The sequence below is a fragment of the Cornus florida genome, unplaced genomic scaffold (genome assembly GCF_030987335.1).
Source record: "Cornus florida cultivar Cherokee Brave unplaced genomic scaffold, ASM3098733v1 CherokeeBrave_3.0.0_Hap2_Chr03, whole genome shotgun sequence".
Classification (NCBI taxonomy): domain Eukaryota; kingdom Viridiplantae; phylum Streptophyta; class Magnoliopsida; order Cornales; family Cornaceae; genus Cornus; species Cornus florida.
This window is the reverse complement of record NW_026775573.1, coordinates 67,147,797-67,219,885: the sequence shown is the minus strand read 5'-3', so window position 1 is coordinate 67,219,885 and position 72,089 is coordinate 67,147,797. Positions and strand designations below refer to the sequence as shown.

Sequence of the window (72,089 nt, the reverse complement as noted above, 5' to 3'; positions counted from 1 at the left end):
TGAACAAGAATACTTTAAAAGAAATTTCAAATCTCCAAACCACCCATGGCAAATGCAAATCTCCAAATCTTGAATCCTGTACCTGAACATTACCTCCAGTAACCTTGGGGTGAGTAACATAAAGTTACTCGTAGGAAATGAGCATGCATCGACCTAGCACTTTACAAAATTATCACATTAAGGTGAAACAAGTTAAAGGAGCTCATGCCACCTAACGTCTATGTCAAGATGAGAGTCGGGAAGCATCCTAAGTTACCTTAGATCATTTCTATCATAAATCACATCATTCATGCAATTTAACAACATGGAAGTATGTTATACAAAGCAACAAGATATAGATTCTCAAAGTCCTCAACTTAAAATCCAAAACACGAAAATAACTAAAGTGGATCATGCCACCTAACGTCTATGTTCTAAATGAATCTATAGGATCATTCCTAAGCTACATTTGAATATTAAAACACAAATCACAATATCGATGTAATTCAACCAACATTGGAACTTCCAATACAACGCATAAAGCATGATTTCTCTAAGTTAACATCTTGAAACTCAAAATGGGAAATCAATTAAAGAACAACAAGTTAAGATATCGTTTAGTTATCAACTTGAAATGAAATGTGAAATTAAACAGAGTGGATACTTGGATATCACGCCGGATCAGACCGACACTATAGTTACTTTAGGGTTACTAGCCCATGGGTAACCTCCCTATGTGCACACTAGACTATAGAGGGACAATCCCCCGTACTAGAACCATGTCCTAGCCATAGTCAAACAACGGCATCCCCAAGTTTCCAAAATCAACAAGTTGTGCAACAACGTATATATCAACAAGAATATAGAAAATAATCAACTATCTACCAAGCACAACCAAATTTGTAAACACATACAATACATGCACTAAGTCCACAACTACTATGGCATGACAAATATCGAATCTTCAGTGTTCGATTCGTTACACGCTATAACAATATATTTCAACATTCAAAACACAAACTCATGAATCTAATACAAGTCCAAAATCATGATTTAAACATATAACCAACGTCTAACACATGATTAAATCATTAACGCTATAGAAACGTAAATTAATTAAATAAACTAATTAATTTCTCTAAGTTTCAAATCACAATCAAATGACCCCTAATTGACACATGTTAAACAACATTGCATAGTTATTACATACATCCGTTCAAAATCTTAATTAGGCCAAAGGAACAACAAGGTAGAATTTAATTAAATCATGATAATTAAATCTCTAACTTCTAAAGCAACTTCAAATGGTCCCAAATTAATATATGGTAGTAAACAAGTCCTAGTCATTTCAAATATCAAGTTAAGAACTTAATTAAGTCAATGGAACTATTAAATATATTTTAATTAATTCTTTTAATTAAAATCTCTAGATTTTTAAACTTATCCAAATGCTCTCAAATTAACATATGTTAGGGAATATGCCAAGGCCTATTGTAATATCACATCACAAGTTTATTTCATGCAAGTTACAACCATGTGAATTAATCTTTCACAAAAGAAAAATATTAAATAAAAGTTGCAATCTTTATTCAAATAATCCCAATTTAATATATGTTAACAAACATACCAAAGCCTAATTTACTAGCATGCCATAATTTAATTCTAAGTTAAATATCATAATAAGAATTAAATCTTAAACATAGAAAATAATTAAATTAAATTCTAGATTGTGAACAAAAGCATGCATACAAGTTGTATAAGTATCAATAGCATGCAAGACAGCAAAAATAATAACCAATAACATCCCCTACCTCAACTTGAGATGAAAATCTCAATTCCCTACCGAAAGAAAAGTGTTTCGAATCCGATGATACTTCGGGGTTTTGTCGGAGACAACACGATGATCATTAACCCCAAGGAAGCCCCATGAAAATCCAAACTTGAACTTAAAACCCGAACTCAAATATGGTCAGAAATGGATTCTAATAAGGGGGAAAGGTGCACGTTGTCAAGACCTATGATAAATGTTAAGGCGGAAGACAAATTACAAAGGCATACAAGTGGAAGAGAAGAAGAAAGGGTGGCAGCCTAAGGGGGCTGCCATGGCTACCTGCCAAAAAGGGAGGAAGATGATGGAAAAAAGTGACTTTTTACTTTAAGACATTCTATTTATAGCAAAACCCTAAAAGTGCCCCGAAAGGGCCCCGCCGGGTCTGGAAAAGTTGAATTTGAGCAAACGCACTCAAACAGCAAAACTCTATGAACAAAAGAGAACTAAAATGAGAAAATATGAACAATGGAAGAAACGGCGTTGAAAACCAAGTCCCGAGCAGAGAGATATGCCCCGAACAAGTTCGGCGACAATCGGGGCCAGAAACCCTGAAACTAGAGAAAACTGACCAGAAGGAAATTCTAAGAGTTCACGACTCGACGAAAAGTGAAACCCCATGCGAGGATCCAGGCTCAAAACGAGGCATTTTTGTAATAACTTTCATTAATTGCACAATGGCCCTTCCTAAAAGTGAAAACTGTACTAATGACCCAGAATGAAAATATTTTCTTAAAAACTCTTAAAATAAAATATCTTCAAAAGATATTTATGAAAAACACCCCAAGAAAAGAAAAAGATTCTGAAAAACTATGCATCCATACCCCTATGGACACCGGGAGCAACCAGAGTATTTTACTCCAAAAGTAAAGATACGTATTTCGTGGAAACCACTTAGAATGCTGATACGTGAAGTGAAAAACCAACTCCGAACACAGAAAGAGAGGTTATGCAACAAAGTGACAAATGGGAAAAGACAAAATAGGGAAAAGGACGAAAAATGAATAGTATTGAAAAATGAAAAATGCGGAAATGACGCGGTCCTCAAAGGAAGAGTCTCAGAAATCATTCCAAAGCACTTAAGACGACACTAAGTGACGAGAAACAGAACTCAAAAAAAGAAAGATCAACGGAAAAAAAAAAATCCGTGAAAATTTGAGAAATAAGAAAGGAAGAAAAATAACCGGGTCATTACAACTGCAGTTCGGATGGAATCAATATTGGTTTTGTTTTGATAGGCGTAGTCCTTTTGATCGATGATGATGATGGTTGCTTTGGGGATCAGTCGTAGTGATTGATTTAGTTGTTATTGGTATGGCTATAGTTGTCATTTCTTTTGAGTTCTCTTGCGTGATGACGCTTTTGGGATCAAGTCGATTGATTGATGTTTTGGGTAGAGAGAACGTTGCACTGTTAGTGTCACTTGTAGTGTCACCTCTAGATTCGGAGATGGATTGTTAGAGTCTTACCATTGTGGTAAGGGGTCACATTTGTTTTGAGACAGGTTATTGTTTGCATTGGTTTTTGGAGTCAGTTTATGACTAGGACTGGTTTTTCCTTTTACCTAGACACTCTAGGACACGATGTCCATAAGGTTCATTGTTGTATCATTTTTATCTTCTGCAGTTTCGTTTACTGCCATGTTAGTAGTATGATTTATGATATTACAATGCATGAGTAGGTGGAGGTGTGTTCACATTTGCCCTTTTGTTGTGTGGCATTAGCATGCCTTTCTTGTATGCTTAGAGATGCAATGTTGTTACTGTGCTTTAGTAACATGATTCTGTGCTTATGTGGGGACGTGCTACATGTACCCTTGATTTTACCGATATAAGTAGATTTACTTACTTGGTAGTTGCATTTCCTTGTTATTTGCATGACTTCCATGTTTAGTTTTCCCTTTTTGATCCTTTTTCGTATTTGTTGTGTTGACATTTGTGGGAGAATAGGGTTTCCCCTTTTCTTGGTTCGAGTAAGGGACTTCACAAGGAGTGAGTCTCTTCTCTTCGTTGCGTTGTGCACAGTTTTAGGGTTGATTGGTCCATGAGGATCACCATTGTTGTCTTGAGTCCTTGGTGAGGATTTGATGGATTTAGATCGACTTACTCCCATGCAGGGGGCAAATTCTTTGACCTTGTTTTCTTTCATTTCAGAGGTGGAGTCGTGCTGTTGTCCTTTTTAGGACTGGTGGTTCCTTTCCTTCGTGTCTTCCCTTGGTGAGTTTTTGCTGTAACGCCCCGAGTTTTTTCTAAATAAAATCCTCGATTTACTCAAATCGAAATACATCATAAAAGACACCCAGGATCTCAAATGAAATAAAATACCCTTTATTGATACAAAATCAATCAAATTTTCTCAAATAAATAAGACAACATCTCAAATTAATTAAATTGATACTAAATCAATATCCTCAAAAATGAATATACAACAACTCTCTAAAATAAATTAAATAAATAATTTCTCAACACCAACTCTTCCACCTAAGCCCGTCATTAGCTATCTATGGTACCTGAAACTGGAAGGGGGTGAGACGGAGGAAGCCCAGTAGGAAAAACCATAGTAAGGATTTCCAAGAGTTTCATGCAAAATTAACTTCACAAAAAAATATACACATATATTTAAACAAAATATATATGTGCAATTTTAACAAAACAACAGTTAATAAAATATTTAAAACAAAATTATCCAGGCCATTCAAGATATGAAGAACCCTACACTGAAAAATAATTATCCGCATTGAATCATTTAATCACCAAGTCTCGGCCCTCTCTGCCTTCTCTCGGTATCAGCTCCTCAAACTCTCTATCTGTGTGTTTGTTTCTTTTATTTTTCTCTCTTTCAAAATACTCACCAAGGTCACAATTATATAAAGGAAAATCCACCGCCAACCAAACAACTATTCACCAACAAATTACCAAATCAAAGATCAAAATATCAATGCAATCGATACTTTTCCTTATCATCTGATCACCTTCATTCATCTGACACCTATCAAGCAACTGCCCACGCACAAAAATCAAGACCAACATAATATTTGGCCAAGTAAAATCCTAAGTGGGACCCGCCATTTACAATTTCCCTTTTTCTTTTCCCCAACAAAAATTGTGTAGCCGTCCCTTTTTGCTTCCTTCAACATATGCCATATAAATATATATATACAAGGGAACAAAATAAAAATGCAAACCCATCAACCACCACAGGCCACGTGAGATTTAAAGAAAAATTGCCAACAAAAATCAAAATCAACCACCAAATATCTCAAGTGGGCCCCACGAATCATCACATTACAAATTCATTTTTCGTTCTTCTTCATTTCCCATTGGTTTCGTCCACTGCTCACCTTCAGACATGGAAAACAAATATATATGTTTGAATCAAAACCAAACAATTCCTTAAATAACACAAGTGGGACCCATGAAAAACTATCACAAAATCACTTTCTAATCTCATTTCGGTTGGCAACTTTTTCCCACCTGAAGCTATATGTGTATATATATCATATACACAATGAAAATAATTTACAAGCCTTTTAAATCATTACCAGTAGGACCCATGCAAAAACCATTTCTACTTTTTCTTACTTCTTTGTTCTCCAATTCGGCTGCCATCTCCCATCAAGATTACTAAAATCATGAACTCAAATTAAATATAAACTATAGTCTCCAATTCAATAATCAATGACCCAAATCTCTAATTGATAAATCTTCAATTTAAATAAAATAATCAATCTTTGACAATTAAATTAAAAGTCATGAAATAAATAAATTTAAACTCTTAAAAATCCGGGTTGTCACATTCTCCACCACTTAAAAAGAATTTCTTCCCGAAATTCAGATCCAACGGTTTTCGCATACCTGAAAACATCAAAAGTGGCAAAACAAAATCCAAAATTTCCTTACCCCGGGTGATGTGAATTCAGTGACATGAAAAATGTTGTGGTAGCTGACAGTGCTATTTACCCGCCCACACACTCCGTAACCGTTGTGGTAACTAGACGATGCCGTCACCCAACCACAAAATAAAACCGATAGTCATCTAGGTACACCTACCCCTAATCACCGATAGTAATCATCCCAATAGCTGCCAGTGAATGACATCCGGACACACACACCCGGCTACAAGTGGTAGCTAGTCAATACTAAACACTCGCCCACACACACCCGATAACATCATCACTAAACTCACACTTCTGGCTGGGTACAGGCTCTGATACCATTCTGTAACGCCCCGAATTTTCTCTAAATAAAATCCTCGATTTACTCAAATCAAAATACATCATAAAAGACACCCAGGATCTCAAAAGAAATAAAATACCCTTTATTGATACAAAATCAATCAAATTTCCTCAAATAAATAAGACAACATCTCAAATTAATTAAATTGATACTAAATCAATTTCCTTAAAAATGAATATACAACAACTCTCTAAAATAAATTAAATAAATAATTCCTCAACACCAACTCTTCCACCTAAGCCTGCCACTAGCCATCCACGATACCTAAAACTGGAAGGGGGTGAGATGGGAGAAGTCCAGTAGGAAAAACCATAACAAGGATTTCCAAGAGTTTCATGCAAAATTAACTTCACAAAAAAAATATACACATATATTTAAACAAAATATATATATGCAATTTTAACAAAATGACAGTTAATAAAATATTTGAAACAAAATTATCCAGGCCATTCAAGATATGAAGAACCCTACACTGAAAAATAATTATCCTCATTGAATTATCTAATCACCAAGTCTCGGCCCTCTCTGCCTTCTCTCGGTATCAGCTCCTCAAACTCTCCATCTGTGTGTTTGTTTCCTTTTTTTTTCTCCCTTTCAAAATACTCACCAAGGTCACAATTATATAAAGGAAAATCCACCGCCGACCAAACAACTATTCACCAACAAATTACCAAATCAAAGATCAAAATATCAATGCAATCATTACTTTTCCTTATCATCTGATCACCTTCATTCATCTGACACCTATCAAGCAACAGCCCACGCGCAAAAAGCAAGACCAAAACAATATTTGGCCAAGTAAAATCCTAAGTGGGACCCGCCATTTACAATTTCCCTTTTTCTTTTCCCCCACAAAAATTGTGTAGCCGTCCTTTTTTGCTTCCTTCAATATATGCCATATAAATATATATATACAAGGGAACAAAATCAAAATGCAAACCCATCAACCACCACAGGCCACGTGAGATTTAAAGAAAAATTGCCAACAAAAATCAAAATCAACCACCAAATATCTCAAGTGGGCCCCACGAATCATCATATTACAAATTCATTTTTCATTCTTCTTCATTTCCCATTGGTTTCGTCCACCTTCAGATATGGAAAACAAATATATATGTTTGAATCAAAACCAAACAATTCCTTAAATAACACAAGTGGGACCCATGAAAAACTATCACAAAATCACTTTCTAATCTCATTTCGGTTGGCAACTTTTTCCCACCTGAAGCTATATGTGTATATATATCATATACACAATGAAACTAATTTACAAGCCTATTAAATCATTACCAGTAGGACCTGTGCAAAAACCATTTCAACTTTTTCTTACTTCTTTGTTCTCCAATTCGGCTGCCATCTCCCATCAAGATTACTAAAATCATGAACTCAAATTAAATATAAACTATAGTCTCCAATTCAATAATCAATGACCCAAATCTCTAATTGATAAACTTCAATTTAAATAAAATAATCAATCTTTGACATTTAAATTAAAAATCATGAAATAAATAAATTTAAACTCTTAAAAATTCGGGTTGTCACATCTGCCGTGGTTGTTGACGGAATTGTGGTGATCAGAGTAAGTTAATTGGTATGAGATCATCTTATGGGGACTTGTGTCCATTTGATTGAGGATTTGGTTGACTCGTTGTGTGAGTTTAACGCTGTTTTGGGATGTCTTTTGGAGACTTGCTTTGGGTTTGAAGACCTAGATGTGGTTGACTCTGAGGAAAAATTTTGGAGGATCGCTGTTGGACATGGCTTGTTTGTGAAGTTTTCTCGTCCTAGTTTTGACTAGGCACAGTTTTGAGGAATCGGAGTTCTAGTGGTTGTTTATGGATTGAGATTGAGGAATTTTGATTTAACTTGGTGTTGCCAAGTACGGTTTTGAGAGACTCGTTTGGTGATTTTGATTATCGAGATTTTGATATGTGTGCCACGTGGTGGACTTGTATTTCGAGGATTTAGTTATCCATGATAGGGATGTAGATCCGATGTTTAATTACGGTGTAGTCTTGTAGTTGATCTGTTTTAGGGAGATATGAAGGACTTTCGATGAAATGTCTTGTTGTGAAGCTTGTTTTGATTTTTGGAGGTGTTAATCCGCTTGTCAGGCTTTGGATTCTTAATTGATGTTGTTAATAGGAGTATTTTGAGACGTTAGTGTTGTTGGTTTTGTTGTATTGAGGATTTGGGGCCTTAAGCATAATGGTGCCTATGACGTTGTTGTCAGAGTTTGGGATTGGCCGGGATGGTCTGGAACGTCTTTGAACCATATCCCAACTCTCACAGAGGCCTGGTTCCCATATTGCTTTTGGCCATGATCGTTTTGTGACATTGATGTCATTTGTATCGAGAGGTTCATGGGTAGACCTAGTGGGGGGCAGGTTATGCTGTCATGCTACTGTACAAAGTTGTGTGGTGGGCGAGTGCTAGTTGCCGTCGATGCTACTTTACTGACGAGTAAGTGTGGGCAGGCACTAGGCACTGTCTTTGCTACCACACATTTGAGTACGTCGTGGGTGGGTTTTGATCGCTATTCGTATTGCCACGTCATTTTTGTTCAGTACCCTGATTGATACGTGGTTATTTTGGAGATCTTTTAGTGGTTATTTTTGGTTCCTTATGATGGTTCATCAGGAGGGACGTTTACGGTTGTTATCTTTCGTTCCCTTGTCTGACCTTGAGTTCTGTATGTGAGGTTTGACTTGTAGTATAGCTGTGTGGTCACTCTCCTTTTGAGAGGTTGTCCTGTCGCGCGTATGTGGGTGCGAATGACATTGGTTTATACGTTGTCTTTCTGTTTTGAGATTGCTTTTATTGTATGTTGAGTGGGATACTCGGAGATGTACTTCGTAGTTACCCAGGTTTCGCCTTTTTGTTTTGTTGGGGCTGGATTTCGGAAACAAAATCCCTTTAAGGTGGGAAGGTTGTAATGACCCGGTCATTTTTTTTCCTTTCCCTTTTCTCAGATTTTTACTAATATTTTTTTCCCAATGATCTTTTCCTTTCTGAGTTCAGATTCTCATCACATAGTGTCATCTTGAGTGCCCGAGGTATTAGAGACTATTTTCTTTGGATTAACAACTTTCTTTAAGGACCGAGTCATTTCCATATTTTTACTTTTTAGAAACTATTCACTTTTCGTCCTTTTGCCTATTTTGTCTTTTCCCTGTTTGTTACTTTGTTGACATAGCCTCACTTTTTGTGTTCGGAGTTGGTTTTTAACTTCACGTATCTTCATTCTAAATGGTTTCCAGGAAATACGTATCTTTACTATTGTAGAAAAGTACTCTGGTTGCTCCCGGTGTCCATAGGGCATGGATGCATAGTTCTTCAGAAACATTTTCTTTTCTTGGGGTGTTTTTCATAAATATCTTTTGAAGATATTTTATTTCAGGGGTTTCTAAGGAAATATTTGTGGAAGATATTTTCATTCTGGGTCATTAGTGCAGTTATCACTTTTTGGAGGGGCCATTGTGCAATTAATGAAAGTTATTGCAAAATGCCTTATTTTGAGCCTGGATCCTCGTACAAGATTCATTTTCACTTTTCGTTGAGCATACTTTTAGAATTTCCTTTTGGTCATTTTTCCCCAGTTTCAGGGTTTCTGGCCTAAGTTGCTGCCGAACTTGTTCGGGGCATATCTTTTTGCTCGGAACTCAGTTTTTAACGTCGTTTCTTCCGTTGTTCATATTTTCTCATTTTGGTTCTTTTTCATTCATGGAGTTTTGCCGTTTGAGCATATTTGCGTGAATTCCACTTTTTCGGACCTGATGGGGCCCGTTCGGAGCACTTTTTGAGTTTTTCTATAAATAGGGGGTCTTAAATTGAAAAATCAGATTTCTTTCTCTCTCTCCCCTCTCTTGGCCAGATTCCATGGCAGCCATGGGCTGCCACCTTCTCTCTCCTCTTTTGAGCCTCTTCCCTTCAGTTAAACGTCGTAGTGCCTTAGTATTTTATGTTCGACTTAGCGAGGCCTTCGATTCCACCGATTGGAATCTCATTTTGGCCATTTTTTGAGTTCGGGTTTGAAGTCAAGTTGTGATTTTGATGGGGCTTCCTTGGGGTTCTTGTTCACCGTGTTTTCCCCAACAAAACCTCGAAGTTTCGTCGGATTCGGAGCGGTTTCACTTTAGTGGCTTTTGAGATTTTCATCTCAAATTGAGGTAGGGGATGTTATAGTTTACATTTTTGTTATCTTGCATGCTATTGATGCTTATACAACTTGTATGCGTACTTTTGTTTATAATCTAGAATTTAATTTAATTATTGTCTATGGTTAAGATTTAATTCTTATGATGATATTCAACTTAGAATTAAATTGTAGCATGCTAGAAAATTTGGCTTTGGTATATGATGAGCGCTGAAAAGTACACATTTAAACCCCTTAAGCTTGAGTATTCTAGGACCTTTATCTATCTTATTTACCCGTTTTAGTACTTATTTGTGTTTTTGTCTATTTCAGGTCAATAATGTTAAAATGGGCTAAAAATGAGTTCTTAAGGCCTTTTTGGAGTCAAACTAAGTCTTAGCAATGATCCGGAGCAAAAAGATGCTGATTTGGAGCAAAAAGAAGCTGATACTAAAAAGCTGAAAAGTTGGATAGATCGCAGAAAAAGTTGGATCGATCGAACTTTTAGTTAGATCGATAAAAAAAGTTGGATCGATTAGAAAAGTTGGATCGATCGAAAAATAAGTTGGATCGATCAAAAAAGTTGGATTGATCGAAAATAAGTTGGATCGATCGAACTGGACATACTGGCAGCAAGTTGTCACTTTTTCCGTGTGCGCCCAAAAGTTCACCTACCAAAAAGTTGCGGGATTATATATTTTTGAGCATATATTCTAGACTTAGTGACTAAGAAAAGGACCTTCTATATAAAGGGAAGCAACCCATTTGTAAAAGGGGATTCTTTAGGCTTTTTATCATTTTTATTTTCTACATTGTAATTTTTTCTCTCTCTAGAAAAGTTAGAGATTAGGGTTAGAAGAAAAGAGAGAAGTGAAGGCACATCTCAAGAACACATCTCTAAATCCACTATCTCTCCATCTCTAGAGCTTCAAAGAAGAAGAAGAAGAAGAAGAGGAAGAAGAAGATGGAGCCATGTTTGGAGCTTGATTCCATGACTACATCCACCTCCTCCATGATTGACTAGATCTACACTTAGGGCTTGGATGAGCCCTAAGTCTTGTGTAATCTAAACCCTTGTATTTCTATTTTTGGGGATTTTTCTATATATTGTTCTGATTAGTGTTCTAGCCTTGTGAATGTCATGAATCTTGGTATATTTCTATGATTTCCATGGTCTAATTCTTCCTATTAATTCTCTAGTTTATTTACATGTCTATGTGTGATTAAATTAGGAATTATGTCTCACATGATTCATATGGGTTAATTCTTCCATTGATTCTCTATTTTAATTACATGTTGTCTTATGTGTGATTATTTGGGGAATTGATCTCTACACTAGTTTTTCTATATTAATTGCATGTCTATGTTTGGTTAATTGAGAATCTAGTGATGGCTAGACATTAGTGCTTAATGGATGTTCCAATATTGTGGTGTAATGGAATTTTGAGCTTAATGAAGGATTAATGACTTGTTATGATATATTGTATCTTTCACATGTGTTTAGACAATATATTCCTCTCCCAATAGATATATTGTGGCCTCTCACATGATGTTTAGACAATACATATTTAACTAAGTCATCCTTGTGAATTATTTGGACTATGAGCTTAATGAAAGGTTTAATGACTTGATTTGATATTTTGTTCTCTTCACATGTTGTCTAGACAATATATTCCTCTTCCAATAGATATATTGTAGCCTTTCACATGTTGTTTAGACATTATACACTTGTTGAGTCACCTTTGCTAGTCGAACCAATTTTGTTCACAACAATGTATTCTCCATTAATGGAAAGCAAGTGGTTAATTACATGAACTTAGTGGTGATTCCAACACCCTAAGTCCTCTCTTCTCATCTCTTAAATCCCTATCTCTACTTAGTTTTATTTTTATTGCATTTTAATTAATTATTTTCTAGAAGTAATCAACCAACCCAACTCTCTTTTGCAATCATTTGGTACGCTAGAGTCGAAGTTGAAATTCCAACACGTATAATCCCTTGGGACGATCCCTACTCACTCTTGCTACGTTAGTAGTGGTGTTGGTAGTGGTTTTTATAAATTTAAATTTGACATAAAAGGATTTTCTTGAACCACACATTCACTACATTTAGTTTGGCGTATTGGAACGGCCGTCGTCAGATTTTGGCGCCGTTGCCGGGGATTAACGGTTTTGTTGGAATTAAACTAGACAATAGTGTTCATTAGATTGCTTCTATTTTTATTTTATTTTCCATTGTATATTCTTTTCTTTTGATTCTCATTATTATTTGTTCAATTAGGTACTTGACTACAAGGAAGGCGAACTTTGGAACTTAAAGCAATCATTGGAGCTTAAAAGCTAAATTTGGAGTTGAAGTGCTAAAGGACCATTGTGAGCAATTCTTGGCACTCTTGTATTTTAATTGTTTCACTTCTTTGTATGCTTGTGATAGCCCTTGTTGAGGCTCATTTTATTGCTAAATTTTTGTCCAAGTATAGGCCCTTGTTGAGGCCAATTTTTTCTTGCATTTAGGTTTTAATTGTGAATAGAGGAATTGTTTGATCCAAGTTTGGGGGGGAATTACATCCCTTCACCTTATGCTCCTCCATCACATTTTAATCCTTATGAGATTGAGTCCAATTCATTTCATGCATCATCTTATTATGAACTTGATCACTCATTTAATCCTTCTTATGACTATTGCCCTCCACCACCATTTTATGATGAATCAATTCCACCACCTTCTAAGTACTCACCCGGATTTGAAGAAAAAGTGTTAGCTTTACTTGATGTGCATATTTCACACACTTCACTTATTAATTCTCATTCTCAAACTTTAGCCAACTTAGAAGCTCAAGTTGAGCAAATTGCAAGTACTCTTTCTCATCAAGAGGAGGATGAAGAGGTAAATGAAAAAATGGCAAGAACTTCAATGTATATAGATGAGGATGATGAGAGTGAGGAGAATGAAACAAGTGAGCTAATGCCTAGCACTCTATCTTGTATAAAGGAGGAAGTGGCAAATGAGTTAGTGGCTAATCCAATAGAACATAACATGATTAATGAGGACTTTCCTTGTTTTGATTATGATTTTATCTATGATATGGCTACTCTAGAGAGTGAGGAGATGTTGACCATACTTGAGGTAGGAGAGAAGGAGGAGGAACTTGTTGAAGAGGGCCTTCCTTCTATTATCTATAATGACCCTCTTGAGGAATGTCTTTTGGAAATGTATAAAAATTGTGGTTTTGACTTTAAAAGCTCTAAAAATGAAATAAACTCTCTAATGGACTCCTTAGCTTACTTAGAAGGTAAGGAAATGGTAATTTATGAGGAGGAGAAGAGGGACGAAGAGATGGTGTTTCTTATTAATCCAAATGAGTCTTTGAAAGACAATGCCTCACCAATTATCAATATGGATGATCATTTGAATATATTTCAAGAACACAACAAAGAGGCAAGCCTAACCATGATTGATTTTGTTTTCAAGACTGTGGATGAAAGGAACAATATCATCTCTTTTATTTCTTTTCAAGTCATTCTTTTGGAGGATAATTTTATTGTCATAAGTGGGACATTAAATGAGAAAAGTGAAAAGAGGGTCAATAAGGATGTTTCATATCCAGTTTTTGATTCATTTGATTAGTGAGTTGACCTAACGTCTTGCTAGAGACGTTAAACACTAGTATTCGTAGAGTTTCACAACTCTATTCCTCCCTCATTTCTTTTTATTTTTCATTCTTGTGTACATTCTTCCATCTATTTTTCAAATTTTCTTTCTTGTTACCATCATTGGGGCTTAGCATAGGATTTTCTGCACTTTCAGTTCAAAATTAGGCATTTGGTGCCAATTCGATCGATCACAAGAGCACCTTCGATCGATCGAATTGTTCTTCGATCGATCCAACTATGGATTCGATCGATCGAACTCCACTTGAGTCCCAACACTTAGAAAAATTTTGGACCTGCATCCAAATTCCAAAATGCATGCTCTCAGGATCTCCAAATTTTTGAAAGTTCGATCGATCGTAAACCATTTCGATCAATCGAACTATCTTTCGATTGATCCAACATGTGGTTCGATCGATCATGAGTCCCAACACTTAGAAAAATTTTCAGGCCTCATCCATTTTTCAAAAGTGCATGCTCTCGGGATCTCCAAAATTTTACATGTTCGATCGATCGAACTTCATCTCGGATCGATCACAGCTATGTTCGATCGATCGAACTTCATCTTCGATCGATCACAACTTTGCCCCTTTGACCCTTTCACTTTTTGACTTTTTCCTATTTCTATTTTTATTTTATTTTTTTTATTTTATTATATTTCATTTAGTTACCTCTCTCTTGACTAAAAAAAAAAAAAAAAAAGAGAAGTTTTTGGAAATTTGTTAAAAACACAAAAATATTTTTGTTAATTTTATTTTATTTTCAAAAATTCCAAAAAGATTTTTATTTTATTTTCATTTTTACTTTTATTTCCAAACTTTATTTTTATTTTTATTTCAAATATTTAAAATTAAAAAAAAAAATAAAATCCCAAAAACATTTTTCTTTTATTTTATTTTATTTCCTTTTATCTTATTTCCAAAAATCCAAAAATATTTTGTTTAACTTTAATTTTTAATTCTTCTAACTTATCAAAAAAAAAAAAAAAAAAAAATCTTTGCATTCCTTATTTTCTTACATTTTTATTTACTTGCCTTTTTATTTTTATTTTTATTTGTGTACATATTTGTTTTGTCTAAAAAAATAAAAAATAAAAAAGTGAGACGATTTTTCAAAGAAGCATTCCGTCTTGCTAGAAACGTTAAACTTAGCACCCATTTTGCATATTTCTTACATTTTTCATTTTTCTTTGCATGTTTTCACATATATATTAAAAAAAAAAAAAACAAAAATGAAAAACAAAAAGTAAGAAAATTTTGTATATACTTGCATTGTACATATTCTTTCCATTTTTTTTTTGCATTGTACATGTTCCTTTTCATTTCTTGCATTGCACATTTTGTTTTTCATTTCTTACATTGAACATATTCTTTCATTACATTTTGCCTTATTTAATTTTCTTTTTATATTTTGTTCATGAATTTTATTCTTTGTTTTTCTTGCATTTTGTATATACTTACTTTCATTAAATGAAAAATATAAAAAGATTCATCATTGTGCCCTTATGTGTAGTCATGCATACTTTATACTTTAGTTAGTACTTGATCTTATATCTCTCTTGCATCATGTGTTACATTGCCTTAGAATGCTTGATTTGATTATTCTTATCCCATTTGATAGTTGATGTGAGTTTTGCTAGCGTGGTTATTCAAGTAGGTTGTTGATTCCAAGTTTGGGGGAGACGTCCTTCGAATTGGATCATGACCGGGCTTCATGTCTACACCACCACGGTATACTATTTCCACTTTTTTTTTCCATTGTTCTCATTGCACATTGAGGACAATGTGCGGTTTAAGTTTGGGGGTAAGGTGTCTTGTTGCATTCTACTTAAGATTTGAGCTTTAAATGCATGATTGAGATTTGAGATTGATGTTAGCTATGATTTTGATCTTTTGAGGACTATATTGCTTAAAATTTAAAAATTGCTTGACTTGAGAGTCCAATACTCCTTGTATGCCTTGAGGATGCCATTTAGAAGTAAATTTTTCAAAAGATTGATATCTTGCTTGCATTTGTGGTCCACATCATCCTGAATTTGTGATTGTTTTGAGATTCATTCTAGGATTCTACACTAGCACCGGTGCACACTAGCATTCATTTGTGGGGTACATGCTTTGTTGATTATTGAATTGGTTATATCCCAATTGGGATAGTAGTGCATTGAAAGCTTTCATTCTTGATAAAGGTAGATAACAACCCCTTTTCATTGAGTAGCCGGGATTCTTGCCTCATTAAGCAGTGAACTTATCGCGCCGAAAGATGGAGGGCCCAAACTCTAGGTTAATAATTGAAAAAAAAAAAGAAGAAGTTGCAAAAGAAATAAAAGTGAGGGCTTCTCCCAAAAGGCAAGAAGTGGGAAATGATTAGATGGTTGTTGTCTTGATTTGTAACCTAGTTGATTTGAGTTTGTAAGTCCGTTAGGGTGTCTTAACACCTAATGCCCTAAAGCCATCTGGTTTGGGAGTCATTGACCTAAAGCTCGCTACATAAATCTTCTAGAAAGCTTAAGAGATCAACACATTGCACAATATTTCCATCTTTGATCCTCAATAAAAAAATAAAAAAAAAAGAAGAAAAAAATAAAGTGAAAAGAATAAGCGCACCTAGAAGAATAAAGCTTTAATAAAAGGTTCACTCTCTTATCTTGATGATCGGTACTAGATTTGTGTGCTAGTTTGAGGGTAAGGATGTGATTACTTCTCTAGTTGGCTAAGATAGCAACACACTTGATGCCGGACCTCTCACATGGATTCTAGACTTGTTTCGATTTTCATGATCATTTTCTTGATGTGTGGAGGACCATGCTTGCTTGTTTGATGTTGAGATTTTGGGAGATTGCTTGGAAATGGTTGAAAAATTGCATACTTGAGGTAGTTTTCTCCCAATGCTTGTTTGTAATATTGGTGCCTCTTTTGAAAGAATGAGCTTAATGTTTGTGGGTATCATTTCTGGAAACCCTCACGAGACTTCACTCGTCCACTAGGGGTAACCTAGGGGTTTAAAAGGCTTGTTGCATATGCTAAATGCAATCGTGTTCCCTACGAAAGTGGCGCTATCATTTTATTGCTTTCTAGTTCATAGTTATTTAGTTGTTCATTTCATTCCTTACTTCGTAGTTCATTGCTAGAGACTAGCAATATTTAAGTTTGGGGGTGTGATGAGTGCTGAAAAGTACACATTTAAACCCCTTAAGCTTGAGTATTCTAGGACCTTTATCTATCTTATTTACCCGTTTTAGTACTTATTTGTGTTTTTGTCTATTTCAAGTCAATAATGTTAAAATGGGCTAAAAATAAGTTCTTAAGGCCTTTTTGGAGTCAAACTAAGTCTTAGCGATGATCTAGAGCAAAAAGAGGCTGATTTGGAGCAAAAAGAAGCTGATACTGAAAAGCTGAAAAGTTGGATGGATCGCAGAAAAAGTTGGATCGATCGAACTTTTAGTTGGATCGATCAGAAAAGTTGGATCGATCAGAAAAGTTGGATCGATCGAAAAATAAGTTGGATCGATCGAAAAAGTTGGATCGATCGAAAATAAGTTAGATCGATCGAACTGGACATGCTGGCAGCAAGCTGTCACTTTTTCCGTGCGCGCCCAAAAGTTCACCTACCAAAAAGTTGTGGGATTAGATATTTTTGAGCATATATTCTAGACTTAGTGACTAAGAAAAGGACCTTCTATATAAAGGGAAGCAACCCATTTGTAAAAGGGGATTCTTTAGGCTTTTTATCATTTTTATTTTCTACATTGTAATTTTTTCTCTCTCTAGAAAAGTTAGAGATTAGGGTTAGAAGAAAAGAGAGAAGTGGTGGCACATCTCAAGAACATATCTCTAAATCCACTATCTCTCCATCTCTAGAGCTTCAAAGAAGAAGAAGAAGAAGAGGAAGAAGAAGATGGAGCCATGTTTGGAGCTTGATTCCATGACTACATCCACCTCCTCCATGATTGACTAGATCTACACTTAGGGCTTGGACGAGCCCTAAGTCTTGTGTAATCTAAACCCTTGTATTTCTATTTTTGGGGATTTTTATATATATTGTTGTGATTAGTGTTCTAGCCTTGTGAATGTCATGAATCTTGGTATATTTCTATGATTTCTATGGTCTAATTATTCCTATTAATTCTCTAGTTTATTTACATGTCTATGTGTGATTAAATTAGGAATTATATCTCACATGATTCATATGGGTTAATTCTTCCATTGATTCTCTATTTTAATTACATGTTGTCTTATGTGTGATTATTTGGGGAATTGATCTCTACACTAGTTTTTCTATATTAATTGCATGTCTATGTGTGGTTAATTGAGAATCTAGTGATGGCTAGATATTAGTGCTTAATGGATGTTCCATGTTTTTGAATGCAAGAAGCATATGCTCTAATATTGTGGTGTAATGGAATTTTGAACTTAATGAAGAATTAATGACTTGTTATGATATATTGTATCTTTCACATGTGTTTAGACAATATATTCCTCTCCCAATAGATATATTGTGGCCTTTCACATGATGTTTAGACAATACATATTTAACTAAGTCATCCTTGTGAATTATTTGGACTATGAGCTTAATGAAAGGTTTAATGACTTGATTTGATATTTTGTTCTCTTCACATGTTATCTAGACAATATATTCCTCTTCCAATAGATATATTGTAGCCTTTCACATGTTGTTTAGACATTATACACTTGTTGAGTCACCTTTGCTAGTCGAACCAATTTTGTTCACAACAATGTATTCCCCATTAATGGAAAGCAAGTGGTTAATTACATGAGCTTAGTGGTGATTCCAACACTCTAAGTCCTCTCTTCTCATCTCTTAAATCCCTATCTCTACTTAGTTTTATTTTTATTGCATTTTAATTAATTATTTTCTAGAAGTAATCAACCAACCCAACTCTCTTTTGCAATCATTTGGTACGCTAGAGTCGAAGTTGAAATTCCAACACGTATAATCCCTTGGGACGATCCCTACTCACTCTTGCTACGTTAGTAGTGGTGTTGGTAGTGGTTTTTATAAATTTAAATTTGACATAAAAGGCTTTTCTTGAACCACATATTCACTACATTTAGTTTGGCGTATTGGAACGGTCGTCGTCAGTATATTTGTTAACATATATTAAATTGGGATTATTTGAATAAGAATTGCACTTTTTATCTAATAATTTTCTTTTGTGAAAGTTTAATTCTCATGGACGTACCTTGCATAAAATTAACTTGTGATATGCTTTTAAATTAAGTCTTGACATGTTCTTTAACATACTTTAATTTGAGAGTATTTGGATAAGTTTGAAAATCTAGAGATTTTAATTAACAGGATTAATTAAAATCTATTTAATGGTTCTATTGAGTTAATTAAGTTTTAAACTTAGTATTTGTGGTGACTAGGACTTGTATACTGGCATATGTTAATTTGGGACCATTTGAAGTTGCTTTAGTAGTTAAAGATTTAATTATCATGATTTTATTAAATTCTACCTTCTTGTTCCGTTGGCCTAATTATGATTTTGAATGAATATATGTAATGACCATGTTATGTTGTTTAACATATATTTATTGTGAACCATTTGATTGAGATTTGAAACCTAGAGAAATTAATTAGTTATTTAATTAATTTTTGTTTCTATTGCGTTAATGATTTAATCATGTATTGACATTGGTAGTATGTTTAAAGTATGATTTTAGACTTGTAATGGATTTATGAGTTATGTTTTCAATATTGAATTATGTTGTCATAGCGTGTAACGAATCGCACTCTGAAGATTCGACATTTGTCATCCTATAGTAGTTGTGGATTTAGAGCATGTGTTGTGTGGTTTCAACCTACTTGTGCATGGAAGGTGGTTTCATGCATTATTTAAGTTTACATAAGTTTTGAACTTATCTATGATTTTGGAGTCACTTAGGACATTGTTATATTGAGATGGTGGCTAGGGTTTGACTCTAGTACGGGGACAAGAGTCCTCTAAGTCATTTGTGCACACGGGGTGGTATTTTTAGTGGGTTAGTGCTCGGAATCACAGTTTAGGTCTTGGGTTTATCCGAGATTTGATGTCCAAGTCTTCCACTATTTGTTGTCGCATTCAATTCCAATTTGACTATCATATTTAATTGTGATTTGTGGTTTTGGTTATTGGCGATTTAATGTTGTTAAGTACATTTATGCTTTATGATTTGTAAAGAATCATCACATGTTTTTAGTGTTGTTAAGTACATTTATGTTTTAAATGTTTAAATGTAGCTTAGGAATGATCCTATAGATTTATTTGGAACATAGACGTTAGGTGGCATGACCCACTTTTATCGTTTTCGTATTTTAGATTTAAAATTGATGGCCTTGAAAATCTATATCTTGTTGCTTTGTATAGTATGCTTCTACGTTGTTGAGTTGCATAAAAGATGTGATTTATGCTAGAAATGTTCTAAGGTAGCTTAGGATACTCCCTGAGTCTCACCTTTAACATAAATGTTTAGTGGCATAGCCTTTTGAATTGTTTCATATTAAATGTGATAATCTTGTAAAACGTCAGGTCTTTGCATGCTCATCTCCTACGAGTAGCTTTATGTTACTCACCCCGAAATTACTGGGGACATTTTTCAGGTACAGGAATCAAGGTTGAAATTCTTGTTTTGCTTAGATGATTTGTGGACTTGAAGGTTTCCATTCTTGTAAAGGTTGGTTGAAACACCATTTACAGTCTTATAGGTCAAAATGTGTATATTTGATTTTAAACATGTAATGTGTGCCTAAGCACACCTTTTGATATTCATTTTATGTGAATGTATAACATAAGGCTAAGGGCCATTAAATTTTAAAGTTCACAAGTATGTTTTAAACTTGTTGGGATCATTGGGAATGCATGCATAGCCTCAAGGTTGCCTTAGACTTGCACACTGTTTTGTTGCTCCGTTGTTAGAGCTTTCTGTTTTGTCGTTCGGCTATTTTCTTACCTTTTGTTTTGTCGTTCGGCTAATATTTGCCTTCTGTTTTGTCGTTCGGCTGATGTTGCCTTCTGTTTTGTCGTTCAGCTGATGTTGTCTTCTGTTTTATCGTTCAGCTGGTTGTTTCCTTCTATTTCATCGTTCGGCGGTTCGAACGCCTGACCCTTCCGGGAGAGCGCTTGACCATATAGGTCAGAACGCCTGACCATATAAGTCCGAACGCTTGAACCTTTTGTCCGTATGCTTGAACCTTTTGTCAGAATGCTTAACCATGTAGGTCAGAACGTCTGACCTTGATGAATGCTGAACAAGTGCTCGGCCTTGATGAGTGCCGAACCGGTGCTCAGCCTTAATGAGTGTCGAATAGGTGCTCGGCCTTGTTGTGTGCCGAACGAGTGCTCGACACTGATGAGTGCCGAATGAGCGCTCAGTGCTTCTTTTCTTTCAGTTTCGCATTTAGGACTCGTTTTTGGGTCAACTTTCGGGTCATCACTGACGCACCGTATTAAAAATCTTGGGCCGTCACACTTGTACCCTCCCACGACACATTCGCACCCACCCACGACACACTCGCTTACAGGGTCATCACATGTAATTTATTTAATGATTTGAAACATTTTGATTGAATTTCAATTAAACAATTACCTATTTAATTTTAATTGGTAATTTATTTTATTACTTGGTAAATTATATTATTAAATAATTACCTATTTTATTATTTTAATTTGCTTGATTGAATTTCGATTAAACAATTCCCTTATTTTATTATTTTATCTATAAATGATTTGAAACATCTCGATTAAATTTTAATTAAACAATTACCTATTTAATTTTAATTGGTAATTTATTTAATAATTTGAAACATGTCGATTGAATTTCAATTAAACATATTATGTTATTTATAAATGATTGGAAACGTCTTGATTGAATTTCAATAAAAACAATTACATCTTTAATTTTAATTGGTAATTTATTTAATGATTTGAAACATCTTGATTGAATTTTAATTAAACAATTACCTATTGAATTTTAATTGGTAATTTATTTTATTATTTGGTAAATTATTTTATTATTTTAATTCATAATTTGTTTTAGTTGTTTTAATAGTTTTGTAGAATCTCTCTTTTTTGTTTTTAGTTTATTTTATTTATAGAAACTCTTTTATTTTAATTCATTTTATATCAATTAATAAATAAATACTGAAACTCTATAGAATTTTAATAATAGTATAGAAATTAAATAATTACCTATTTAATTTTAATTGGTAATTTATTTTGTTATTGGTAAATTATTTTATTAAATAATAACCTATTTTATTATTTTAATTCGTAACTTGTTTGAGTTGTTTTAATAGTTTTCTAGAAACTCTTTGTTTTTTTTAATTCATTTTATTATTTTATCTATAAATAATTTGAAACATCTCGATTGAATTTCAATTAAACAATTAACTATTTAATTTCAATTGGTAATTTATTTCATAATTTGAAACATCTCGATTGAATTTCAATTAAACATATTATTTTATTTATAAATGATTTGAAACATCTTGATTGAATTTCAATAAAACAATTACATATTTAATTTTAATTGGTAATTTATTTAATGATTTGAAACATCTTGATTGAATTTTAATTAAATAATTACCTATTTCATTTTAATTGGTAATTTATTTTATTATTTGGTAAATTATTTTATTAAATAATTATCTATTTTATTATTTTAATTCATAATTTGTTTTTGTTGTTTTAATAGTTTTATAGAATCTCTCTTTTTTTTAGTTCATTTTATTTATGGAAACTCTTTTATTTTAATTCATTTATTTATAGAAACTCTTTTATTTTAATTCATTTTATATCAATTAATAAATATTTTTTATATTAATAAATAAATACTGAAACTCTATATAATTTTAATAATAGTATAGAAATTAAATAATTACCTATTTAATTTTAATTGGTAATTTATTTTATTATTTGGTAAATTATTTTATTAAATAATTACCTATTTTATTGTTTTAATTCATAAATTGTTTGAGTTTTTTTAATTGTTTTATAGAAACTCTTTTTTTTTAATTTATTTTTTTATTTTATCTATAAATGATTTGAAATATCTTGATTGAATTTTAATTAAACAATTAACTATTTAATTTTAATTTTTAATTTATTTTATGATTTGAAACAATTTCAATTAAACATATTATTTTAGCCATAAATGATTTGAAACATCTGGATTGAATTTTAATTAAACAATTACCTATTTAATTTTAATTGATAATTTATTTTATTATTTTGGTAAATTATTTTATTAAATTATTACCTATTTTATTATTTTAATTCATAACTTATTTTAATTCATAACTTATTTTTGTTGTTTTAATAGTTTTATAGAAACTATTTTTTTTAATTCATTTATTTATAGAAATTTTTTCATTTTAATTAATTTTGTATTAATTAATAAATATTTTTTTATATTAATTAATAAATACCGAAATATTAAAATACACATGTGATTATTTATTTAATTATTAGTTTTTGACTATTGACTTTTGGTTTTCAAGACGTCACATCTTTCTTTTATGGAGTGAATGCGAAAATGAAACTTTTTCTTTTCGAAAGTTTCGCAAATGAAACTTGTTTGAACAGTAAGCTTGGTACCAAGTCTTGGAATCAGTGATACCAAGTCTTAGGTGTCGACCCTTTCGAAATTGAACTGGTCCATTAATTTAATATCTATATCTATCTAATTTTCGTATGATGGAACTGGGGTGGTTGGAATTGGTATATACTATATAGACCCTCGTTTCACTTGGCTACCGAGTCCTCGTATGATTGTGACACGCCTGTTAAATGAGTGAACTCATTGTAGGACTCAGTCACTCACATCACTCACACTCTCGCCTGCGGAAATGGCTGCCTTTAATTAAACTATGTCATAGTTTTGCATGATAAGTTTGAGAACTGGCAATTGGTAAACGCAAGTTAATGGACAAGTAAAAATAAAAATGAGTTCACTCTCACTAGTAATGGAGAAATAAAGATAAAAATAAAAGTATATATAAAAAATAAAGATAAAAATAAAAAATAAAAAATAAAAATAAAGTGCAAATTAAAAATAAAAAAAAAAAAAATTTGCTCCAAATTCTGAAAATCAGTACCCGCTGATATTGAGAAATTTATTATTATTTTTTTGTTTAACAGTGTTGGTACGAAAAAATAAATAAATAAAGACAAAAAAATTTTAGTAAAAAAAGTAAACTGAAATCTCAAAAAATTCAAGCCCTTATTCTACAAATTTTTTAAAAAATGTTTAGAAATATATATAGAGAAAAAAGTTTCAAAAAATATATATATATAAGGTAATTTGCACATAACACTCCTATATTATGAAATTAGCAACATATATATTCCCTTGGACATTTTCGAAAGAATAAAAAGATAAAACGAGTATTACAATATTAATTTATGTCATATGGAGAATTTTTGCGTAATGTGAAAAGAATAAGAGTATTTTTTGTACACTTTTTCAAATAGGAGGTAAAAGTGCTGTGCAAAGTATACTTTAGAGGTGTTTTTCTGCATTTGTCCCTTTCCTTGACCCCTCTTATAGGTTTCCTGGTCACTCCAGGTGGAACAAATGAACCTTGATTGGGATCGAAAGTCCATTTTATGATAAACATATAATGTTGAAGTTTAAACTTCATTTAATTTCAATTTTAAATGACCCTTAATGCAGAGTAAATCAAAATTATGGTGGAAGAGTTTTTTCTTATTGTGAAATGACTTAATTAACAAAAAATAAGATAAATAAATTCGTTTCAAATAAGAAAAAATGATTTTTGTATTTAGTAGTTGCAATGGATTGCTAAACTTATTATTTTTAATTGGTTATTTATGCAATAAATAAAGGAGTATGATTCTCTACTTACTTATATTTAGCATAAATAATCAATAAAAAATTATTTCATTAGACAATTCGTTGCAAGTTTTCAATGTAAATATTACTACTCTTCAAATAATATGGCATGCACAACTAGCTGAGCATAATTAATTTTAGGTCGAATTCTTTAACGGATAAAGTACAATTGTTATTTTACTAAATGTCCCAAACAATGTGAAAAAGACCGACTTTTGAAATGCACAACTCCATACCACCACAACTTAAAGACACACCATAGGATGAACACAAACAGGCACCAAAAAACATTAATGAATAAATAAAGAAGTTAATTGATGCAAGTGAACGACAATAAAAATTATGAACACAGAAACATCATATTTCATAGCTGAGTCCGATGGCTCAACCAAAAAATAAAATTATTGTAATAAATGTAAAAGATAATAGCTGAGTATGATGGCTCAACAAAAAAAGATAATAGTAATAAATGTAAAAGATAATAGCTGAGTCTGATGGCTCACCAAAAAGTCACATTTCATCCCATTTCAGTATTATACAATTATTATTATAATTAAGTTTTTTTTTTTTTTTTTCCTCATTATTATAATTAAGTCTTGGTGACTTTTCTTCTCTCGTGGGGAAGATGTTACCTTAATTTTTTGTTTTTTCCTTTTTCAATTGAGTCGTTTGGTAATTAGAGTCGAACAAAAGATAAATAAAGAAATGTAGGATGTGGTCAAATTATTAAGTCCAGATGGTCCTACTTCAATGTTAGAAACTTAATTCAAGTGTATGATTTTCATTACTTGATATCATATTGATATTATATTATTTAGTCAACTTTATTATTTTGTTAGTATTATTTACTAATTAGTTAGAGAGGAAGTGTTTCCTATTTTATCACACTTTAATAGAAAGTGAAATTAGGGTTAGAAAGGAAATTGATCTTCTCTGTGCCTAAAAAAAAAAAAAAAAAAAAATTGCATATTACTCATCAATTAAGTTGTAATATCTTTTTTTAAAAATAAGATATGTATATTTTTAAGAACTGAATATAGTTGTGTTATCCTATTATTTTGAATTTTAAAAGAATTTTATTTGACTTAAAACTCGAATGATCTAAGTCACACAATCATTCTCAACAGTGTTGCTCTCACGCCCTGAACGCTCTCCCGGTCTCACGCTCCGCGTGTGTTCCCGCCCAAATTTTCACTGCTTATAACTTAATTCTACTGTTCTTACGCTTCTGCTCTCGAATTTACTCTCACTTTTGCTCCCGCTTTATGTAACTTAGCTAATGATAATATCTATGTTATAGAGTTTGTGCTGTATAGTGTGATAGAAAAACAAAAACCAATATCTTCCTCAAAACCTACCCTAAACTCTTATATTACTAAAGCATAGTTAACCTTCTACAGTGGCTAGAAGGAGAGGTGATTAAAGGTCACATACGTGAAGAAGGAGTAGCATTATTTGAGCTTGCCTTGTAATTTTATATATATGAGTGATTTGTGTGAGTCGTACGCAGCGGAATATATTTAGGAAAGTTTTAGGTTTTGAAAAACAGATTTGTGTCGTTGCCAACTTTACTTATTTTAGCAATTAAATAGTTAAACACATGCAGATAACATAAAGTAAAGTATAAAGTTAGAGATGATACCAGGATTTTAGCGAGGAAACCCCAGTTGATAAAATACATCAACTGTTAAGGGACAAACCTCGTGGACTTGTGCAGTCCAAAGTAAACCAATCCACTATGCTTGGAACAAAGTATACCGAACTTTGACACTGGCTCACACCCTATCGTTTTACACCACACCAACCACAGGTTTTGAAAAATAGATCTGTGTTGTTAACAACTTTACTTATTTTAGCAATTAAATAGTTAATCACATGCAGATAAAATAAAGCAAAGTATAAGTTAGAGATGACACCAGGATTTTAGTGAGGAAACTCCAGTTGATAAAATATGTCAACTATTATGGGAAAAACCTCGTAGACTTATGCAGTCCAAAGTAAATCAATCCACTATGCTTAGAACAAAGTATACCTGTGACGGCCCTGGTTTTTAGGCCAATGCGTCAGTGATGAACCGAAAGGATGATCTGATAACGGATCCGAAATGCGAAAGCGAAAACGGAAAACAAGACTCTAAGAAGTTAAAGTGACCTTCCATGAGGTCGTGGAACTCAATGAGAACTGATGCGGAAGCAAAAGGTCAAAAATATGACAAATAAGCCCCTAGGGGCAAAATAGTCATTTTACATAGAAATGACGTCCCTAGAATGTAAATTATTCTCAAAACACATCCATGACTTCCGTGAAGTCACGCAACTCAAAAGAAAGTAGCGGAAGCGAAGTACAAGAAAACCGGAAAAAATAGCCCCAATGGTAAAATGGTCATTTCTAAAAAATATAAAATCTGGCACTTCCAAGCACACCACTGGGAAGACAGCGAAAAATTAATCAAGTTAGACTCAAGAATCACTTGATTCGGAGTCTGGATGGAAGAGAAAAGTCAAACCAAAGTTTTGACGTCGCCGCGGCCGTGAATAGTAACCTGGGCAAAATGTTGAAATTCGTGTGCCGTTTTGAGGTACTAAATGATGTTTTCAGGAAAAACACAACCAAGTTGACCATGTTGAAAGAAAATTTTATTTTTGACGTGAAATCCCCGAAATGCCTTTACAACAGACTTTTTCAAATAGTGCAAACACGCACAGGAAATCAGATTTGACGTGGGATTTTTCGGGTCCGAGATGACATTTTCTAGAAAAATGTTGTGAAGAAACCCTTCCTAAAATCACATTTTCTATGTGACCATATCAAGACCGAAATTTATTTTTCAAAATAAATTCCCAAAATGCCCCTAGATCAGTCTAGACCAAGAGGGTAAAAAGCTGCTATAGGATCTGAGATCGAAAACGGGCTACCAAACGAATTTTTCTGGAAAAACACGAACAAGAAACCCCTCCCGAAATCAAATTTTTTATCCTGCGTCATGGACGAAAACAAATAAAATGCAATATAAAATGACCAGAATGCCCCTTCAAGAAATTTGGTAGTGAGGGTGAAAAAGCTGCTACATTGCAAAACTGAAAGCTGAAATTTGCGATGGATTTCTGGTACCAAGGCGACATTTTCTGGAAAAATACAAAGAAGAAACCTCCCCTCAAATCACATTTTCTAAGTGACCATGTGAAGATCGGAATTTATTTTCTGAAGCAAAACCCTAGAATGCCCTAAAATCAGATTATGCAAGAAAATTTTCAAATGAGTCCAAGGAGGCTCAAATCACAAAGGAAAGGGTTTTTCTCGAAAACAATCATGCACGCAAACGTAAATAATGATTTTGAGTGCACGTGAATGATTCGTGGCTCCCAGAAATGGCTGAGTCAAATTTTGACCCCCTGACGGCCAAAAAGGCGAAAATGAATTTGAAATGAAAAATATAGAAACCAAAATTAGGAAATGGTTTCAAATGACTATTTGGCCCTTGGCCACACTTCATACAAGATTAATGAGACCTAGTGGACGTGCCGGAACACAGTTTGCACCACTCGATTTGAAAATGAATCCTTAAATGCTCGGTTTCTACTATTTTAGCCCAAAAATGCAATATGTGAACTAAAATGCAAAAATGAAAACTAAATGGTGTTTGGCCCTTGGTCACACCTCACATATGACAAATGAATACTAAAGGATGAATTTCACACAAAATGCACACACCGGTGCAAGAATGACATATCAAAACCTAGTTTTCATACTTTTATCAATAAAGGCAAAATTCAACATTCATGTATATTCATGGATTTCAAATAAAGTTTGGCCCTTGCCCACAAATTATATATATGGAATGAGAATAAAAAAGTGTGCTTAACCACACATTACAAGTTTAGAATCAAATATACACATTTGACAAATAAGGCTACAAATGGCATTTCAAGCCAACCTTTATAAGAATGGAACCTTCAAGTCCACAAATCATCCAAGCATGATGAGAATCTCAACCTTGATTCCTGTACCTGAAATATGCCCTAGTAACTTTGGGGTGAGTAACATAAAGTTACTCGTAGGAAATGAGCATGCATCGACCTAACGTTTTACATGTTTGCATGATTTAAATATTGTGGTTCATTCCACCTAGCGTCTATGTCAAATGTGAGACTCCGGGAGTATGCTAAGCTGCCTAAGATCATTTCTAGTATAAAACACATCATTCATGCAATTCAAACAACATAGGAGCATGCTATACAAAGCGACAAAATATAGATTCTCAAAGTCATCAACTTGAAATCTAAAATGTGTAAACAACTAAATATAACCATTTAACATAAATTGGAGTTTCTAGTACCACACGTCAAGACATAAATCCTCAAAGTAATCAACTTGAAATCTAAAAGTGTGTAAATGACTAAAGTGGATAATGCCACCTAACGTCTATATTCCAAATGAATCTATAGGATCATTCCTAAATCACATTTGAACAACATAGTATAGATGTGCTTAAAACATCAAAATTTATAATGATTCATTAAAAATCATGAAACATGAATGTACTTAACAACATTAAAAGCATGCTACGATTCATTCAAAATCATAATGCGTAAATGTACTTAACAACATTAAATCGCCAATAACCAAAACCACAAGTCACAATTAAACATTGGTTGTCAACTTGGAATTGAAAGCGAAAACAAATAGTGGAAGACTTGGACATCACGTCTCGGACTAAACCAAGAACAAATTGGTTATTCCGGGCATTAACCCGCTAGGAAGATCACCCTAGTGCGCACTATCTCAACGGGGAGAACTTATACCTCCCGTACTAGAGCCAAATTCTAACCATATCACAGTAACAATGTCCCAAGACTCCAAAATAAATAAGTTAACAACTTATATACAAAATATTAATATACAACACGAAACTACATTCCATGCACAAGTAGGTTGAAACCACCCAATACATGCTCTAAATCCACAACTACTATTGGATGACAATGTCGAATCTTCAAAGCACGATTCGTTACAGTTATAATAACATCACATGTCAAATCTTTAGTGTGCGATTCGTTACACGCTATAACAATATAATTCAATATTAAAACATAATCGCATAAATTTATTAAGTCTAAAATCATACTTCAAACATAATATTAATGTTAAACACATGATTTAATCAATAATGCAATAGAAACGGAAATTAATTATATAACCTAATTAATTCTCTAAGTTTCATATCTCAATCAAATGAACCCTAATTAACACATGTTAAACAACATAACTTATTCATTACATGAATCAAATCAAAAGCTTACTTAGGTCATTGGATCAATAGGATGGAATTTAATTAAAACATGATAATTAAATCCCTAAATTCTAAAACAACATCAAATGGTCCCAAATTAATATTTGCTAGTATACAAGTCCTAGTCCTCACAAATACCAAGTCAAAAACTTAATTAAACTAATGGAACCTTTAAATAGATTTTAATTAATCATTTTAATTAAAATCTCTAGATTTTCATACTTATCCAAATGCTCTCAAATTAAAGTACATTAAGGAACATGCCAAGACTTAATTTAAAAGCATATTACAGGTTCGTTTCATGCAAGGTACGACCATGGGAATTAATCTTTCACAAAAGAAAAATATTATATAAAAAGTGCGATTCTTATTCGAATAATCCCAATTTAATATATGTTAACAAACATATTAAAACCTAATTTTGCTATTAAATAAAGTAATTATTTTTCATCTTGGGGACCATTTTGCTATTAAATTTGGAAGATATTTTCAAAAAGGACCTTTTTACAATTTTTGAAAAGTGTAACAAGTGTCCCACTCTCATTGGTCCACTTGTTGACATTTGTGTAGAAACATTTTAATGCATTGGATGATGACATTTGGAGAGTGAGGATTCACCCACTTGTTGGCCTAGGATTGGTGCACTTGTTGGCTTGGATGGTTGACAAGTGTAGGTGTGGGATTAAGCCTAGGAAGGAGCCATGGATTGGTGACAAGTGTAGGTTCACAATTTAGTCTTGTAAATATCTTTAGGCTACTTTGGGATTATGTTTTTAAAGGAGGGTTTTTGTGCAATTGACCATAGATGTGTGTGTTGACCATGGTGTAAGAGCACATAGTGAGTGGAGGATTTCTATTTCCTCCACTCACACTTAACCACATTATTTCATTATCTTCCTTACAAGAAAACCCTAGCCTCCATGGATGGAGCTTGAAGCCTTAGGCATTAACCTTGATCTTTGAGGCCCTTCCACTTCCTTTAGACCATAAAACTTGGAATACTTTTTGTTCCCCTCATCCTCCTCTTCAAAACCCTTGAAGGATCTAGCCTAACTCCTAGTTTTGCTTTGGTATCTATAGATTCAATTCTCTAGTGAGGTATTGATCTATTATTTTGAAGTATTTTTATGTCATTATTGAGTGTTTTACATGCATGGAAGAGAAGGACTTGTATTTTGCCTATAAACTATTTTAACTTGAAATTAATCTTGTCAAATTAAATATAGAATATGAAAATATACTCAATTAGCTTTCATTTAGTTTTGGTTTTATGTAATTTGGATTTAAAATGAATTAGTTATGAATTTTTGAAGTTGCAAGCTAGTTGTTGGAAATTTGAAGCTTTTCCTTTTTGGTCCAGAAATGAATTTTTTTATGGAGCTGTGGTACTTCAATTGCCTTGAACTTTTTACTGGAACTTCCCCCATCGGTTTTACACTATTCAGAATTTTTTCACAATTTTAGAGCATTTCTAAATTTTTAAAAAAATACGAAACTCTCTGCTGTCCATGTTTTTATTGCAGCTGGAAAACATATTTTTAGATGATTTATTTCACTAACCTTTTGACATTGGATCATGGCTTAAATTTTCAGTTTTACACTCTCATATGTTTACTTCCAAAATAAATTAGGTTCGCCCAATTTGGATGTCAAATGAATTTTTCATGAATTTTCAAAGTTGGAAGCTACAGGTTGAAAATATGTTCTCTAGGCAGAATTTGTTTCAAAGTTGTTGGTCAAAACTATTTCAATTAGGAAAATATTTTGTTAAACTAAATTGATATTATCAAATTACAGTGTTTAAGCTTTCATTGAGCTTTGGATTCATTAAATTTGGGTTAGAATTGAATTTTTTATGAATTTTACAAGTTGAAGGTAGCAAGCTGAAAAATCTATTTTGCGGACCGAAAATTTGGGGCGATTTCATTTCAGTGGTAATTGGGATTTTCATTCCAATTGAGGTAGGGAATGTTTTTGGATATTTGTGTGTTGTATTGTGTGTTTTCCATGATTATACAACATATATGTATGCCTTGTATCAAATTTAGAAAGTTAGTAATTTTTATTTCCTTGTATAAGGTTTAAAATTTATGATGATGTATAACTTTGATTTGAAGTGTAACATGCTAGGAAATTATGCTTAGATATGTTGGTTAACATATATTAAATATGGATAATTTGATTAAGATTTACAACTTTTATTTAATATGTATCTTTAGTGAAAGTTTAATTCACATGGTTGTATTAAGCATAAAATGAAGTTGTAATGTGGTATTTAAATAGGCCTTGGCATGTTCTCTAACATAGATTAAATTGAGGGCATTTGGAATTGTTTAAAAATCTAGAGGAAATTAATTAATTAGCTTGATTAATTTTCTTTTAAGTGTTTTAATCACTTAACTTGTCATTTGATGTTATATATATGATGACCATGACATGTCTTTCAATATATATTAAATTGAGGTTATTTGGATTAACTTGGAATTTAGAGAATTTAACTATTTATGTTTAATTAAATTCTACTTTATTACTCAATGGATTTAATTGCATTTTGGAAGTTGTTTCTATATTTAAATCATGGATTTGGATTTGATGTATGTTCACTTGATTACTTTTGAGTATTGGATAACATAGTTGTTACTTTTATATTCATTAGAATATGTTTTTCCTTATTGAATATATTGTTGCTATGTGTAAGGAATTGCACACTTTGTATTTGACATCTTACATGCCATAGTAGTTGTGAATTTTGAGCATGTATTGTATAAGTTTCCAAAATTTGGATTGTGCTTGGTAAATAGTTGATATCTTGTATATACATGTTGATATATATACGTTGTTGCACAATTTATTGATTTTGGAAACTTGGGGATGTCGTTGTTTGGCTACGGCTAGGACTTGGTTCTAGTACGGGGGATTGTCCCTCTATATAGTCTAGTGCGCACATAGGGAGGTTACCCATGGGCTAGTAACCCTAAAGTAACTATGTTGTCGGTCTGATCCGGCATGACGTCCGAGTATCCATTTTGTTTAATTTCATATTTCATTTCAAGTTGATAACTAGATGATATCGTAACTTGTTGTTCCTTATTTGATTTCTTATTTTGAGCTTAAGATGTAGCTTTGTGAAAACATGCTTCATGCGTTGTCTTGGAAGTTCCATTGTTGGTTAAATTGCATCGATATCATAATTTGTGTTTTGATGTTCAAATGTAGTTTAGGAATGACTTTATAGATTCATTTTGAACATAGACGTTAGGTGGCATAACCCACACTTGTTGTTTTCGTATTTTGGATTTCAAGTTAAAGACTTTGAGAATCTATATCTTGTTGCCTTATATAACATGTTTCCATGTTATTTAAATTGCATGAATAATGTGATTATGATAGAAATGATCTAGGTAGCTTAGGATTCTCCCTGGGTTTCATCTTGACATAGACGTTAGGTGGCATGAGCCCCTTTAACATGTTTCTCCATAAGGTGATAAAATTGTAAAATGCTAGGTCGATGCATGCTCATCTCCTACGAGTAGCTTTATGTTACTAACCCCAATGATACTGGGGCATATTTCAGGTACAGGACTCAGGATTTGAAGATTCCATTGCTCCTTGGATGGCTTACAGTTTCTAAGTTACTATTTTATGCAAGTGTTAGCATAAGATGCCTCTTTGTAGCCCTATTTGTTTAAACTTGTATTCGTTGATTCGTATATGTAAAGTGTACGTAAGTGCACTCTTTTCAATGTATTTAACATGTATGAGATGAGGCCGGAGGCCAATGACATTTATCTCGTTTTCTATGCACTTTTGTTTTCAAAGTTTATTATGAAAATATTAGAAAATGTTAAGTCATTGCTTCATAACTTTCGCATCGGGTGTTGGAATTTCATATCTTTTCTGCCCAGACTCAGAATCAGACGATTCTTAAGTCTAATTTTGTTCATTTTTCGTTGTCCTTCCAATGGTGTGTACAGTGGCACCCTTTTAAGTGAGAAATGACCATTTTGCCCTTAGTTCATCTCTTTTTAGGTTAGGCATTCTTGCTTCATTTGCTTGGCTCATTTGAGTTCCGTGGCTTCATGAAGAGTTATTTTGGGGCTTTAGGGATGACGTACATCTCTTGAGGTCATTTGGCTTCTTTCGTTTCCGTATTTCGTGTCCGTTATCGGGTCAACTTCCGGTTCATCACTAACGCACCGGGTTGAGAAATCCGGGTCGTTGTAGGTGGTATCAGAGCTCTTTGGTTTGAATACCTTGGACGACGGGTTTTGGGTGCATATCATGCTTATGTTGCCATTCTCTATGTGTTTATATGCTTCATGATAACATGTTTTGATTTGATAACATGTTTATGTGCTTACGTGCTACATGTGGTATGCCATTTGTTTAGTATGATTTAATTATTATATAAAGAGCATGACATATGATGTATTCTGAATCAGATTTGTATATGCATAACTATGTTACATATTTGGCATGACACGAGATTGGTCATTGAGGCTCGAGTTGAGGTTGATGGTGATTGCAGTCACGGTTGTATTGTAGTTTAGGTTGTTGTTGACCTAGAGTTGGTTTTGAGGTAGGTGGAGAGACACCTTTTGTTTAGGCTCTCGTGGGGTAAGCCATTAGGCACAACCGTAGTACTGGATTTGTTGATTTTAGGCCATGGTTAGGTTTTGGACCTTTTGGGATCCTTGGTTGTTTTGGAAGGTTCCTCTAAGATTGCAATTTTTGTGGGCGGGTACGTTGTGGGCAGGTGTATGGCACTGTCATGCTACCGTACTGGTAAGCTACGAGTGTAGTTCGGATGGAATCAACGTTGGGTTTTGTTCCGACAGGTGTAGTCCTTTTGATCGATAATGATGATGGTTGTTTTGGGTATCAGTGGTAGTGATCGATTTGGTTGTCTGATTGTATGGCTAGAGTTGCCATTTCCTTTGAGTTCTCCTTGCGCAAAAACGCTTTTGGGGTCAAGTCGATTGATAGATGCTTCGGGTAGAGAGAACATTGCATTGTTGTGTCACTTGTAGTGTCTCCCTTAGATTCAGAGATGGATTGTAAGAGTCTTACCATTGTGGTAAGGGCTCACGTTTGTTTTGAGACAGGTTGTTGTTGCATTGGTTTTTGGAGTCAGTGTATGGCTAGGACTGGTCCTTTCCTTTTTACCTAGGCACTCTAGGACACGATGTCCATAGGGTTCATTCTTGCATCACTTTTGTTTTCTGCAGTTTCATTTACTACCATGTTAGTAGTATGATTTATGATATTGTGATGCATGAGTAGGTGGAGGTCTATCCATGTTTGCCTTCTTGTTGTGTGGCAATAGCATGCCTTTCTTATATGCTTCGAGATGCCATGTTGTTACTGCGCTTTAATGACATGCTTTTGTGTTTATGTGGAGACGTGCAGCATGTGCTTTTGATTTTCATCTATGTAAGTATATTTTCTTTCTGGTAGTTGCATTCCTTGTCATATGCATGACTTTCAGGTTTGGTTTTCCCATTCGTTTCCCTTGGTCGTACGTAGTCTATATGCGGGTTTCTACAATGGTTTTGTGATGGTTCGTGTTAGGGACTTCACAAGGAGTGAGTCTCTTCCCTCCGTTGCGTTGTGCACTGTTTTGGGGTTGGTGGGTCCATGAGGATCATCGTTGTTGTCTTGAGTCCTTGGTGAGGGTTTGATAGATTTTGGTCGACTTACTTCCATGTAGGGGGTGAAGTTGTTGACTTTGTTGTCTTTCATTTCAGAGATGGAGTCGTGCTGTTGTCCTTTTTAGGACTAGTGGTCCCCTTTCTTTCGTGTTTTCCCTTGGGGAGTTCCTGCCGTGGTTGTTGACGGTTGTGGTGCTCAAGTGAGTTGATTGGTGTGAGATCATTTTACGGAGACTTATGTCCATATCTTTGAGGATTGTTTGATTTGTGAGGTAAGCTTGATGCTCTTTTGAGAATGTCTTTTGGAGACTTGTTCCAGTTTTGGAGGCCTGGATGTGGTTGACTCTTAGGAGGAGTTTTGGAGGATCGTTGTTGGATATGGCTTGCTTATGGAGTTTTCTCATCCTAGTTATGACTAGGCATGGCCTTGAGGAATCGTAGTTCCAATGGTTGTTTATAGATGGATCGAAATTGAGGAATTTTGATTTAGCTTAGTGTTGTCAAGTACGATTTTGAGAGACTCGTTCTATGACCTTGGTTGTCAATATTTTGATGTGTGTGCCACTTCGTGGACTTGTATTTCGAGGATCTAGTTATTCGTGATAGGAATTTTGATCCGATGTTTGATTACGGTAAGTAGTCTTATAGTTGATCTATTTTAGGATGATATCTGGGATTTTGGAGATACTGTTTTGCTTATCAGACTTTGGATTCGTAATTGATGTTGTTGATAGTAATGTTTTGAGATGTTAAAATTGTTGGTCTTTTTGTATTGAGGATTTAAGGCCTTAAGCGTAGCAGTACCTATGGCATTGTTGTCAGAGTTTTGGGAATGGCCAGGATGGTCCGGCCGGACATCTTTGGACCATATCTCAACTCTCACAAAATGTTGGTTTCTGTAGTGCTTTTGGTAATGATCATTTTTGACATTGAAGTCATTTGTATCGAGAGGTTTCATAGGTAGACCTAGTGGGGGTAGGTTATGAATTGGTGCCTTATACTGTCATGCCACCGTACAAGTTGTGTTCTGTGGGCGGGTGCTAGTTGCCGTCGATGCTACCTTACTGACGAGTAAGTGTGGGCGGACACTAGGAATTGTCATTGCTACCACACATTTGAGTACGTCGTGGGCAGGTTCTGGTCGCTATTCATACTGCCATGTCGTCTTTGTTTAGTACTTTGATTTGATTCATGGATATCTTAGAGTTCTGTTGGTGGTTGTTTTTGGTTCCTTATGATGGTTCGTCAGGAGGGGTGTTTTCGATTGTTGTCTTCCGTTCCCTCGTCTGGCCTTAAGTTCTGTGTGTGAATTTCGACTTATGGTGTTGCCATGTGATCACTTTTCTTTTGAGGGGTTGTCCTGTCGTGAGCACGTGGGTGCGAATGACATGGGGTTGTACGTTGTCTTCAGTTTTGGGATTGCTTTTGTAGCACGTTGTGAGGGATACTCAGAGATATACTCCGTAGTTATCCTGGTTTCACCTTTTTGTTTTGTTGGGGCTAGATTTCGGGGACGAAATCCCTTTAAGGTTGGAAGGTTGTAATGACCCGGTCATTTTTCTTCCTTTTCTTTTTCTCAGATTTTAACGGATATTTTTTTTCTGTTGTCTTTTCCTTTTTGGGTTCGGTTTTTCATCACTTGATGTCGTCTCGAGTGCTCTGGAATGATTTCTGAGACTCTTTTCCTTGGATTGACAACTTCCTTTGGGGATTGTGTTATTTCCATATTTTATTTTTCCGAACACTATTCACATTTTGTCTTTTTCTCGTTTATCCTTTTTCCTTGCACAGCCTCACTTTTTGTACCCGGATTTGATTCCAGTTTTGCATGCATTTATGATATTTGATTTCCATGATAGTGGTATTTTTACTTTTATAGAAAAGCATGTTGATTGCTTACTTCTTTCATACAGGGTCATTAATGCATACTTTAGTGTAATTATTCTTAACTTGTGGGGTTTTAGTGTAATTAAATAAAGTAATTATTTTTCATCTTGGGGACCATTTTGCTATTAAATTTGGAAGATATTTTCAAAAAAGACCTTTTTGTAATTTTTAAAAAGTGTGACAAGTGTCCCACTCTCATTGGTCCACTTGTTGACATTTGTGTGGAAACATTTTAATGCATTGGATGATGACATTTGGAGGGTAAGGATTCACCCATTTGTTGGCCTAGGATTGGTGCACTTGTTGGCTTGGATGGTTGACAAGTGTAGGTGTGGGATTAAGCCTAGGAAGGAGCCATGGATTGGTGACAAGTGTAGGTTCACAATTTAGTCTTGTAAATATTTTTAGGTCACTTTGGGATTATGGTTTTAAAGTAGGGTTTTTGTGCAATTGATCATAGATGTGTGTGTTGACCATGGTGTAAGAGCACATAGTGAGTGGAGGATTTCTATTTCCTCTACTCACACTTAACCACATTATTTCATTCTCTTGCTTACAAAAAAACCCTAGCCTCCATGGATGGAGCTTGAAGCCTTAGGCATTGACCTTGATCTTTGAGGCCCTTCCACTTACTTTAGACCATAAAACTTGGAATACTTTTTGTTCCCCTCATCCTCCTCTTCAAAACCCTTGAAGGATCTAGCCTAACTCCTAGTTTTGCTTTGGTATCTATAGATTCAATTCTCTAGTGAGGTATTGATCTATTATTTTGAAGTATTTTTATGTCATTATTGAGTGTTTTACATGCATGGAAGAGAAGGACTTGTATTTAGCCCTTAAACTATTTTAACTTAAAATTAATCTTGTCAAATTAAATATAGAATATAAAAATATACTCAAGTAGCTTTCATTTAGTTTTGGTTTCATGTAATTTGGATTTAAAATGAATTAGTTATGAATTTTTGAAGTTGCAAGCTAGTTGTTGGAAATTTGAAGCTTTTCCTTTTTGGTCTGGAAATAAATTTTTATATGGAGCTGTGGTGCTTCAATTGCCTTGAAATTTTTACTGAAACTTCCCCCATGGGTTTTACACTATTCAGAATGTTTTCAAGATTTTAGAGCATTTCTAAATTTTTTAAAAAATCTGAAACTTTCTGCTGTCCATGTTTTTATTGCAGCTGGAAAACATATTTTTAGATGATTTATTTCACTAACCTTTTAACATTGGATCATAGCTTAAATTTTCAGTTTTACACTCTCATATGTTTACTTCCAAAATAAATTAGGTTTGCCCAATTTGGATGTTAAATGAAATTTTCATGAATTTTCAAAGTTGGAAGCTACAGGCTGAAAATGTGTTCTCTGGGCAGAATTTGTTTCAAAGTTGTTGGTCAAAACTGTTTCAATTGGGAAAATATTTTGTTAAACTAAATTGATATTATCAAATTACAGTGTTTAAGTTCTCATTGGCCTTTGGATTCATTCAATTTGGGTTAGAATTGAATTTTTTATGAATTTTACAAGTTGAAGATAGCAAGTTGAAAAATCTGTTTTGCGGACCGAAAATTTGGGGCGATTTCATTTCGGTGGTAATTGGGATTTTCATTCCAATTGAGGTAGGGAATGTTTTAGGATTATTTGTGTGTTATATTGTATGTTTGCCTTGATTATACAACATATATGTATGCCTTGTATCAAATCTAGAAAGGTAGTACTTTTTATTTCTTTGTATAAGATTTAAAATTTATGATGATGTATAACTTTGATTTAATTTGTAACATGCTAGAAAATTATGCTTAGATATGTTGGTTAACATATATTAAATTGGATCATTTGATTAAGAATTACAACTTTTATTTAATATTTATCTTTAGTGAAAGTTTAATTCACATGGTTGTATCAAGCATTAAATCAAGTTGTAATGTGGTATTTAAATAGGCCTTGACATGTTCTCTAACATAGATTAAATTGAGGGCATTTGGAATTGTTTAAAAATCTAGAGGAAATTAATTAATTAGCTTGATTAATTTTCTTTTAAGTGTTTTAATCACTTAACTTGTCATTTGATGTTATATATATGATTACCATGACATATCTTTCAATATATATTAAATTGAGGTTATTTGGATTAACTTGGAATTTAGAGAATTTAACTATTTATATTTAATTAAATTCTACTTTATTACTCCATGGATTTAATTGCATTTTGAAAATTGTTTTTATATTTAAATCATGGATTTGGATTTGATGTATGTTCACTTGATTACTTTTGAGCATTGGATAACATAGTTGTTACTTTTATATTGATGAGAATATGTTTTTCCTTATTGAATATATTGTTGCTATGTGTAAGGAATTGCAAACTTTGTATTTGACATCTTACATGCCATAGTAGTTGTGAATTTTGAGCATGTATTGCATAAGTTTCCAAAATTTGGATTGTGCTTGGTAAATAGTTGATATCTTGTATATACATGTTGATATATATATGTTGTTGCATAATTTGTTGATTTTGGAAACTTGGGGATGTCGTTGTTTGGCTATGGCTAGGACTTGGTTCTAGTACGGGGGATTGTCCCTCTATATAGTCTAGTGCGCACATAGGGAGGTTACCCATGGGCTAAACCCTAAAGTAACTATGTTGTCGGTCTGATCCGACGTGACGTCCGAGTATCCGCTTTGTTTGATTTCGTATTTCATTTCAAGTTGATAACTAGATGATATCATAACTTGTTGTTCCTTATTTGATTTCCTATTTTGAGCTTAAGATGTAGCTTTGTGAAAACATGCTTCATGCGTTCTATTGGAAGTTCCATTGTTGGTTAAATTGCATCGATATCATAATTTGTATTTTGATGTTCAAATGTAGTTTAGGAATGACCTTATAGATTCATTTTGAACATAGACGTTAGGTGGCATGACCCACACTTGTTGTTTTCGTATTTTGGATTTCAAGTTGAAGACTTTGAGAATCTATATCTTGTTGCCTTGTATAACATGTTTCCATATTATTTGTATTGCATAAACAATGTGATTATGATAGAAATGATCTAGGTAGCTTAGGATTCTCCTTGGGTCTCATCTTGACATAGACGTTAGGTGGCATGAGCCCCTTTAACATGTTTCACCATAAGGTGATAAAATTGTAAAATGCTAGGTCGATGCATGCTCATCTCCTACGAGTAGCTTTATGTTACTAACCCCAACGATACTGGGGCATATTTCAGGTACAGGACTCAGGATTTGAAGATTCCATTGCTCCTTGGATGGCTTACAGTTTCTAAGTTTCTATTTTATGCAAGTGTTAGCATAAGATGCCTCTTTGTAGCCCTATTTGTTTAAACTTGTATTCGTTGATTCGTATATGTAAAGTGTACGTAAGTGCACTATTTTCAATGTATTTAACATGTATGAGATGAGGCCGGAGGCCAATGACATGTATCTCGTTTTCTATGCACTTTTGTTTTCAAAGTTTATTATGAAAATATTAGAAAATGTTAAGTTATTGCTTCATAACTTTCGCATCGGGTATTGGAATTTCATATCTTTTCTGCCCGGACTCAGAATCAGACGATTCTTGAGTCTAATTTTGTTCATTTTTCGTTGTCCTTCCAATGGTGTGCACGGTGGCACCCTTTTAAGTGAGAAATGACCATTTTGCCCTTAGTTCATCTCTTTTCGGGTTAGGCATTTTTGTTTCATTTGCTTGGCTCATTTGAGTTCTGTGGCTTCATGGAGAGTCATTTTGGGGCCTTAGGGATGACATACATCTCTTGAGGTCATTTAGCTTCTTTCGCTTCCGCATTTCGTGTCCGTTATCGGGTCAACTTCCGGTTCATTACTAACCCACCGGGTTGAGAAATCTGGGCTGTTACACAACATGCTAAAACGAATTAAGTAAGCTTCAAAACAATTTGTCAACTAAGCATGTAGACAGGTTATCAAACCAAGCATGTTATCAAGAAGCACGTAAACATGTTATAATTCTGAAACATGTTAACAAATAGCATATGTACACGTATAACATAGCAACAAAAACGTGATATGCACTCGAAACCCATCGTCCAAGGTATTCAAACCTAGGAGCTCTGATATCACCTGTGACGACCCTGGTTTTTAGGCCAATGCGTCAGTGATGAACCGAAAGGATGATCCAATAACGGATCCGAAATTCGAAAGCGAAAACGAAAAACAAGACTTTAACAGGTCAAAATGACCTTCCATGAGGTCGTGGAACTCAATAAGAACTGATGCGGAAGCAAAAGGTCGAAAATATGACAAATAAGCCCCTAGGGGCAAAATAGTCATTTTACATAGAAATGACGTCCCTAGAATGTAAATTATTCTCGAGACACATCCATGACTTCCCGTGAAGTTACGGAACTCAAAAGAAAGTAACGGAAGCGAATTACAAGAAAACTGGACAAAAATAGCCCCAATGGCAAAATGGTTATTTCTGAAAAAATATAAAATCAGGTACTTCCGAGTACACCACTGGGAAGACAGCTAAAAATTAATCAAGTTAGACTCAAGAATCACTTGATTCGGAGTCCAGATGGAAGAGAAAAGTCAAAACAAAGTTTTGACGTTGTCGCAGCTGTGAATAGTAACCTAGGCAAAATGCTGAAGTTCGTGTGCCGTTTTGAGGTACTAAACGATGTTTTCAGGAAAAACACGAAGAAGAAACCCCCCTTAAAATAATTTTTCCAAGTTTACCATGTTGAAAGAAATTTTATTTTTGACGTGAAATCCCCGAAATGCCCTTACAACAGATTTTTTCAAATAGTGCAAACACGCACAGGAAATCAAATTTGACGCGGGGTTTTTCGGGTCTGAGACGACATTTTCTGGAAAAATGTTGTGAAGAAACCCTCCCTAAAATCACGTTTTCTATGTGACCGTATTAAGACTGGAATTTATTTTTTAAAGAAAATTCCCGAAATGCCCTTAGATCAGTCTAGACCAAGAGGGTAAAAAGCTGCTACAGGATCTGAGATTGAAAACGGGTTACTAAACGAATTTTTCTGGAAAAATACGAAGAAGAAACCTCTCCCAAAATCAAATTTTCTACCTCAGAATGTGAACGGAAACAAATAAAATGCACTATAAAATGCTCAGAATGCCCCTCTATTAAAACTAGTAGTGAGGGTGAAAAAGCTGCTACATTGCAAAACTGAAAGCTGAACTTTGCGATGGATTTCCGGTACCAAGACGATATTTTCTGAAGAAATACGAAGAAGAAATCCCCCCTAAAATCACGTTTTCGAAGTGACCATGTGAAGATCGGAATTTATTTTACGAAGGAAAACCCTAGAATGCCCTAAAATCATATTATGCAAGAAAATTTTAAAATGAGTCCATAGGAGGCTCAAATCACAAAGGAAAGGATTTTTCTTGAAAACGATCATGCACGCAAACGTAAATGATGATTTTGAGCACGCGTGAATGGTTCGTGACTCCCAGAAATGGCCGAGTCAAATTCCGACCCCCTGACGGCCAAAAAGGCGAAAATGAACTTGAAATGGAAAATATGGAAACCAAAATTAGGAAATGGTTTTAAATGACCGTTTGGCCCTTGGCCAAACTTCATACAAGATTAATGAGACCTAGTGGAGGTGCCGGAACACAGTTTGTACCACCCAATTTGAAAATGAACCCTTAAATGCTCAGTTTCTACTATTTTAACCCAAAAATGCAATATGTGAACTAAAATGCAAAAATGAAAACTAAATGGTGTTTGAGCCTTAGCCACATCTCACATATGACATATGAATGCTAAAGGATGAATTTCACACAAAATGCACATCGGTGCAAGAATGACATATCAAAACCCTAGTTTTCATACTTTTCTCAATAAAAACAAAATTCAGCATTCATGAATATTTATGGATTTCAAATAAAGTTTGGTCCTTAGCGAGAAATTATATACATGGAATGAGAATCAAAAAGTGTGCTTAGGAACACATTACAAGTTTAGAATCAAATATATACATTTGACAAATAAGGCTACAAATGGCATTTCAAGCCAACCTTTACAAGAATGGAACCTTCAAGTCCACAAATCATCCAAGTATGATGAGAATCTCAACCTTAATTCTTGTACCTGAAATATGCCCCAGTAACTTTGGGGTGAGTAATATAAAGCTACTCGTAGGAAATGAGCATGCATCGACCTAACGTTTTACATGTTTACATGATTTAAACATCGTGGTTCATTCCACCTAGCGTCTATGTCAAAGGTGAGACTCAGGGAGCATCCTATGCTGCCTAAGATCATTTCTAGTATAAAACACATCATTCATGCAATTCAAACAACATAGGAGCATGCTATACAAAGCGACAAAATATAGATTCTCAAAGTTATCAACTTGAAATCTAAAATGTGTAAACAACTAAATATAACCATTTAGCATAAATTGGAGTTTCTAGTACTACACATCAAGACATAGATCCTCAAAGTAATCAACTTGAAATCTAAAAGTGTGTAAACGACTAAAGTGGGTCATGCCACCTAACGTCTATGTTCCAAATGAATCTATAGGATCATTCCTAAATCACATTTGAACAACATAGCATAGATGTGCTTAACAACATCAAAATTTATAATGATTCATTAAAAATCATGAAACATAAATGTACTTAACGACATTAAAAGCATGCTACGATTCATTCAAAATCATAATGCATAAATGTACTTAACAACATTAAATCGCCAATAACCAAAACCACAAGTTACAATTAAACATTGGTTGTCAAGTTAGAATTGAATGCGAAAACAAATAGTGGAAGACTTGGACATCACGTCTCGAACTAAACCAAGAACAAATTGGTTATTCCGAGCATTTACCCACTGGGAAGACCACCTTAGTGCGCACTATCTCAACGGAGAGAACTCATACCTCCCGCATTAGAGCCAAACTCTAGCCATATCACAGTAACAATGTCCCAAGACTCCAAAATAAATAAGTTAACAACTTATATACGAAATATTTATATACAGCACGAAACTATATTCCATGCACAAGTAGGTTGATGACCGGTCCTTTACAAGGGTCGCGATACCAAGTCAAGCTTGAAGAGTTGTGAATTTAGGAGGTGACCAAGTTTTACATTTATAGAAAGCCACTACTACCTTTCTCTATATAAAATATAGATAGGGCGAGTAGGGATCGTCCCAAGGGATTTGATGGTGTATCGAATTGTGAAACTATGGTAATTAGGGTTAGTAGGTCAAGTGATCACACAATTGATTGGTTGGTTGATTAAGCTAAATTGAATTCAACTAAATAAAATAATATGAAGGAAACAAGAGAGAGAGAGGTCTTGGGGTGTAGAGATCACCACCAAACAATACTATTCCAAACCATAATCAAGTGACTAATGAGGGAAATGAATGTGTTGCAACAATGTTGTGTGTGTAAAAGACATTCAGTTGGTAAGGGTGACTCAACAAGTGCAAATTGTCTCAATCAACATGTGTGAGGCCACAATACATCTATTGGTAGAGGAATATATTGTCTAAACATCATGTGAAGATAACAAAATAACAATTCAAGTCATTGAACCTTTCATTAAGCTCATAGTCCAAGCAATCCATAAGGATGATTTAGTTAAACATGCATTATCTAAACATCATGTGAGAGGTACAAAATATCTATTGGGAGAGGAATAAATTGTCTAAACACATGTGAAAGATACAACATATCATAACTAGTCATTAATCCTTCATTAAGCTCAAAATTCCATTACACCACAATATTAGAGCATATGCTTCTTGCATTCAAAAGCATGGAACATCAAAGAACAAGTATGAATTGTTTCCCCAACTAACACTACACTACTTAAAAGAGAAGTACAATCCATCAAGGAATAAGTATGAACCATCTAGAGATATAACAAGAGCATTACATTAAGAACTTCATATTTTGACAATCTCAAGATTAAAGGCATTAATACACATAGACATGCATCAATAACATTAAATCTAGAGGTGAGCATCTACTCTAGCATACATAGACATATAGATAGAGAAAATGATCAATTAGAAGCATTAATCCATAGAACTCAATGAATAATCAAGATCTTCATAAGTTCAAGAGTCAAAATATGCATTACAACACAAATCCCTCAAAATTACACAAGATTAGGTAAAGAAAGCATGTTTGGGGCTAACTCTAGCCCCAAAAGGATGTCTAGCCACTCATGATGATGAAGCTCCAACCCTCAAGGGCTAAATCCATGGTGAAAATATGCTCCTTGATGATGAAGGTCTCCTCCAAAGGTTGCTCTAGCTTCCTCCTTTCTTTTTCTCCAAGAATAGCCTCCAAGATGATTTTCAATGTGTGACAAGAGACTCCCTCAAAAAGTGTATCATATTCCTTATATAGGTAGGTCAAATACACCCCATGATGAACTATGGTCGTGCAAGGCATATTCTTCAATCATTGGATGAAGGACGGAATAAATGAGCTGGACTTTAACTTTTTCTCGCTGGAGGAAGTTCGATCGATCGAACCTTAACTTGGATCGATCGAAAATGGGTTCGATCGATCGAACTGCATCTTGGATCGATCGAAGTGGTCTGACTCCTCCGGATAATGACAAGGCTGGGATATTTTCAAGATATTTATGGGGAAAAAGACAAAAGTGGTTGGTAGGCGTACAGCTGTGGATAAGATCAATCATTTGAATAGGACAAAATAGGGTTCGATCGATCGAAGGTGATGTTCGATCGATCGAACTTGGAATTTCAGCAAAGGCTAAGGTTGGATCTATCGAGAAGTACTGTGACCGATCATAGATGTTCGATCGATCGAACTCTAAGTTGGATCGATCGAACTTTTTAGCTGCACAACTTGATTCCTTTTTGCTCCTTTCTTTCTCCACTTTGCTCCCTCCTTTGGTTTATCTCAGGATTGCTTCAATTAAGCTCTTATTTGGCTGAGTTAGCTCAATTTTGGGATTAGTGCCTGAAAATATAAATAACACGTAATAAGTCTAAAACGGTAAAGTAAGATAGATAAAGGTACTAGAATGCTTAAGCTTAACGGGTTTAAATGTGCACTTTTCAGTGCTCATCAGTTGAAACCACACAATACATGCTCTAAAGCCACAACTACTATTGGATGACAATATCGAATCTTCAGAGCGCGATTCGTGACTCGCTATAATAACATCACATGTCGAATCTTCAGTGTGCGATTCGTTACACGCTATAATAATATAATTCAATATTGAAACATAATCGCATAAATTTATTACAAGTCTAAAATCATACTTCAAACATAATATCAATGTTAAACACATGATTTAATCAATAATGCAATAGAAATGGATAATAATTATATAACCTAATTATTTTCTAAGTTTCATATCTCAATCAAATGAACCCTAAATAACACATGTTAAACAACATAACTTATTCGTTACATGAATCAAATCAAAAGCTTACTTAGGTCATTGGATCAATAGGATGGAATTTAATTAAAACATGATAATTAAATCCTTAAATTCTAAAATAACATCAAATGGTCCCAAATTAATATATGCTAGTATACAAGTCCTAGTCCTCACAAATACCAAGTCAAAAATTTAATCAAACCAATGGAACCTTTAAATAGATTTTAATTAATCATTTTAATTAAAATCTCTAGATTTTCATACTTATCCAAATGCTCTCAAATTAAAGTATGTCAAGGAACATGCCAAGACTTAATTTAAAAGCATATTACAAGTTCGTTTCATGCAAGGTACGACCATGGGAATTAATCTTTCACAAAAGAAAAATATTAAATAAAAAGTGCAATTCTTACTCAAATAATGCCAATTTAATATATGTTAACAAACATATTAAAGCCTAATTTATCATCATGCCACAATTCAGATTTAAACTATATACATCCTTGTAATTTAAATCTCATACAAATAAATAAATATTACTGACTTTCTAGATTTAATACAAGGCATGCAACCAAGTTGTATAATCATGGAAAACACTCAATACAACACATGCATAATCCTATAACATCCCCTGCCTCAATTTGAGATGAAAATCTCAAAAGCCACCAAAATGAAACGGTTCCGAATCCGACGATACTTCAGGGTTTTGTTGGAGACAATGCCGTGAACAATAACCCCCAAGAAGCCTAATGAAAATCACAAGTTGACCTGAAACCCAAACTCAAAATTTGGCCAAAAACGGGTTCTAATAAGGGGGAAAGAAGCGCGTAGTCAAGACAAACACAAAACGCCAAGGTACTATGACTTTCTAACAAAGGGAAGGAGGTTTAAATGAAAGGAGAAGGGTGGCAGCCCCCCTTGGGCTGCCATGGCAGATTCAGGTCGTGCATGAAGGGAGGAGAATGTGACTTTTCAATTTTATAACCCCCTATTTATAGAAAATCTCAAAAAGTGCCCCGAAAGGGCCCCGCCGGGTCCAGAAAAGTGGAATTTGAGGAGACACACTCAAACGGCCAAACTCCATGAACGAAAAAGATTCAAAATGAGAAAATATGAACAATGGAAGAAACGGTGTCAAAAACTGAGTTCCGAACAGAGAGATATACCCCAAACAAGTTCGGCGGCAACTAGGGCCAAAAACCCAGAAACTGGAAAAAAACAAGCAGAAGGAAATTCTAAGAGAACACGACTTGATGAAAAGTGAAAATGAGTCCGTACGAGGATCCAGGCTCAAAACGAGGTATTTTTACAATAATTTTCCTTAATTGCACAATGGCCCCTCCAAAAAGTGAAAACTGCACTAATGACCCAGAATGAAAATATCTTCCAAAAATATTTTCTTAAAAACCCCTGAAATAAAATATCTTCAAAAGATATTTATGAAAAGCACCCCAAGAAAAGAAAAAGATTCTGAAAAACTGTGCATCCATGCCCCTACGGACACCGGGAGCAACTAGAGTACTTTCTTACAAAAGTAAAGATATGTATTTCATGGAAACCACTTAGGATGAAGGTACGTGAAGTTGAAAACCAACTCTGAGCATGAAAAGTGAGGTTATGCCAAAAAGTGACAAACAGGGAAAAGACAAAATAGGGAAAAAGACGAATTAGTGTCGAAAAACGAAAAATGTGGGAATGACTCGGTTCTCAAAGGAAGTTGTCAATCCAAGGAAAAGAGTCTCAAAAATCATTCCAGAGCACTCGAGATGACACTAAGTGATGAAAAATTGAACCCAGAAAGGAAAAGAACAACGAAAAAAAAATATCCGTGAAAATCTGAGAAAAGGGAAAGGAAGGAAAATGACCGGGTGTGAGCCAGAGTCAAAGTTCGGTATTGTAATGACTGGGTCATTACAATACCGAACTTTGACTCTGGCTCACACCCTATCATTCTACACCACACCAATCGCTGACGATCCTCTGGCTTTGCGACTCCCCGTTCAATAGCAACTTGACCTAACGCTTACTCTTGATATTTGTAGAAGAGTAGCAGGTAGATCAGACAACACTCCACGAATGCTCCAACCCTTCCAAAGTGTGATTGCGTTTACGTCTGTTCTTCAATCGTCTGAATGATATAAAAGAAGATCTGCTTCATCTGATCGATGTTGATACGACTGTATGATCACGATCAGGATTCAAACTCCACAACTCTAACCTAACTAGGTGAATATGTGTATTTTCTAGGAAGACAATAGAAAAATCAACTTCGATTTTTTGAGAGGGATAAACTTCCTAAGGCTTTGTATGACATATAAATACTGATTAAAATTCGTGTGTAAACCAATGTATTTGACATGGTTTATATAAAGGTTTGCAAAGTCCTATTCCTCTTAAAAATAAGGGATATTTCGTGCATAGGACTTCAAAAGAAATTGGGATAAAAAAGAAAACAATTAGAATAGGAAACTGAAAGTTCTAATGCTGTCAGGAATTTTGCTACCGGTTCCCAAATTTGTTACCAGTTCAAGATGGACTTCTGCTACCGGTTCCTAAATTTGCTACCGGTTCAAGAAGGTTAGAAGCCTTTCCAACGTACTTTGGCTACTGGTTCCCATTTCTCCTACCGGTTCCCACTAGACAGAATCCAACTGAAACTTGGATTTTCTGTATTTTGGTAACTCTGAACATATACCATATAGGTAATGTGTCCTAAGTGGGAAACGATGTCCTAATGTGTGTTCAATCCTTTTCGATGATCAACAGTACTTTCCTCTTCTGTTCAACCTCTGAATTCCGTAGTCGATGTCAAGTCTGATATAGTAACTAAAATTACAACTCGACTAGGACTCGTTTTGTTACCGAAATATGCCAATTTACAAAAATATATCTCACAATCTCCCCCTTTGGCAATTTTGTGACAAAACTCTATAAACAATGTATAATTAACCTAAAGTAGAAAAATAAATTACAATTGTTAAAGGAAAATATGGAAAATTTTAACTCTATTTGCTGTAACTCTTGGACAACCTTTTACCTGAATTCCTGCATATGATTCAAGCAAAACTAGCAGTGAAAGTGTAATAAAACAAGTTTAAAACTCCCCCTGAATTATTATCCAAATTTTTTAGATTTTCTCCCCCTTTATGTAATCTTGTTCTCCCCCTTTTTGGAACAAAATTGACAAAGTAATAGCAAAATAACCAGAGAGAAATAATATGAAAACAGAGAAAACAGAAATCAGTTTAATACATGCCAGAAACAAGTCATGATAATGTAAAAACTGACCAAAAAGTAATGTCATGATGCAAGACAAAATATCAGGCATTAGTATGTCCAGAAATAATGTCAGAAAGAAATTAATACTCTCCACCATCATTCTTATCATCATCCTCATTAAACTTTGCATCCATTGTTTTATCACACATGCATCACAATGACAATACTAGTTCTACTTGCTTGGGAGCTTCCGGAATCTCAATTTCTTTACCTTTGGCTTCTTTGAGTAATTGAGATGCTATGTTTTTCACATAATTCTTCACTTTGAAGCTCTCAACTTCTCTTGGGAAATCTATCAAAACACTTAGTATGAACTTCAATACTTGGTCTTGGACAAGCTTGATTTGATTCTTCAAAACCCCAACAATCAATCCAATATCAAAGCAAACACAGCTTCAATCACAACCCAAACAAGTCTCAATCTCTAATTTTCTTAAACTCCTAAACTCTACAAATTCTCTTCAACATCCAAGTTTCAATCTTCAATTTTTGATGTTGATACAAAGATCACAATATATGATTGAATGTAAGCAACAATATTATGAGAATAATGCATTTGAAGATGTGAATATATGTGAGCAATATAAAGAGAGAGAATGGGTACTCTAGAGAGAGAATGTGTGTGTATGCAACAATACCCAACATGTCAAATGTGTTCTAGATATGCCAATATTCGTAGCCAGGAACCGGTTGCCAAAATGGGAACCGATTCCCACTGGGCAGTGAACAAATCCAAAGCATGGACCACTTTGAACCGGTACCAACCTTAGGGTACCGGTAGCCATCCTCCAGTGACTTAAGGCTTGAACCTTTTAAGCTTGAACCAGTAGGAGGAAATAGGTACCAGTAGGAAATGGCATTGGTTTTTAAACTTGAAATTTTTCAGAAACTTTCATCGGACCTTTTGAACCACTCAATGAGATCAAATCTAACCTAACAAAAAATCTATCATCTAAAAACAAAAACTCTTTTTGAATTTTTCTAGTTTTTCTATTTTTTTTATATATATATTTTAAATTTTCAAACAAAATAAAACTAAAAACAAATCATTGAGCAATAACCAAAATCTTTCAAGTCCATACCTGATCCAAATTTCCAGAGAATTAAAGAGATATGTATGAACACAAATTCTTGACACCACAGAGTAATTAGTCAATTTCAATTCTCAGGAAGTAATCATAACATGAATTTTCATTTGCAAATATTAATGAAACAGTTAGAAATCAATCTAGCAAGTTCAAGTGTGTGTGTACAATCCATCTTATCAATTTCCAATCAATTATCAATAAATCATTGTCTAAACCATATTGATTGAAAAACATCAACATAAAATTGTCTTAGAGCAATTTTTCTAAGTTAGGTGGCTTTCACTCTAAAGAGCAGACAGCAATTCCCCAATTCAACTTGTCTCCACCTTTCTTTTTACTTAATTAGCTCCTCCTTCAAAGTTTAATGGGAGCTTTCGACCACATCTCAATAGGTAGCCTTTTCATAAACAAAGAATTCAGCATTTTTTTTTTCTTTTTCTTTTTCAAGCTCCTATTTTTTCCAAACAATAATCTTTATGGCTTTTATGATCAATATACCCTAGTCAACAAATTAAAGATTTTCAATCAAAATTTTCAGATTTGGACTAGTGCACAAAAGGTTATGAACTTAAGAGATTTAAATCTAAACATCCCTTAATCAATGTAAATGAACTTTCATTGTATAGATTACAAACCAAGAATCTATTTTTTAAAAAAAACATGTGTCCAAATTTGCATTCAAAGATAGATCATAAATTCAATGAAAGAATTTTCACTAATATATCATGAAGACTATGATAAAAAACTCAATACCTTAACCAAACCCTAATAAGTGATCCAATAACAACAAAATTTTATTTTAAACACAAAGCATGATCACTAAATTTTGTAGAACTCAGTTTGAGGGTGAAGTCCTCTTGGAAACTTATTCCATGGACTCAACAGGCACATAATTGATCAAATCAGACTTTTTGATTCAAACAGTTCTCACTCTCAATTCCTAAAATTCTTTAACATTCTTTACCTCTTTCTTAGGCAAAATTTCAGTTTTAGAAATCTTAGGTGACAATTTCTTTTTCCCTTTAGAATGCACCTTATTCTTAGTATGAGAATTTAGAGAACAATTTTTAGAAAAGTCTTTCTTTTTCCTGTGAATACATGAGTTATACTTAAGTCCATTCTTTCCACAAAAAGTGTGACGATGGCCGCTTGTATACGCCAAAATAATGTAGTGAATGTGCGGTTCAAGAAAAGCTTTTTGGTCAAGTTTAAATTTATAAAAACCACTACCAACACTGCTACTAACGTAGCAAGAGTGAGTAGGGATCGTCCCAAGGGATTGAGTTGTCGTACTAGCTTAAGGAATCAAAATTAGGGTTAGTAGGTCAAGTGATCAAAATAGTGGTTGGTTGGTTGAATTAAACTAGATGCAAATTAAACTAAAGTAAGCAATAATGCAATATGGAGAATAAAAGATAGACAGAGATCTTAGGGTTTAGAGATCACCACTAAGCATAGCTTTTCTACACCTTTAATGAATGATTAATGAGGGAAACAACGTGTATTGCAATGAAGTGTGTGTGTGTGTGGTTATTTCATCAAGCATGGATGACAAATTAAGCATATATTGTCTAAATAACTTGGTGGATAGCACAACATATCAAATTAAGCCATTAATCCTTTCTTTAATCCAAACACATCACAAGGTTAGAGATACATGTTACTTACTTTTCATAAGTATGGAACATCAACAACAAGCATGGATTGTCCTCCCATTTAACAACTAAACTTTAACTAAGCTAATGGCATGAAATTAAACTAATTAAACTAAGGGAGAGGCACAATCCATCAAGAAATGAGTATGAACCATCAAATAAACCACAAGAACATGACATTAAGCACTATGTCTTGACAATATCTAGATTTATAGCATCAACACACATAGACATGCGTCAATAACACAAGAAATAGAGACAAACACATAAACATCTATTCTAGCATACATAGACATATGGATAGAATGAAATGATCAATTGGAAGCATTAAACCATATAAATCATTGAAGAAACAAGATCTATATATATAAAAGTGTCAAGACATGAATCACAATACAAATCCCCTCAAAAATACATAAATCAAGAAATAGAAAGCATGCTTAGGGCTAACACTAGCCCCAAGAGGATGTCTAGCCACTCATGGATGATGTCCTCCAACCCTCAAGGGCAAGTTCCATGGAAGAAATTTGCTCCTTGGTTTATGAAAAGTCTCCAATGGTGTCTCTAGCCTCCTCCTCTTTTTTGCTTCCTCCCTAAGAGTTCTCTAAGTATGATATGATATGAGATAATATAATATGATCCTCTATGTTCTCCCTTTGATACAAAAAGTAATCCTTATCCTTATATAGGTAGGTCAAATGACACCCAAAATGATCTGGGGTCGTACATCAAATATTCCCCAATGATTGGTTAAAGGACAACTTTTATGAGCTTGAAATTAAACTTTTGCATACTGAAGGAAGTTCGATCGATCAAACCTTAGATAAAAACAAATCTGAGATATTTTGAAGATATTTTTGGGAAAAGGACAAAAGTGGTTGGTAGGGTGGTACAACTGGATAAGATCAATCATTTGGATAAGGACAAGAATGTTCGATCGATCGAAGAAGGAAGTTGGATCGATCGAAATTTTGAGATCTTTGAACAGAGACAAACATGGCTTAGATCTATCTTGAAGTGTTAAGATCGATGAAAGTTGGATTGATTAAACTTTTCTTGAGATCGATCGAAGTTGTTGAAATTCCACCCTTTGCTTCCTTTTGCTCTATTTTGCTCCTTTCTTTGATTAATCCCAGAATTGCTTCAATTATGCTCTTATTTGGCTGAGTTAGCTTATTTTAGGGATAGGTACCTAAAAATGGAAATAATACGAAATCAATACAAAATGGTAAAATAAAGTAGATAAAGGTTCTAGAATACCTAAGCTTAAGGGGTTTAAATACGCACTTTTCAGCGCTCATCAAAGTGCAATGCAACAATTTAGGCACATAAGACATATTAGAATGTGATGCATCAGGCAAACATGGTTTAGGAATAACAGTAGGTTTAACAAAAGTTGTTTTACCTTGATTTCCAAAAGAACATTTAACAAGTCCTAACCCAGTTTTATCATTCACATCCTTACCCATGTTGATTATCTTATTTAAACTGTTGTGACTCAAATTGAATCCTTTCAGTTTATCTTTTTCAGATTTCAATTCAATTTCAAGATAATCATTTTTTAAAGCAAAACATTCCTTCAATGAGTTAGCAACACTTACCTTATCCTCAAGAACGATGTTCTGCTTTTCAAGCTCAATGATGATAGAATTGCTTTTAAAAGCTCTCATTTTTCCTTCATCAATCTAGTTCTTTAGATCTTCATTCTCTCCTTTTGCTTGGATAAGCTCCTTTGCTAGCTTATTGATTGCCTATTTGACTTCAATGGTTTCTTTGACCATCTTCTTCAACCTTTCATCGTCTTTTTCAGCCTCTTGCACCTATTCATCATGAACTTCATTAGTTTCAGTATCTGAAATATCAGAATCAGATAAAGACATGACATGAGGACCTCTATCTAAAAAAGCGACATAAGAAAAATCATTAGTATTATCCTGAGGAGAATCACTATCACTTAAAGTAGAATTTTCAGACATAGAAACTTTCATTGCTTTTCCTTTATTCTTATCCTTTTGTTCTTTCCTAGGACTAGGACAAACAGTAAATGCATGGCCTTTGCCACCATAATTCCAGCATATGAATGCAGTTTCTTTGGATTCTTCTACTTTCTTTTCATTAAACCTAAACTTTGATGTCTTGTCAAAATTTTGAGGATTAGCCATATTGTTATTCCTTCTCCTCTGTTGCCTTTGTAAAATCTGATTGAATTACCTTGGCAAGAATGCAATATCATCATCAGAGTTATTAGTCACAAAATTCTCAACCTGTGTAGATTTTAAAGCAAGATTTTTCTCCTTCTAACTTAAATTAAAATTCTGCATCTCAAAAGTTTTTAATGAACCTACTATCTCATCAACTTGACAGGTAGTCAAATCCCAATGTTTAGTGATGGTTTCAACCCTAAGCTGGAATCTTTTAGGTAAAAACCTTAAGATTTTTCATAGATTTTTTTATCACTAACTTTTTTCCCTAAGTGACGCAGTTCAGAAATTATTTCAAGAAGACTAGAATAAAAGTTAGAAAATGATTCATCACAATGTTGCCAAATTTATGAGAAAGCAATTGAATTTTGGACAACTTTACTTTTGAAGTTCCTCCATGAGTAACCTGTAAAATATCCCAAGCTTCTTTAGCAGTTTAACAATAAGAAATTCTAGCATATTCGGATGGAACAACAAAATTAATAATTGAATATAAAGCTTTCCCATTAGTATCATTACGCTCAGTTTCAATAACAGTAAAAACAAAAGTATCTTTTAACTCTTTGACTATTTTACCATTCACAGTTGTATCTACTATAGGAGGTGTATAGCCAAATTCAACTATTGCCCATGTTTTACCACCAGAATTTTTTAAATAGGCTCTCATCTTTGATTTCCAAAAATTTTAATTATCTCCTTCAAATAAAAAACCATGTTGATTAGAACGGCCTTCTTTCAACGCATAAGACATGATTAAAATAATTTTTGAAAATAAAACTAAACTATCCAACAATGATCAACTCAATGAATAGAGATTGGCTCGGATACCAATTTGTGAGTCGTACGCAGCGGAATGTATTTAGGAAAGTTTTAGGTTTTGAAAAACAGATTTGCGTCGTTACCAACTTTACTTATTTTAGAAATTAAACAGTTAATCACATGCAGATAAAATATAGCAAAGTATAAAGTTAGAGATGACATTAGGAATTTAGTGAGGAAATGTGACGACCCTAGATTTTTCAACCCAGTGTGTCCTGTGATGACCTGAGCCGGATCCAAAAATGCGGAAGCAAAACAGAAATAAGGTCTATAGGGACATCAATCATCCTTAAGACACCAGAGTGACCTTCCATGAAGTCACGGAACTCAAGAAAATAACCGGAAGTGAAAGCTAGAATGAAATGGATCAAATGGTGTCCTGTGGCACCAATGACAACCAAGGAAACAAGGTTTAGTTCAAACTAGATCATATATGCCATTAAATGGCCTAAACAAGATTAACGAAATCGAATGGAAGTAAACCAATTGGTACAAGCCTAAAGAAACAACAACTAAACAAAATCAACAAGGCAGCTCCATTTCGGTAATCCGAAATGATGCTTCGGTCGACCGAAGTGAGCCAAGAAAAGAGAGGAAATGAGCCTTTATTTCGGTCAACCGAAATGACAAACCAGTCGACTGGTTTGTGGCTCGAAGTGAAATTGCCTACTGGAATTGACAAAATGCTGTTCAAATCAAATTGAACAATGAACCGGTCGACTGAAATAAGCCACCGGTCGACCGAAATAGGTCAAAAATGTGGAAATCAGGCCTATTATGCACTAAGGCTGAAAAGAGTTCCCAAGTCTCATTTGAATCCTCCATGGCATGATCAATTTACATTATATACTAATGTGTGATGATGTAAACATACCCGCAAGTGTAAAATGACATTTTAGACGTGCTACAATAGCCCATGGCCTTATTACAATTCATTTACAAAATTTGACATGCCAAACCTCCAGAGTTAATAAAATACATTTCTTAAACAAAATGTGGCACCAAATGAGTATAAGTGCAAATATAAACATGCTTGACCCTTGGCCTCATGTTATACATGTCAAGTACATTACAAAAAAAAAAAAGAAAAAGTGTACTTATGTACACATTACATATATGGAATCAAATATATAAGTTTTAACATACAAAGCTACAAATAGGATTTGATGCCTACATTTTCATGAAAATGATCATTAAGTCTACGAACTTCCATGACTTAGTGTGCATCCTAAATCAAAATCCATGTACCTGAAAAATGTCCCCACTACGTGGGTGAGTAACATAAAGCTACTCGTAGGAGATGAGCATGCATCGACCTAGCATTTTACAATTATATCACCTTAAGGTGAAACATGTCAAAGGGGCTTATGCCACCTAACATCTATGTCAAAATGAGACTCAGGGAGCATTCTAGGCTCTCATGCAATTTAAAATGTACAACGGCATACAAGTATACATGCTCAAGTATACTAAATAATGTTAAAACATATTATACAACATACAAGCATACATTTCCAAGTATACTAAACCATATTAAGACAAGTCAAGCAATGTCTAAACATACTTACACAAGTATATATTTTATATACAAATCTCGTAAATTAAGTATATGAACACAAGTATACTAAGCTAAAAGAGATACGCCTAAAACAAGTATACATGGCACAAACATACTAAATGAAATTTAAACTCATGGAGCAATTATACAAGTTCAAGTATACTAAATAGGATTCAAATATCCAAAGCAAGCATCAATTCTCAAGCTACAAGTAATCCATGATTAAAAACTTGAAATTAAATGCGAAATCAAATTGTGAAAAGACTAGGACATGAGGTTGCTAGACCAAGCAAGTATTTTCGGGTAATTACGACCCACAAGGTACCACCTAGTGCGCACTTATGACTTAGAGGACACTTATCCATATACTAGAGCTAAACCCTAGCTATCACATAAATTATGTCCTCACAAGCTTTCCAAAATCAATAAGTTCAAAACTTATACAAAATCAAATGCAAGTTATCACATTTCATACACAAGTAAGGTTGAGTCCACACAAACCATGTCCTAGAATTCAAGTCTATATAGCATATAACATGTCAAGTCCTAAATATGCAATTTATACCCAAAGTAAGAATATTTTACAACAATTGAACTAAATTACCATCCTAAGCCATAAGTACTAAATAAGCTACAATTTAGTACCTAGCTTTCAAGGTAAATAATTGTAATATTCTAACAAGCTATATACCTACACAAGATATATTTAAACAAGTCATGCAAGAAAATGATATCCTATATCATGCTAAGTCCAATTCCTTGATTTAAACATAGAAACAATTTCAAAGACATAGTTAAATCCATGGAACAAGTAGATATAATTTAATTAACTAAAATAATTAAATTCTCTAGATTTCAAATCAATCCCAGATAATTTCAAATTAATATATATTAAGGGACATAGCATGGTCTTCACGTTTATCATATCAAATATCGAATCAAGGGATTAAAACACTTAAAATAAAATTAATTAAACTCATTAATTAATTTTCTCTAGATTTCCAAATAACTCCAAATGTTCTCAATTTTACATAGGTTGAAGAACATACCAAGGCCTATTTTAATATCACATTACAAGTTGATTTCACGCTTGTTACAATTATGTGAATTAATCTTTCACTAAAGATAAATATTAAATAAAATTTTCATTTCTTATTCAAATGCTCCCAGTTTAATATATGTTGATATACATACCAAGGTTTAATTTACTAGCATGCCACAATTTAATTCCAATTTACACACAACTATATGAGAATTAAATCTTAAACATAGAAAATAATTAAATTAAATTCTAAAACTTGAACTAAGGCATGCTTACAAGTTGTATATGCTTATAAAACAATCAATACAACATTAATATAAACCTAAGACATCCCCTACCTCATTGTGAGATAAAATCTCAAATCCCCACCAAAATGAAACCGCTCCGAATCCGACGAAACTTCTAGATTTTGTCGGGGACAACACGATGAACATGAACCCCAAGGAAGCCCCATCAAAATCACAACTTGACTTCAAACCCAAACTCAAAAAATGGCCAAAACGAGATTCCAATTGGTGGAATCGAAGGCCTCACCAAGGCGAACATAAAACACTAAGGCACTACGGCATTTCACTAAAGGGAAGAGGCTCAAAAGAGGAGAGAGAAGGTGGCAACCCTTGGCTATAATGGAATCTGGCCAAGAGAGGGGAGAGAGAGAGAGAAATCTGATTTTTCAATCTAAGACCCCCTATTTATAGAAAAACTCAAAAAGTGCCCCAAACGGACCCCCCGCCGGGTCCGAAAAAGTGAAATTTGAGCATACGCGCTTAAATGACAAAACTCCATGAACGAAAAAGAACCGTAATGAGAAAAGATGAACAACGGAAGAAATGACATCAAAAATTGAGTCCCGTACAGGAAGATATGCCCCGACCAAGTTTGGCGACAACTAGGGCCAAAACCCCTGAAACTGGAAAAAAAATAACCAGAAGGAAATTATAAGAGTACGCGACTCGATGAAAAATGAATATGAGTCTCGTACGAGAATACATGCTTAAAATAAGGCATTTTGTAATAACTTTCATTAATTACACAATAGCCCCTCTAAAAAGTGAAAACTGCACAACTGGCCCAGAATGAAAATATCTTCCCAAAAATATTTTCTTAAAAACCCTTGAAATAAAATATCTTCAAACGATATTTACGAAAAACACCCCAAGAAAAGAAAAAGATTCTGAAAAACTCAGCATTCATGCCCTTATGGACACCTATAGCAACCAGAGTACTTTACTCCAAAGCAAAGATACGTATTTCGTGGAAACCACTTAGAATGAAGATACATGAAGTCAAAAACCAACTCCGAACACAAAAAGTGAGGTTTTTCCAACAAAGTGACAAACGGGGAAAAGACAAAATAGGGAAAAGGACGAAAAGTGAATAGTGTCGAAAAACGAAAAATGTAGAAATGACTCAGTCCTTAAAGGAAGTTGTCAATCCAAAGTAAAGAGTCTCAGAAACCATTTTCGAGCACTCAAGATGACACTAAGAAACTGAACTAAGAAAAGAAATTTCAACGAAAAAAATTCATCCGTGAAATTCTAAGGAAAAAAAGGAAAAAGGAAGGAAATGACCGGGTCATTATGGGAAACCCCAGTTGATAAAATACGTCAACTGTTATGGGAAAAATCTCGTGGACTTGTGCAGTCCAAAGTAAACGAATCCACTATGCTTGGAACAAAGTATACCGAACTTTGACTCTGGCTCACACCATGTCGTTCTACACTACACCAACTATTGACGATCCTCTGGCTTTGCGACTCCCCATCCAGTAGCAACTTAACCTCAAGCTTACACTTGATATTTGTAGAAAAGTAGTAGGTAGATCAGATAACACTCCACAAAAGCTCCAACCCTTCCAAAGTGTGATTGCGTTTACTTCTGTTCTTTAATCCTCTGAATAATATAGAAGAAGATCTGCTTCATCTGATCAATGTTGATATGACTGTATGATCACAATCAGGATTCGAAATCCATAACTCTAACCTCACTAGGTGAATATGTGTATGTTCTAGGAAGACAACAGAAAAATCAACTTTGATTTTTTGAGAGGGATAAACTTCCTAAGGCTTTGTATGATATATAAATACTGATTAAAAGCCGTGAGTAAACCAATGTATATGACATGGTTTATATAGAGGTTTTCAAAGTCCTATTCCTCTTAAAAATAAGGAAAATTTTGTGCATAGGACGTAGAAAGAAATTGGGATAAAAAAGGAAACAATTAGAATAGGAAACTGAAAGTTCTAATGCTGTTATGACTTTTGCTACCGGTTCCCAAATTTGCTACCGGTTTAAGATGGACTTCTGTTACTGGTTCCCAAATTTGCTACCAGTTCTAGAAAGTCAGAAGCCTTTCGGATGTACTTTGGCTACTGGTTCCCATTTCTCCTACCGGTTCCCATTAGATAGAATCCAACTGAAACTTGGATTTTCTGTATTTTGGTAACACTGAACATATACCATATAGGTACTGTGTCCTAAGTGGGAAACGATGTCCTAATGTGTTATTCTTTCCTTTTCGATGATCAACAGTACTTTCCTCTTCTGTTCAACCTCTGAATTCCACAGTCGATGTCAAGTTTGATATAGTAACTGAAATTACAACTCGACTAGGACTCGTTTTGTTACCGAAATATGCCAATTTACAAAAAATGTATCTCACAACTTGCATATAAAAGTTTTAATATTAAATTCTGAAATTGTAAACAGATCATCTTGTTAATACTTTTATGTTTGATCATTTAAATTATGCATTATATGTCCTATTGAGGAGGGAGAAGCACTTGTTGTAGATATTCGTTTATATACATTTGTCTTATATTTACATACACATTTATAATTGGTAATTGAGCAATTCAAATGATCTATGTGACGACTCTGGTTTTTAGGCCAGCGTCTCCTGTGATAAGCCGTAAGGATGATCCGATAACGGATCCGAATGCAGAAGCGAAAACAGAAAATAAGACTCTAAGAAGTCAAAGTGACCTTCCATGAGGTCGTGGAACTCAACAAGAACTGATGCGGAAGCAAAAGATCGAAAATATGACAAATAAGCCCCTAGGGGCAAAATACTCATTTCTAAAAACTGTAGATTCGGGTGCCACCGAGCACACCGCTGGAAGGACAACGAAAAACTAATCAAAATGGACTCAAGAATCACATGATTCGGAGTCTGAACGAAGGAAAAAGGGCATGACGAAGAAAAGCGAGCACTTAAAGCAAAAAGGGTAAACTGGTAATTATCCAGGAAGAACCGGGTACAACCGAGCACACTGTTGGAAAGACAGCGAAAAATTAGTCAAGTTCAAAAAAAAAATTCACTTGAATCGGAGTCCGGACGAAGGAGAAAAGCCCAAAAGAAGAATTGACGTCGCGGCAGCCCGACGAGGGGCCATGGCGCACATGGCGCCCATGCGCGAGCCCACTGGCGTGCATGCCGGCGCCCAAAGACATGGCTGGTGGCAGCCCTTGGCTGCTGCACATTTTTTTTTGATCTGCCCAGACTGAGGCTTGAAACGGAGGTCAATACGAGTTTTTCTGGAAAAACACGAAGAAGAAACCCCCCCCCCCCCAAAATCGAGTTTTCTACCCGACTGCGTGAACGGATCGAAAAAAACTCACTGTGAAATCCCAAAAATGCCCCTAGATCAGAACTGAACAAGAGGGTCATAAAGCTGCTAAATGAAAATTGGAAGCTGAAACTTCACGAGGAATTTCCGGTACCAAGACGACATTTCCTGGAAAAACACGAAGAAGAAACCCCCACTAAAATTATGTTTTCTATTCAACCATGTCAAAAGAATAAAATAAAACTGATGTGAAAGGTCCATAATGGTCCTAGACCAGAATATACAAAAAAAATGCGAAATGAATTCACAAGAGGCTCAAAACACAAACAATGAGGTTTTGCCCGGAAACGACTATGCACCCAAACGTAACTTACCTATTTAGCCGAGCTACAATGGTCCATGACTTAAAAATACCACCGATACAAAATCCGACCCCCCAACGGGTAAAAAGGCAAAAATGGAACTTGGAATGAAAACTCGGAATCCAAAAATACAAAACAGGGTCAAATGACCGTTTGGCCCTTGGCCACACTTCAAACATGATTTATAAGACCCTATAAAAGAACGAAAACGGAATTCCCACACCCGATGCAACTATGGTGAACCAATGACTTGCGATTTTTCAAGGTTTTCATAGCTTTTCAAGAAATCAAAGATACATAGGACACAATATAATGGTCATTGGCCTCCGGCCTCATCTCATACATATCAAATACATAGAAAGGAGTGTACTTAAGTACACATTACATACATGGAATCAAATATACATATTTTGACATATAAGTCTACAAAATGACATTCCATGCTAACATTCGCATGAAATGGAAACTTGAAAGCTACACGACATCCAAGGAATGCTAGGCGTCATGAACCAAGTCTTTGTACCTGAAATATGCCCCAGTATCGTAGGGGTGAGTAACATAAAGCTACTCATAGGAGACGAGCATGCATCGACCTAGCATTTTACAAATTTATCACCTTAAGGTGCAACATGTTAAAAAGGGCTCATGCCACCTAATGTCTATGTCCAAGTGAGACTCGGGGAGCATCCTAAGGTACCTTAGAGTCTAAGCAACAAGAATCATGATATACATACGTGTATGAAACTAATCATGGTTGGGATAATCCAAAGAACACGACAAAAAGAATGCTTGAGCATAGATTAACATGAATTGCATTTTCAATACAATTGAACTAGGTCTAGAGTAATCCATACAACATGACAAAAGCATATTTGAATACAAGTTAACAAAAATCGCATTATCCATGCAATTCAACAACAAAAGAGCATGTTATACAATACAACAAGGTTTAAGTTCTCAAAGCCATCAACTTAGAATCTAAAACACAAAATAACAGTAGTGGTTCATGCCACCTAATGTCTATGTTATAAAAGAATCAATAGGATCAATCCTAAGCTTATTAGAACGTCAAAACACGATTTTCAATATCGATGCAATTTAACCAACATTGGAACTTCCAATACAACGCATAAAGCACAATTTCGCAAAGTTAGCATCCTGTAACTTAAAATCGAATGACAAATAAGAAACAACAAGTTACAACATCATCTAGTTATCAACTTGAAAATGAAATGCGAAATCAAACAAAGTGGATACTCGGACGTCACGCCGGATCAGACCGATAACATAGTTACTTTAGGGTTACTAGCCCATGGGTAACCCTATGTGCGCAGTAGACCATATAGAGGGACTATCCCCCGTACTAGAACCACGTCCTAGCCATAGTCAAACAACGACATCCCCAAGTTTCCAAAATCAACAAGTTGTGCAACAACACATATATCAACAGGAATATGCAAGATAATCAACTATCTACCAAGCACAACCAAATTTGGAAACCTATACAATATATGCTCTAAGTCCACAACTAATATGATGTGATCAATGTTGAATCTTCAATGTGCGATTCATTACACGCTATGCATGAATGATGTTAAATACGAAATGTGCAAATCATTACACAAGGCAACAATATATTTAATAAGGAAAACATATTCTCATGAGTATAAACATAGCAACTATGTTATCCAATGCTCAAAACATAACCTAATGAATATACAACAAGTCCATGTCCAGGATTTTGATATAGAAATGACTTTCAAACATAATTAAATCCATGGCTCAATTCGATATAATTTAATTAAATAAAAATAATTAAATTCCCTAGATTCTAATTCAATTCCAAATAACCTCAAATTAATACATATTAAGGAACATGGCATGGTCATCACCTATATCCATTCTAAAACTCAATTAGGTTGTTGGAACAACAAAGTAGAACTTTAATTAAATCATGCTAATTTAATTACCAAGGTTTTAAAGCAACTTCAAATGGTCCACAATTAATATATACTAGTAAACAAGTCATGGCCAATACAAATATCAAGTTAAAATCTTAATTAAGCTAATGGTACCACAAAATAGATTTTAATTAATTCTTTTAGTTAAAATCTCTAGATTTTCAAACTTAACCAAATGCTCTCAATTTAACATATCTTAGAGAATATGCCAAGGACTAATGTAATATCACATTACAAGTTTATTTTATTCAATTTAAGACCATGTGACTTAACGTTTCACTAAAGTTAAATACAAATTAAAAGTTGCAATTCTCATGCAATTAATCCCAATTTAATATATGTGAATAACCATACCAAAGCTTAATTTTCTAACATGCCACAATTCAATTCCAAGTTGTATATCACCATGAGGATTAAATCTTAAACAAGGAATTTAATTAAATGAAAGGTTTGAAAACCTAACCGAATATTCTAAATCAATTATATGTGAAGCTATATGGCATGTAAATCAAGAATATCAAGTCAGAATTTAAATAGAGTGAATAGTGCACTCGGGGCAAATTAATTAATCAAATTAATTAATAATTACTAATTTTCAAAACACCTCCAATTACTTTCAAATTCAACTATGTTGAAGAGCGTGCTAAGGCCTAATATAGTATGCTAACACATATTAATTTCAAGTTAGTTAAGGCCATGTGAATTAATCTTTCAGCTAAGATAAATATTAAATAAAATCTTTAATACTTATTCAAATGTTCCAATTTTAATACATGACAATGAGAATATCAAGGGGCAATATAAAACCATGCTACATGTTTAAACCAAGTCATGAGCAACCGGGAAAATTAGATCCCGTACAAGAAAATTAAATAATAAAATCTCTAGATTTTATATTTAATCATAAAAACAAGTAGTATAAGCATCACAAGCATGCTATATAACAAGAATTTAAACCTAGAACATCTCCTACCTCAATTTGAGATGAAAATCCCAAAGGCCCACCAAAATAAAAGTGCTCCGAATTCGACGATACCGAGAGGTTTTGTCGGGGACAACACCGTGAACAAGAATCCACAAGAAGCCCTATGAAAATCATAACTTGACCTCAAAACCAAACTCAAGAAATGGTCAAAACTGAATTCTAATAAGGGGGAAAGGTAGAGCACGGCGAGTGGAACAACATACGTTAATGCCGAAGACTTTCCATCAAGAAAAAGTGAACCAAAAGAGGAGAGAGAAGATAGCAGCACCGCTTGGGCTGCCATGGGAGCTCTAGGTCATGCATGAAGAGGGGAGAAGATGAAAAATGAAATATCTAACCCCCCTTTTATAGAAATCTCAAAAAGTTCCCCGAACGGGCCCCGTCGGGTCCGAAAAAGTAAAATTTGAGCAGACGCACTCAAATGGAAAAACTTTGTGAACGAAAAAGATTCAAAATGATAAAATATGAACAACGGAAGAAATGGAGTGAAAAACTGAGTCCTGAGTAGAAAGTTATGCCCAAAACAAGTTTGGCAAAAACTTGGGCCAGAAACCTTGAAACTGGAAAACATCTACCAGGAGGAAATTCCAAGAGTACACAACTCGACGAAATGTGAAAATGAACCCCGTATGAGGATCCAGGCTCAAAATAAGACATTTTGCAATAACTTTCATTAATTGCACAATGGCCCTTCTAAAAAGTGAAAACTGCACTTATGGCCCAGAATAAAAATATATTCCAAAAATATTTTCTTAAAAACCCCTAAAATAAAATATCTTCAAAAGATATTTACTAAAAACACCCCAAGAAACGAAAATAATTTCAAACAACTTTGCATCCATGTCCCTATGGACACCGGGAGCAACCAGAGTACTTTCTTGAAAAAGTAAATATACGTATTTCGTGGAAACCACGCAAGATCAAGATATATGAAGTCAAAAACTAACTCCGAGCATGAAAAGTGAGGTTGTGCCAAAAATTGACAAACGGAGATAAGACAGAATAGGGAAAAGGACAAAATAGTGCATAGTGTCGAAAAACAAAAAATGTGAAAATGACTCGGTCCTCAAAGGAAGTTGTCAATCCATGGAAAAGAGTCTCAGGAACCAATTCTGAGCACTCGAGATGACACTAAGCGACATGAAACAGAGCTCAGAAAAGAAAATTAAAAGAAAAAAATTCATTCGTAAAATTTCAGGAAAAAGGAAAGGAAGACAAATGACCGGATTGTTATAACCTACCCTCCTTAAAGGAATTTCATCCCCGAAATTAGGAACACACCAGAGAGAATAGAATAATGACCAAACAAAAGGTCAAATCAAACGACAGCTTACAACGCACTAAAGGACAAATCCTGAAGTCTAAAGTCAACTGAAGGAACGCGAAACCAAGAACTGAGGCAACACCTCATACGAATCGGCACGTTAACTCAACGTCAACCACCGAGAGAATCCCAAGAAAACAAAATGTCAAACACAGTGAAAGAAGAGAGTGACGAGGCAGTACGAACAGTGACCAGAACCCGCCCACACTTACTCGTCAGCAAGGTAGCATGACAGTATAAGACACTAGTTCGTAACATGCCCCAGAAGGGAACTTTTCGATACTAATGACATCAATGTCAAAAATGATCATTACCAAAAGCACCACGGGAACCAGGTATCTGCGAGAGTTGGGGTAGCAAATCCCAAAACTCTGACAACAATGACACTGGCACCATACGCTTAAGGCCTTAGATCTAGAAGCCACAAAGGAAAAGGAAATGAAATGGTGTCTCCCTGGCACACGTCTCACTCCACCAGATAAGGAAAACGAAATGAATTGCAGTTGTCTATGCTCACATGGGCCTCACTCGCATCAACTAACAGAACAGACAAGAAGGTTCCCTACATGGGTCCTCACAGAATGAATTTCTCCTATCCAAGGAAGAAACTCTTGAAACAAGAACGCATCCAAGGGATACGATAGATCCTAAGAGACAATGCAAAAACCTGACATAAAGTAAACAAGTAGTATGCAACATAACATAACTATCTACTCACACAAGTAGTAAACAAGTTGCCACATAAGCAAATCGGCATGTTATCAAGAAGCACGCAGACATGTTATCACACCAGAACATGATAGTGACACAGAACATGTTATCAGGAAGCATATATACACAAAAGTATGCTCAACCAATGATAGATGTCTCAAAATACCTAAGCATGTGAACATATTATCATAGAAGACATGTTATCAAAGAAGGCTTGTTATCAAGATACAAATGACAAATCAAAGCAAAACAACGTGAGCATGATATGCACCCAAAATCCGTCGTCCAAGGTATTCGATCTCGGACGCTCTGATACCACCTGTGACGACCCTGGTTTTTACGCCAGCGTGTCTTGTGATGAGTCGTAAGGATGATCCGATAACGGATCCGAATGCGGAAGCAAAAATAGAAAACAAGACTCTAAGAAGTCAAAGTGACCTTCCATGAGGTTGTAGAACTCAACAAGAACTGATGCGGAAGCAAAAGATCGAAAATATGATAAATAAGCCCTAGGGGCAAAATAGTTATTTTTGAAAACTATAGATTCGGGTGCCACCGAGCACACAGTTGGAAGGACAACGAAAAACTAATCAAGATGGACTCAAGAATCGCATGATTCGGAGTCCGAACGAAGGAGAAACGGCATGACGAAGAAAAACAAGCACTTAAAGCAAAAAGGGTAAACTGGTAATTATCTAGGATGAATCGGGTGCAATCGAGCACACTGTTGGAAAGATAGCGAAAAATTAGTCAAGTTCAAAAAAAAAATTTACTTGAATCGGAGTCCGGACGAAGGAGAAAAGCCAAAAAGAAGAATTGACGTCGTGGCGGCCCAACGAGGGGCCATGGCGCACACGGCGCCCATGCGCGAGCCCACCGGCGTGCATGCCAGTGCCCAAAGACATGGCTGGTGGCAGCCCTTGGCTGTTGCTATATTTTTTTTTTTTATCTGCCCAGAACTGAGGCTTGAAACGGAGGTCAAGACGAGTTTTTCTAGAAAAACACGAAGAAGAAACCCCCCCCCCCCAAATCGAGTTTTCTACCCGACATCGCAGACGGAATCGAAAAAAACTCACTGTGAAATCCCGAAAATGCCCCTAGATCAGAACTGAACAAGAGGGTCATAAAGCTGCTAAATGAAAACTGGAAGCTGAAACTTCACGAGGGATTTCCAGTACCAAGACAACATTTTCTGGAAAAACATGAAGAAGAAACCCCCCTTAAAATCATGTTTTCAATTCAACCATATAAAAAGAAGAAAATAAAACTGATCTGAAAGGTCCATAATGCCCCTAGATCAGAATATGCAAAAAAAATGCAAAATGAATTCACAAGAGGCTCAAAACACAAACGATGAGGTTTTGCCCGGAAATGACTATGCACGCAAATGTAACTTACCTATTTAGATGTGCTACAATGGTCCACGACTTAAAAATACTGCCGATACAAAATCCGACACCCCAACGGGCAAAAAGGCAAAAATGGAACTAGGAATGAAAACTTGGAATCCAAAAATACAAAACAGGGTCAAATGACTGTTTGGCCCATGGCCACACTTCAAACATGATTTATAAGACCCTATGAAAGAACGAAAATGGAATTCCCACACCCGATGCAACTATGGTGAACCAAAAGATATCATAGCTTTTCAAGAAATCAAAAGATACATAGGACACAATATAATGGTCATTGGCCTCCGGCCTCATCTCATACATATCAAATACATTGAAAGGAGTGTACTTAAGTACACATTACATATATGGAATCAAATATACATATTTTGACATATAAGTCTACAAAATGACATTCCATGCTAACATTCGCATGAAATGGAAACTTGAAAGCTACACGACATCCAAGGAATGCTAGGCGTCATGAACCAAGTCTTTGTACCTGAAATATGCCCCAGTATCGTAGGGGTGAGTAACATAAAGCTACTCATAGGAGACGAGCATGCATCGACCTAGCATTTTACAAATTTATCACCTTAAGGTGAAACATGTTAAAAAGGGCTCATGCCACCTAACATCTATGTCCAAGTGAGACTCGGGGAGCATCCTAAGGTACCTTAGAGTCTAAGCAATAAGAACCATGATATACATACGTGTATGAAACGAATCATGGTTGGGATAATCCAAAGAACACGACAAAAAGAATGCTTGAGCATAGATTAACATGAATTGCATTTTCAATACAATTGAACTAGGTCTAGAATAATCCATACAACATGACAAAAGCATATTTGAATACAAGTTAACAAAAATCGCATTATCCATGCAATTCAACAACAAAAGAGCATGTTATACAATACAACAAGGTTTAAGTTCTCAAAGCCATCAACTTAGAATCTAAAGCACAGAATAACGGTAGTGGTTCATGCCACCTAACGTCTATGTTATAAAAGAATCAATAGGATCAATCCTAAGCTTATTAGAACTTCAAAACACGATTTTCAATATCGATGCAATTTAACCAACATTGGAACTTCCAATACAACGCATAAAGCACAATTTCGCAAAGTTAACATCCTGTAACTTAAAATCGAACTACAAATAAGAAACAACAAGTTACAACATCATCTAGTTATCAACTTGAAAATGAAATGCGAAATTAAACAAAGTGGATACTCGGACGTCATGCCGGATCAGACCGACAACATAGTTACTTTAGGGTTACTAGCCTATGGGTAACCTCCCTATGTGCACAGTAGACCATATAGAGGGACTATCCCCTGTACTAGAACCACATCCTAGCCATAGTCAAACAACGACATCCCCAAGTTTCCAAAATCAACAAGTTGTGCAACAACGCATATATCAACAGGAATATGCAAGATAATCAACTATCTACCAAGCACAACCAAATTTGGAAACCTATACAATATATGCTCTAAGTCCACAACTAATATGATGCGATCAATGTCGAATCTTCAGTGTGCGATTCGTTACACGCTATGCATGGATGATGTGAAATCTGAAATGTGCAAATCATTAGACAAGGCAACAATATATTCAATAAGGAAAACATATTCTCATGAGTATAAACATAGCAACTATGTTATCCAATGCTCAAAACATAACCAAATGAATATACAACAAGTCCATGTCTAGGATTTTGATATAGAAATGACTTTCAAACATAATTAAATCCATGGCTCAATTCGATAGAATTTAATTAAATAAAAATAATTAAATTCCCTAGATTTTAATTCAATTCCAAATAACCTCAAATTAATACATATTAAGGAACATGGCATGGTCGTCACCTATATCCATTCTAAAACTCAATTAGGTTGTTAGAACAATAAAGTAGAACTTTAATTAAATCATGCTAATTTAATTACCAAGGTTCTAAAGCAACTTCAATGGTCCACAATTAATATATACTAGTAAACAAGTCATGGCCAATACAAATATCAAGTTAAAATCTTAATTAAGCTAATGGTACCACAAAATAGATTTTAATTAATTCTTTTAATTAAAATCTCTAGATTTTCAAACTTAACCAAATGCTCTCAATTTAACATATCTTAGAGAATATGCCAAGGACTAATGTAATATCACATTACAAGTTTATTTTATTCAATTTAAGACCATGTGACTTAACGTTTCACTAAAGTTAAATATAAATTAAAAGTTGCAATTCTTATGCAATTAATCCCAATTTAATATATATGAACAACCAAACCAAAGCTTAATTTTCTAGCATGCCACAATTCAATTCCAAGTTGTATATCACCATGAGGATTAAATCTTAAACAAGGAATTTAATTAAATGAAATGTTTGAAAACCTAACCGAATATTCTAAATCAAATATATGTGAAGCTATATGGCATGTAAATCAAGAATATCAAGTCGGAATTTAAATAGAGTGAATAGTGCACTCGGGGCAAATTAATTAATCAAATTAATTAATAATTTCTAATTTTCATAACACCTCCAATTACTTTCAAATTCAACTATGTTGAAGAGTATGCTAAGGTCTAATATAATATGCTAACATATATTAATTTCAAGCTAGTTAAGGCCATGTGAATTAATCTTTCAGCTAAGATAAATATTAAATAAAATCTTTAATACTTATTCAAATGTTCCAATTTTAATACATGACAATGAGAATATCAAGGGGCAATATAAAACCATGCTACATGTTTAAACCAAGTCATGAGCAACCGGGAAAATTAGATCCCGTACAAGAAAAATAAATAATAAAATCTCTAGATTTTATATTTAATCATGAAAACAAGAAGTATAAGCATCACAAACATGTTATATAACAAGAATTTAAACCTAGAACATCTCCTACCTCAATTTGAGATGAAAATCCCAAAGGCCCACCAAAATAAAAGTGCTCCGAATTCGACGATACCGAGAGGTTTTGTCGGGAACAACACCGTGAACAAGAATCCGCAAGAAGCCCCATGAAAATCATAACTTGTCCTCAAAACCAAACTCAAGAAATGGTCAAAACTGAATTCTAATAAGGGGGAAAGGTAGAGCACGGTGAGGGGAACAATAAATGTTAAGGCCGAAGACTTTCCATCAAGAAAAAGTGAACCAAAAGAGGAGAGAGCAGATGGCAGCACCCTTTGGGCTGCCATGGGAGCTCCAGGTCGTGTATGAAGAGG

At 34.4% G+C, this 72,089-nt stretch overlaps 1 long non-coding RNA gene across 1 annotated transcript; it reads left to right on the top strand.

Annotated features, from left to right (window-relative positions):
• The first annotated feature begins 30,794 nt into the window (after window positions 1–30,794).
• On the top strand, window positions 30,795–33,769 carry LOC132298818 (uncharacterized). Its single transcript, XR_009479967.1, has 3 exons — window positions 30,795–31,068; window positions 31,840–31,931; window positions 33,545–33,769. It is a non-coding gene; the product is annotated as an uncharacterized LOC132298818 (long non-coding RNA).
• Window positions 33,770–72,089: the final 38,320 nt, after the last annotated feature.